This window comes from Grus americana, chromosome 5 (genome assembly GCF_028858705.1).
Source record: "Grus americana isolate bGruAme1 chromosome 5, bGruAme1.mat, whole genome shotgun sequence".
NCBI lineage: Eukaryota > Metazoa > Chordata > Aves > Gruiformes > Gruidae > Grus > Grus americana.
In genome coordinates, this window is record NC_072856.1 from 49,277,701 (window position 1) to 49,349,789 (window position 72,089).

Below are 72,089 nucleotides of genomic sequence, written 5' to 3' on the forward strand. Positions count from 1 at the left end.
TGTATACTTAAACCTCATTTTAATAAACTACTTTCTTGTAGAACATTTTTTTTTCTTGTTGGCAGCAATATGGAGAAGATAGTATGAGGCATAAATGTCTGGATTGGTTTTTACCACTTTTTATCACACGCTAGAGAACTCCACAATGTCCCACTTTGTTCTGCTGAGAGAAATTTGGGTAGCCAAGAATCATGTGCCAGGGACAAAGAACGGCAAACTCACAATATCAATCCTGTGATTATAAGGACATCACTCTGCACTCCACCTTTCTGGAAACAAAAGTCAAATAAAAACCCAGAAGTTATTTTTAAAATTCATTATAGAGAGACTTGTAAATATATGTGAGCAATGCTGCAGACTTTTCAAAGGCCAGAAGCACGTTCTATAAGGAAACAAGTTAGTGTAGACGTAAGATTAATTTCCTTTGAGCCTCCTCTTTTCCCTTGAGAAAATAAAACAATGTGATTGATATTGATTCAAAAGCATGTTCTCTTTCAAATAACATTTTAAAGTTAGAGCTACAAAGGCATGTGTAATTAATTAGCAGAATAAAGTGAAATTTTGAATGGAAGACCTTCACGCAGCTGGGAAGAAAGAGAAAAAGCATTTTTCATATAGAACAATGTGTTTTATAAAAGGCTCAGTTTAATGAACAGATCCGAGCAAGTGATTCACAGCATATAATTTATTTGACAAGTTCATTTTCTTTCCTTTCTCATGGTGAACCAAAATAGAAGCATATTTTTTGTTTTGAAAAAGTAATTATTTATTTTTTATTATTTTATTTTTTACTGTACAAGGTGATTACAAATTTTCAGGGACTACAAAAACTGTATTTGGCATTCTGATACTCCTGTATTGCTAAGTTATGATTGCATCTTATAAATTACATAATATTTGTTCTGTTTCCTGACTTTTCTAACAGAGCTCTGAGACGTCTGTAGTCCTGTGTTTTGAGCAATGTCCCATGCCGACTTAATGTAGTCAATCTGGGTGCAACTACTCCCATGTGCAAGTATTTAATGCTTTATGTGTGAGAGTACAGTGTAAAACTTAAAGCGTGTGTTTTGGGCCTTGTCCAACGGAAATCAGTGAAAACCTTTATCCATTTACTTCAGTGGCACTGGATCACTGTTCCTGTGAGCATCTTGATGAGTGAAAACTCAAAAGCATGAATGGGCATGGGCCATGAAGACAGACTGGGTGTGAAGAGAGTTGAACAAATACTTAACAGAATTTTTCTTAGCAGGCAGATTGATTAATTGCCTGGAATGACCTGAAGTTTCAGTTGATGAAGATTTTTTGCTTAAGCTCTTCTTAAACTTGATGCATGTTATTCTACGCCATCACTCTGTTTTATTTTGCTTCAGAAGTGGCTGGAACTGTGAAATAAGAATAGTCGTCTTCAGCACGTGCCCAGGACAGTCCTGATGTCAGGGAGTTTGTCAGTTTCTCTTATCCCCCCATACAATGAATTGTCTGGGTATTAGGGCACTTGCAAAAGAAGAAGTATTTTTGTTTTCACACAGGATGGTATCTACGCAAATTTTACAATATTCCTGGAAATAGCCAATCCAATCATAAGCTTTCTGGAAGTGCCAGCAAGGCCTTGCTCTTCCCATACCCCTGGGAGGTGCTCGTACTGTTCATGTAACGTTTCTTTTTCTGGGCTTGGATAACAATCTGGGGTAATGTCTCAGCCCAGAGTACTGTGCACTGGCTGGCTGGATATCAGTGGGTTTGCTTCCAGGCAGATTTGGCAAGTCCTAGCAGGAGAACTCTGTTATGCGCAATTTTAATATACATTTGAATCTTTAGAAAAACATGAAAATCTGAGTTATATTTTTGCATACAGTTTAAAAAGAAAAAAAAGAAGAGGCACAAAATTAGATACTACTTATTATCATGCAGTATCTTCTTAAGCATGATTTTATTCTGTCCATTTTGTTTGCAGAGAGTTAAGTGCAACTGTCAGATCACAGCTTGTTTCGTGACATTTTATTAGGCCTTTAGTGATACGTACCTGAAACAACAAAGGTCAGAACTAAAGTGCACTGGCGTCACACCATGAAGTAACCTACATTGCACCTACCTACATTATACCAAACAAACCAGTGTTTTTCTGTCGCTGTCATAGCCATTCTGGTTGCTTGCAAAGTTTGAAAGAAAGAGAATCAAAAGTGTAGATCAACCATTTAAAATTAATGAGCTAGTGTAAACCCCAGAGTTCCTATGCTGCTTGAATTTGAGCAGAAAGTCTAACAGAGAACAGAATTAATTTTATAAAATCATGGTTCTCAGTGACTTTTTCAGAAAGTGTGACTTGAACTCAGTCACTGAAATAGACTGTGTGTGGCTGACTCACATAATCTCCAAGGAAACTTAGTTTGCTGGTATTTAAAGAACATACTCTTCAGATGATAAAACAAAAATATTGCAGAGTAATGTCACAAAAGAGACTAACATCAGCTATGGCAAACCTCCATTTAGTCTCCATTTTTCAGGAAAGGCGTGTGGCTGTCGTATGATACAGGTCAGCTGAACTGTCCTCCATTGCACTGCATTCATGTCTTAGGGATGTAGTTCTAAAGAGTCTTGGTGGAAAACATGCAGTGCTCCAGTAGATACCAGTCCCAGAGTCCAGGAGAGGACCATTTCCTTTTGTTTCCACTCCACTTAATCTGTGTCTCAGTCTAGTACCAAGACATATAGTTTCAAGTACACTTTTTGTCAGTTAGGTGAAGTCAAAACTTGAATCATAGACTGCCTTGATTCACCTGAATAAATGATCAGGGAAGAGCATTTTACATAAATATTGTCATGATAGCAAGATAAGTTGACACCTCTAACCCATAGGAGAACAGAATAAAAAGAAGACAGAATTTTGTCCAATTCATTCGAAGAGAAAAAAAAGAATTAAAAATTCTTTAATCATCTTTGGAAAATGGTTACTTGAGTTTTTATCAAAAACTACTGATGGATAATGACTCTTTTTCTCTTTTTCTAGGTAGCCCTTTGCAGGGCTTCTCTCTCCCCAAAGTTAGAAGTGCATTTCTAATAGCTTTTCAAAAGTTTTGCTGCAAATCAGATGAGTCTCTTCATTGTCAACAAAGATTTCAGACTGAGAAATGAGTCCCAACTATCTGACAAATATTATGGATGCTTTCACCTTGATCCTTGAGTGCTAGCAGATCCAGCTAAAACATTACAAGGTATTACCCTGTCTCTCCAGTAGCAGAAGCACCTTGGTCCCAGCCTTACCTCAGACCCTCATCTTTGTTCTGCATGTATCCAAAACTCACTTTTTCCTGCACTGCTAAAGCACCCATCTTGTACATCTGGCTGGATGTGTAGTCAACTGTGAACATTTTTCTCTAGAGCTGCAGTTCAAATTGCTGCTGCAATTCTCATTCCTGCTTCAGTAACGAACACTGAGTCTGGGTTTGAAATACAAATACCCCTAATCTAATCGCAAGGCAGAAACCTCATCTCTCTTGATCATACATACTAACAATTGGCATTTTCAGTTTACTGGACCAATGTTATAATCTCTTTCTGGTCTATTTTCAGGCAGATAGTTTTTAATAGTAAGACTGAAATTTCCAGTAATGGTACCTTTGTTGTTATCTCCTGCCACCAAAAAAGACTACGAACTTACAGGAGAGAAAAAAAAATACTGCAAATGTTTTTCTTCAGCCAAAATAATATCAAGATCCCACATTCAGCATAGTTTTCTGAGCAGCACTTCACTCCCTACTTTGCAGAAGTTGTACTTCCAACTACTTCCATAAATTATTAGTATGACTTTTAAGTATAAGGGATATTTATTATTAATTGAGCTATGGTGTGCACAATCATAATACTTCACATTCTTTAAAAGAAATAAAGACTCTTTAAACTGACCTATGCTAGATGTGTACTGCAGTTAAGGCTTAATGGAATTTAACAAGGCAGCATTTTAGTAGCTTTCGTTGGTATAGAATTGTCCTGAAAACTTTTAAATCAAGTTACTTCAGTGTTAAGTAGTTTTAAGAAAGAAAATTGCCTGCTAGCTACAACAGGGAATTGTAAGTCAACAATATTCCTAGATTTCGTTCTCAGTGGCAAGTGCTCTGTTTGCAGCCTAATTTCACCTTCATGACTCAGGTGTTGCCTGTGTGTGAAATCAGTATAATAAAAACTTGCTCAACTCTCAAGTGTATCATAAGAATTAATGTTTGCAAAAGAGATTTTCTCCATTGGCTGATCAGCATATGTTTATCCACTCAGTAGCAAACACATGGCTAATGAAAGTGGAGCACTGCTGAGCTCCTGAGGGGATCCTGTCCTGGGGCCAGATAGAGCAGGAGCCTTGCCACTGGTGTCCACATGCGCAGCAGATCAGACCCTGGGGGCAGGAGAGTCCCAGTGACAGCTCGAAGGAAAATGTTCTGCATCCTTACTAAATACCATGATGAAAAGCGGTATAAACTGAAAGGCTTTTTTATGGTATTTCTTTTGCTTCAGATATGGAAAATGCCAAGTACAATCTATTTTGATCAAGTTGTCAAGAATTTATGCCATAGTAGTTGACCACAAGAACTATATGCAGAAATCCCAAGGAGATGTATCTCTTCTTAAAATGCTGCTGGCAACTTTCTCATTTCAAATAGCTGACAGGGTGCTTCACAATAATTTGTTTTTATCTGCTTATAAATTTTATCTCTTTATATGTGTTACCTCTTTTAGTCTTAGGTGCCAAAAGAACCAACTTGATTGATAAGATGGAAGATTTAAAATACACAGATTGAATGCTTCTCAGCAAAATTGTTTGCTTTCCTTTTGTGTAACTTTCTTCATAAAGAAAGCTTTAACTAAAAACAGGTCAAGCATCTCTATGTTCTAATTTGAAAGGCTGATCACACTCTTTCTTTGTAAAGCTTTATTTTAGCACTTTCTTTCCTTCTTCTTTTCCAGAGTTATTGTGCCATACTGTTGAAGCACCTGCCATGTTGATTTCATTTCAGTGCTGGGTGAAAATAGTTCTAGTTCTGTGAAATGATTCATACGTGCATACAGTTTGTCAAGCACAAAAAGTTTCTTAGAAATGAAAGGTTTTATATAACTGTAATCTCTCATTGCAATGAAATGTAACTCTATGAAGAAGAAAACAAATCTATCTTTCTCTTTCTTCTTGATATTTTTCTCAGAGTTCACATTCCTGGCACAACTGTACTTAAAGATAAGCAACCCATAGACTGAGTCCAAATGCTTATCTGAAATCAAGTAATGAGATCCTTTCATAACATATGCAGCAAATAAGTGTATGTCAAAACAAATGCCTGGGATGACTTCAGTGCTAATAATTTAGTTTGTATTTGTATGAATTCCTTCATATAAAACAAACAAACAAAAATTTACAACATCTGTTCCAAGGAAAGTATTTATTTTCTTTTTTTGTTTGTTTCTTTTTTGTCCTTCAGAATTATTCTGTCTGGAGAAAACTTATGCTTTCTATTAAAGTGAACCTGAGTGTTCATTGCAGATGTTTTAAGAAAAAAATAAAACTACTGAGTCGAGCGACCTTGAACAAAACTGTTTTATACCTACCTCCCACCTAATTATTTAAGCAGGGCCCAGATTTGGAGCACAATTCCTCTTCAAATCTAATCCTACATGTCCGAGCTGCTATCTTGAAATCAGGCTAAGCTAAGACATGTATTTCCTCCCAATGAGCTTCTTATCTTCAAGTCAGTAATTTCATGTATGTCTGTGCATTCTGCTTGGAATAACATTCACGTCTTAGAGAAATTTATTTTAACAAAGCTTCCAACACACAGTGGGAGACTGATTTGCTGGGTTGTAGGGTACGACAGTTTGCAACAGCAAGCCAAAACGAGATTGTTTTTTTGTCTAGGCATTTGTTCCTAAGAAGAGATCTGTAGTTTCACTGATGAGCTTGTGTTGGGGTTCTGAGGCAGGCTGTGAAATGACAGACCTGGCAGAAAACAGCCAGAGGCGCCAGGAACACCTTGAATAACAAGGGCCACTTCGAAGCTAACATCATCTTACAAATAAACTTAATGAGATGATGTGCGTAAGGAGCCAGGGAGCTTTAAATACTTGATTGACACTTCCTTGAAAATAATTTGTTTTATAGATCTCAGCCAACTGCAAGTTTTTACTTTTTAGTTTCCCTTGCTCTGATTTTGCTCAAATTTAAGATTACTGACAAGCTTTCTGAACAGTTAGAACACACATATCCAAATGCAGTTTGCCGATTAAAAAGAATTTTAATAAATCAATGCTTATACAGTACAGCCGTTTGACATACAACTGGTTTAAAAATGCTGTAGTAAAACTAGCAGCTCCTCCTGACTTTCAGATAATAACATACATTGAACCCTTGAGAAAATCCAGTTTGCATGAGGAAGGACATTGGAGTAGGCTGCAGAAAAAAGTGTTTTGAATCCAGTTTCAATTTAATACCTTTGTAAATATTTGTCTTAATAAAAGATACATTTTTTTTAGAAGGCATAACTAAGTGTGCATTCACCATAGAGTTATTCAGTTCCCACACTTCCATTTTGCCTAGGATTTGCTCTATATGCACAAATTAATAATACGGATAATGTGTGAAATAATTTTCACAGCTCTTGTAAGGAGGTGGGCAGGAGAAGAACATCTGCTACTTCCAGGAGGTGTCAGAAAGCACTCAGAGAATACACACAGCATGGTACTTCTGTTTATTCCTGAATAATATTGAATTTACTGTGTGTAGACTTGCAGTACTGTGTACATAGACTGTGGCTTTTACCAGACAACCGTAAGAGCAAGATTTCTGAATGTCCAGTATCTGGGTAGAAGGTTCCTAACCTGCTAGGGCAAATGGACATAGAGAAAGCATAATCCATCTGAAAAAAAAAAAAAAAAAAAACAGGATAGGTCTGGGGAAACATGGACGTTTGGTTTATGGCTGTGAGAGCCAAAGTCACATGCAAAGCATGACTGAAAACAAAATGGTCAGTACAAATACAAACCATGAATACTACATTTCCAAATAAAAACCTGGCAGTGAGAAGCAAAAACTGATCCTGTGTGAAAAGACATCCATTAAAAAAATAAAGGAAAATGAAAAGAAATTCTTTAAACAGCTCATTGGGCAGGGAAAAGAATGAGTAGCTGAATGAGATACTGTAACCAAGAATATTGCCTCAAACATTGGAACAGCAGATAAAGGTGCCTGAGAATTATGACCTACAAATGAATGAAACTGGAATATGATAACATGTTTTTACATCCAAAACCAAGACTAACATTACACAGTTGAGAACTCTGGCATCCACATGCAGCACTAGAATCATAAAAGACTTGCTAACTAGAGCCAGACTCATTTGTGGGACATATGATTAAAGCCTTCACAAGAGATTGTTGAGAGACAGATCTAGTTCCACAGAAATGTCTTTAAACAGCGAATATAGCTGATATGTGCAGAGAAATGCTCAAAGCAGTGTTCAGAGAAAGTACACATGATTAAATTAAGAAAGTCCAGACCACAAGACATAACAGATTTAGAAAAAAAAAGAACACTTACCAGTTTCCATACATAGTATACACGATCGGGAAACTACAGGAAAGGAAAGGAAAAATGAAGTGCACCTAGTTCAAAGGCAGTTTTATAAATTAGATGGAGAATATAGTCAAATCCTACTTTGAAGGTGGCAAATGAAAACAAGCATCAATACAGAGGGACTTAGGACCCAGACACTCCTAAGAAACGGGATCTCAGGATTAATGCTGAAAACTCTTATGAAGAGGAAAACTTTTTTAGTAAGGCTGAATCTCTTCAAAGTGCTATGCTATAGAAGTGAGCTTTTAGTCATGCAGTGCCATATTTGCAACAATTACATCAATGGCTAATTTAACTCCAGCTGGACGGTGAAGCTAGTTGCAATGCAATCCAGACACACAAAGAGCAAAGCTGTCCTGGAGTAATCTGACCAGGTGCTAGGGATGTACGACAAAACTATTCTTAGGCCAGTGAGTGAAAACCTATTATTGATAAGAAACATTGAAAAAAGAAAATACTATGATTAAGAGATCTTATTAGGCAAAGCAGAGGTGAACCACAGCAGCAGATGTTCAGCAAAAATATGCACTTCATTTCAGCACTGTGCCAAGACAGAACAAGAAGAGTAGTCACAGTTAGTTCAGTTCAACCTTCTAACACAGTATGAAGGATGCATTTCAAGGAACTGAACACACCAAGGATGAACCATAACTAAAAAAATTCTATGAATTTATTAGAAAGAGGAGGTCAAACAGTTTTTATCATCCCTTTCACTGTTAGGCTCAGGTCTTACTTTTCTCTGATGGCATGTGTTTATAGCGAGGAATTTCACATCTTCTTTCCTCATGAGAGACAAGGAGCTAGAGACTGTATTGTTCTCTTGAGCTGTAAGTTCGTGGGATGAACAAAGGCGGCCCCTTGGCAAGACCCATCTGGAAAGAGAAGGATTCAGGCTTGCTTCTTCTTTTGTCCTTTTCAGTTCCCTCTGCTTCCAACAAAATTCCTCTGTGTGTGTTTGTGTATATGTATAGGTAACATATCTATATGGTATTAAGACATACATGACAGAATTACAATACAGAAGACTTTTAAATGGCAGTTTTAATTCTTCCTCCATCTGCCCAGAGTTACACCTGTTATAACAGATTCCATAAATTTATTCTTAAGACACAGTCTAAATACTTCCATCTCTTATTCTGGGTAAAAGTAAAGAGAAGGATTGCGAAACTCTTTCATGTATCTCAGCAACTGTTATTAATTCATTTCTTTTAATACCTCTTTTCTAGTGGGTATCTATTTTCACAGCCATTTAGATGTTTGTCTACATATCTTTTTGTAAACTTGTAGCTTTCAGAACTATACAATAAGGTAGAATTAATATTTGAGGAAGAAAGGTCAGGGGCTTGAAGTTCCTATTTTGACACATAGATTTTACTTAAACTTATTAACTTTCCAACTTTTTCATTTTACTTCTTTCTGTACATTCCTATTGTCATATATGTTTTTATCAAAGTGTGAGAATTCACTTGCTTCATATATCTAGGTTTTGGTTGTTTTGTTTTGTTTTTTCTAATCTGAATTCAGAACTGTGACATTTTGTTAGATTTCTCCTTTATTGTTACCCTTCTATCCTTTTAAGCACACTGTTGGGTAGATTTTTTTTTTTTTGGTCTTTGTTTTCCCGAGCTCTTATTTTGAGCTCTGTTGTCAGAAAAATCTATCTAAATACATTAGTTTATTGTTGATAAACCATATGGTGCCTATATTGTAGCTCTCTAACCAAATCAACAAGAAAGAAACAGAAGGAGTAAAAAGCTATTTCATTCCAATGTGTCTATGGATAGGGGTGCTACAAGGTCAGTTCTGGGTCCAGTTGTATTCACTATTTTCTGTGAAGAATCAGATGATGAAATAGAGGCTAGGTTTATTGCCTTTGCAGATAAACTGTGAGGGAATGTAAGAGCAACATAGTGGGATTAGAATTCAATCTATATATACCGAAATGGTTTGAAAATGGTTGGAAAAAATTAGTAACATTCAGAGACAATGGTTTGGGAGGAATAGCCAACTATAAAATGAAGGAAGAAGTTCTTCCATTTGTTAGATTATGAACTAGTTTATGAACTGAAGAAGAAGATGTGAAGCTGGTAAACTTCACACTGGACTATACAAAAAGGGGAATACAGGCAAAACCCTGCATAACAAGAAAAGTAGGGGTAACCCCCCCATTGTTCAACATTGTTATCACATCCACTTCTGGGCACTGCATTGCAAGAAAGATATGCACCAACCTGGGTTAATATAGAGGAAAACAACAGAAATTGAGAAGCTTAGTAAACATGGCAGTTGTTGAAAGACTGAAAAACTTTTTTCACTTGTTTCAAGAACAGTTAATAATAAAAATCTTCAAGGACATAAAAGTGTAAACAAAATAGTACATTCTCTACCTCTGACACAAATTAGTAAGTGAAATGAAGCATGGAACTGATTACCTATGGATGTTGTTAATAGCACATCAACAAAGGTCTTGAAGAAAAAATAGTATAGTATCTGTCAACAACATTGATGATACAGTTTGATCCCATCCTGGGCAATAAGGAAAGAGAAGAATACTATTTTTTCACAGCACTTACACAGAGCTCCTCCATATTTGAGCAAAGGATGGAACTGAGCACAAAACTGGGTTAGTTTTTTTCCCCAATTTTCTCATGTGTGGACAAGAGAGACAGAGACTGTTGGAAATATCAAAGAGTGTCATTTACTCTGTAGATGAAAAGTCAGAAACAAGAGGAGTTTAGACTGCAAATACAGCTTTGAAAGTGAATACAAGAAACTTGGACTTAATATAAAAAGGAAGCAGCAGCTTAGAAAATCAAATACACACGTCTGACATGGTAAACAGTCTTTGTGGTCTTTCTCTGTTTTTTACTATACATCCTTTAGCTAATGTAAATTTACCACTTAGAACCTTGTTGAGTTGATAAAGTGTTTTACTATCACTTCTCACAGCAGCTGTTTCTGTCTCTTTGGTGCTATTACTCACATATACCCTCTTGTCACTTGTCATGCAACTTCTTAGATAAATTTTTTGTCCCTTGTTTTGAACAGATTTATTGCTCCTTTTTTTCTGGGGATGTTGTTGGGGAACTGATGTTTACTTTGGCTTTCTTAATGCAGCTCTACATATTTTAATTTATCCAAATTTCACATTTGTATGCCTAGAAAATGGCAAGATATTCTTGGCTGGAGATCATAGAATGGTTTGGGTTGGAAGGGACCTTAAAGATCTTCTAGTTCCAACCACCCTGCCATGGGCAGGGACACCCTCCACTAGACCACGTTGCCCAAAGCCCCATCCAACCTGGCCTTGAACACTTCCAGGGATGCGGTCTCCACAACCTCTCTGGGCAACCTGGTCCAGTGCCTCACCACCCTCACAGTAAAGAATTTCTTTCTAACATCTCATCTAAATCGACCCTCCTTCAGCTTAAACCCATTACCCCTTGTCCTGTCACTACACTCCCTGATAAACAGTCCCTCACCGTCTTTCTTTCCTGTAGGCTCCTTCAGAAACTGGTAAGATGCAATTAGATCTCCCCAGAGCTGCCTTTTCTCCAGGCTGAACAACCCCAACTCTCTCAGCCTGTCCTCATAGCAGAGGTGCTCCAGCCCTCTGATCAGCTTTGTGGCCCTCCTCTGGACTCTCTCCAACAGCTTCATGTCTCTCCTGTACTGGGGCCCCCAGAGCTGGACGCAGTACTCCAGGTGGGGTCTCACCAGAGCGGAGTAGAGGGGCGGGATCACCTCCCTCGACCTGCTGGTCACACCTCTCTTGATGCAGCCCAGGACAGGGTTGGCTTTCTGGGCTGCAAGCGCACACTGCCGGCTCATGTTGAGCTTCTCATCAATCAATACCCTCAAGTCCTTCTCCTTGGGGCTGCTTTCAATCCATTCCTCACCCAGCCTATAGTCGTGCTTGGGATTGCGCTGACCCACATGCAGGACCTTGCACTTGGCCTTGTTGAACTTCATGCAGTTTGCACAGGCCCACCTCTCAAGCTGGTCAAGGTCCCTCTGGATGGCATCCCTTCCTTCCATCGTGTTGACCACACCACACAGCTTGGTGTCGTCAGCAAACTTGCTGAGGGTGCACTCGATCCCACTGTCCATGTCGCTGACAAAGATGTTAAACAGTGCTGACCCCTGAGGAATGCCACTCAGCACTGTTCTCCACTTGGACACTGAGCTGTTGACCACAACTCTTTGAGTGCAACCATCCAGCCAATTCCTTATCCACCGCGTGGTCCATCCATCGAATCCATGTCTCTCCAATTTAGAGACAAGGATGTCATGCGGGACAGTGTCCAATGCCTTGCACAAGTCCAGGTAGATGACGTCAGCTGCCCTTCCCTTATCCACCGATATTGTAACCCCATCATAGAAGGCCACCAAGTTTGTCAGGCACAATTTGCCCCTAGTGAAGCCATGTTGGCTGTCACCAATCACCTCCTTATCTTCCATGTGCCTGAGCATAGTCTCCAGGAGGGTCTGCTCTATAATCTTACCAGGCACGGAGGTGAGACTGACCAGCCTGTAGTTCCCTAGGTCTTCCTTTTTTCCCTTCTTAAAAATGGGGGTTATGTTCCCCCTTTTCCAGTCGGCGGGAACGTCGCTGGACTGCCAGGACTTCTCAAATATGATGGCGAGTGGCCTGGCCACTTCATCCGCCAGTTCCCTCAAGACCCACGGATGCATCTCATCAGGTCCCATGGACTTGTGCACCTTCAGGTTCATTAGATGTTCTCGAACCTGATCTTCTCCTACAGTGGGTGGTTCTGCATTCTCCCAGTCCCTGCCTTCTGTGCCCTGGGCAGTGTGGCTCAAGGATTTGCCAGTGAAGACTGAGGCAAAGAAGTCGTTGAGTACCTCAGCCTTCTCCATATCCTGGGTAACCAGTTCACCCATTTCATTCCGGAGGGGACCCACATTTTCCCTCGTCCGCCTTTTATCACTAACATATCTATAGAAGCTTTTCTTGTTGCCTTGACCTCCCTGGCCAGACTAATTTCTATCAGGGCTTTGGCTTTCCTAACCTGATTCCTGGCTGCTTGGACAGTTTCTCTGTATTCCTCCCAGGCTACCTGTCCTTTCTTCCACCCTCTGTAGGCTTCCTTTTTTTGTTTGACTTTGCCGAGGAGCTCCTTGTTCATCCATGGGGGCCTCTTGGTGGTTTTGCTTGACTTCCTCTTTGTTGGGATGCATCGCTCCTGAGCTTGGAGGAGGTAACCCTTGAATATTAGCCAGCATTTAGCATTGATAGTGGCTTTCAGATGGTGCAGCTCCTGGAAAGTGTTCCCCTATCTTACTCTTGAATGCTGCTATGGCCTATTTGGAGGGTTTTTTTGTTTATATACTGAAGAAGGGGTTGAGTATCTGTTTTCATATATTTTGTTTTCTATTTTGCTTTACATACATTTCTTAATTTGATACCAACTTTTCCTTATGTGCCAAATTCTATATAATAGACCATAATATTGATCATCAAGTAGAAAATATCAAGATGTTTTAGGCCTGTCTTTATATGGAAATAAGTGCCATTAATTACGGAAGCATAGTTCTACTACTCTAACTATTTCTTTTTGGCAATGAAAGACTTGGTAGAGGGTTGATAGCAACATCTTCTGGTGCTATGCAAACATGCTTCAGGATATTGCCAGCGTGTCTAGATGACTGTAGGGTTGTTCTCTTATTTCCACTTGTAGGTTAGTTGCAGACACTTTTTTTTTCTTATATATTCTCTATTTGAAACCTCTGAATAATCAGTTAAGTGGATTTTAATGTATTAAGTGTTTTTCTGCTTTTTAAAACTCAATGCTATTTTTTTCCAAAGGACAGCTGCCTGACCTCAGTGAATTAGCACAGTCTTTTATTATTAATTTCGAACTTTTTCTAAAGAACTATTGGCCAGAAGCATTTAAGAGTTCTAAGAGCACTGACATACACACACACACACACTTATTGACAAATATTGTTTAATGAACTAGAGACCTAAGTCCACAGTTTTTCCTCTAGAAATTAAGATCTCAGAATCTTGGTGTCATGCAGATTTGTAATAGAATGTTGTTATTTTCCAGAGACAATTTATTAGAGTGTCTATCTTTCTGTGTTTCTTTAAATTTACTATAAGAAATGAAGAAAAGATTTCGGTTTCTGTTTTTTGCCTGGTTCTTCTCTTTTGTTCCCCAGTCTTTGGTCCAGCTTGATTAGCAGAAACAGTGGTTAAACTTCCTCCATAGAAAGTGATGAAAAAAAAAAAAAAAGAAATATATTAAATGAAACAGAAAACAGGAAGCTTTAAAATCACTGTTCTCATTACTATTAAAGCTAAATGTTAAGTACTTCATAAATGAGCTTGTAATTGAGGTCTGTTTTTATCTCAGAACTAGGGATTGTTAAATGAGCTTAAGTTATAAGTTATGAATGAAGCAAAATATCAAACTTGAAATTAATATATATTAGTTGAAAATTGTCTTTAAGTCTCCCCACCACCCCATCAGTGTCCTTCATGCTGCTGCCGCTAATGCAATCCTTGGTTGCAACTACAAATGGGCAGACATCAAAATTCCTGAGGGAAGCTGCATGTTAATATGTAATAGAAGAATAGGACTGAGTCTTGTCCATACTGCCTCAAGATGTGTAAGCTTAGAGTCAAGGTCAATATTAGCACGGACAAAGCAGACAGTGCCATAGGTGGCAAAGTTATGGGGCAGCCAAATCTCTACCTCTGAGATAAAAAGGCTTTTTCTGGAATCCCCTCCAGGTACTGATGGAATTTTTGTCTGACACAGCAGCAGTGACAGGCAGATTTGTTCCTCCAGGAACAAATTACTTCAGCTAGTCTGACGGACTGAGACCTACTTACCTCCTCTGCATCTGCACTTACCTCTTGCTTCTGTCCACTGCTTTTACTGTGGCTTGACAGAGACACACTCCAGTTTGCCGGCTGCTGCAGTACGGGGTAGCATCACAGTGGGGTGTTTAGTGGTTCTTCACTTTAGTCCTGCCATGATGGGAGGGTTTTCCATGAGATCAAGCAAAGGGGCAAGGTAAGACAGAAGGCCAAAGGTGTAGTCAGTCTTCAAGCAAAAATATTGATTATGACACAGATTTATCTTTTCTGTCATGAATTCCTTGGAAAAACATACTAAGTTCTTCTCACTACCAGAGCCTCTGTGATGTGATATGTCATCTTCTGTTTAAATTCCAAAATCTTAACAAAGAACTATACATATAAACTGCTTATGGCTGACAGATGCATTACCGGTGTTTTAAGGCGGGGGGGGATATATAAATAAGATTAGCAAAATGAGCAGAATCCTGACTCAGTTTACAGGCTTTTACAAGCAAAATTAACTCAGTGCAGTTCTGTCAATTATTAGTGCAAGCATCCAGAGGAAAAATGGAAAAAATTTCTCCCTCGCCTAGCTCAGAGAGGCTGTAGATGCCCCCTCCCCGGAAGTGTTCGAGGCCATGATTCTATGACATGTTTACAGACATTATTTTTTGCTCCTCGTGTGATTTCACACATTTTTGAAAACACAGTGAAATCACAAAAACAGTGCAACTCATATTGTATAAGACAATAATTAGAGCTTCTAAAGGTGAAGAAGAAAGTGGAGGGAGGAAGGGACTTGGAAACATGCTGGACAGAATAGTTATTTTCAATATGTTACTTATTTTTGAGGTATGACAATTAAATGATAGAATATTTTTTCTTTACATACAAATTAAAGAAAATATCAGTAAGAACACAGAAGAGAGAACAGAATCATCCCTTCTGTTTTCTCTCATCTTTTGAATATTCAAAAATTTTGAAGTCTCAAAAATTTTTCTTTTCCTTTCTTTCCACTTAGCTTTGTAGTATTCATAGTGAAGCTTCTGTGGTCAAGGTTTCAGACTGTGATTATACTTGGGTTTCATCTTATTCCATGGTGATTTATACTGTATAATAGATGTTATATCAACAAATTCTTACTTTGGGGAATTTGGTTGACTAGCCCACCATTAAAATATAAAACCTTTCGTCTATTCAGCTTCTTTCCCTGGTTCATTATGCTCTCTTTGGAGCGGTTTCTCTTGACATATGATATTTCAGAACTTCCTTGTTGGTTCTTATTTCCATCAAGTATGTCTTTTCTTTAAACCTAGAAGACGACACTGTCTTCAAAGTATGAAGGCACTATCTGGATCTCTTAACTTCTTCAAAATAAACCATGCTTTTTTACCTTGTTATTGTATAAAAATAGATTAAGGTGGTGGGTTTAGAACTTAAAGAAGTAAGTGTATATAAAACCAGTGTGGATAAAAAAAATGGAATAGGGAAAATGGATCTCTTATGCAGTCTTAAAAGTTTGGTGTTAACTAATAGATTTTCTTACCTTTTCTTAAAAATACAACAGAGGCATACATGTATTTGTTAATGTGGGAAATAATGATAGGTCTGGTGAATCAGTTAAGTCATGTAACCTCAGTACATACAAATCTGTGTTTTGCCAGCAAAAAATAATTATGCAAAATGTTTAGTGCAGAAGGGATGATCTTCTTTGGTAAGAAAGATTTATTCCAACTCTGTTTAAGGAACATGGATAGATATTCAGCCATCTTTTATCCAAGTACACTTTTGAGCATGTTGTTTCTGATTATAAATAACTAAAAATTATTGGAATACATTTATCTTACTTATACAAAGCAGATCTGTGCTGTATGGGCCAGATATTTCAGTTGTAGAAGCCTTTTCTGAGCACACACATGTCTCTATCCTAATCACTATTCAAGTGCTGGTTTTACATTTCAAAAACAAGCAACGTGAAAAAATAGTTGCATGCCAGATGTGAAATACATCTGTGAGGCGTCAGCCAGAATAATAGCAACTTCTTTCCATTAGGTAACTCTTCAGATTTCTTATGTTGTATTTTTGTTTTCAGACAACTTTTCTCTTATTTTATCACAGCAGCTAGTTTTGCCTATCCCTACTCAAATCTACTAATTTTTAACAACTCTGATGACAAAGTTTCCAGGAAACAAATAGTTAAAATGCACTCAAGTTTTAATGTCTTGCCAGCCCATTAAATCTTTTTTTTTTTTTTTTCCCCCAAACAACAAGTATTGAGAACATATCCCATAGAATCATAGAAGCATTTAGGTTGGAAAACACCTTTAAGATCATCGAGTCCAACCGTTAACCTAACACTGCCAAGTCCACCACTAAACCGCGTCCCTGAGCACCGCATCTACACATCTTTTAAATACCTCCAGGGATGGTGACTCAACCCTTCCCTGGGCAGCCTGTTCCAATGCTTGACAACCCTTTTGGTGAAGAATTTTTTCCTAATATCCAATCTAAACCTCCCCTGGTGCAACCTGAGGCCGTTTCCTCTTGTCCTGTCACCTGTTACTTGGGAGAAGAGACCAACACCCACCTGGCTACAACCTCCTTTCAGGTACTTGTAGAGAGCGATAAGGTCTCCCCTCAGCCTCCTTTTCTCCAGGCTAAACAACCCCAGTTCCCTCAGCTGCTGCTATGTAGCTATGTTTCCTATGATTTGTTATTACTATGATGTTACAAACATTAAACTAGAAACACAGTTAAGACACGTTTGTCATATTTACAACCGTATAGTTTTGCAGGATTTTTTTCAGAGAGATAATTAATATGTAACATACTGAATAAATCCAGGGGGAAAATATGCAATGCCAAGACATCATTGAATGAAATGAATTTAAATCAGAAGAAACTAAGTAATACAAGTTACCAAGTCTTTCACTAATATTACCTTGACTATATTGAGTGTAGAGATTCATGGGAACATTTATACGTGTGATAAATATATTCGTACTTAAGTAACAGCACAAACCATTCTCTTCCATTGAACAAACATACTAGTAATTTTGCACATTTTATCTCTATCCTGACCTGTTATACAACTAATTCTCTCAAAATCTTTTCTGTGTATCACCATCTAGGCCACAGTCAGAATAGACTGCCTGAATACATGAAAAGGGAAAAGTGTTATTTCTATGTTGTTAGTAAGTTTGAACCCTCCATTGCCCACTGAGATAATAGCACCTCTCCTCTCTGTAATATTTTTCAAAAAGGTAAAAGTTCACAGTAAACATGAACTAGTAACAGGCCAATATGTCAAGGACACTACATAATTTAGGTCCATTGTCCTATTCTACTTATAACGTCAGTTACAAAATACAACATAGCAGTACAGAAAATGACAAAATGTCACTACTGACAGAAGTGGCTTTTTTTCAAATAAAAATATTTTTCACTGAAAGTTCTTGAGTAGATGGAAAACATAATTGTGAATTTGTATTGCATTATTTTTGTTTTGCATATCTTTTTGTTTTCAAATAAACACTTAAACTACAAAAAAACCCCTTTAAATTTGTCTTATTTCAAAATTTTCTAAATAAAATGTTTAGATTTTTTTTCTAAAAAGTGGGTTCATTTCAAAACAGATATGACTTTTACTTCTAAATATTTTAAGTTCCCCTCAGACTTTTAAATTTTGTTTATATATTTCAGAAATAGGGGGAACGGGTGATTATTTCACCTTGAGCCTCCCAATAATTTACATTAGCTGTTAACATAGAGTAATTAGGGGTGAACTTAAATATAATTACATAAACCATTGTGTATGTAATTGTAAATTTGTAAACTTTTATTGCAAATAAAAAGTTAATATGATGAACAACATCATTAAAATATGCCCTACAGCAGTACAGCAATTCAAATTCCTATTTAAAAAAAAATAAAATTCTTCCTTTACCTTATGTAGATAAAGTAAAAGAAAAGTTCCAACAGACATGATAAAACAACTCTGTCTAGTAAGCCTGATCAGAGTGCTTTAATAGCAGTATGAAGATAGGGCGTTTTGTCAAACGTAAAGTTTTCCCAGGACAATTAACTGGTAGATAGTTATTCTTAAAAACATATCAAGTAGATAGTAGACATAACATATTTAAGTTAGGCCTAGCTAAAGATAACAATTAGGAAAAATAATTTTAAAAACCAACAAACAAACCAACTGAAAACCAAAATCGGGGCTCCTTAACCCTTTTTGCTTCTTAAGAATTCTCAGCAAAGCTCAGCAGAAATGTTTTTAACAAACATTTCAGTGTCTCTGCAAAACTTGTGATGTTAAGTGGGTAAGGGGAAAAAACAGTAGTCGGGTGCCATTCTGTATTTCACAAAAAGAATTCTTTAATAAGATAAACATAAACACCTTGTTTATATTAATCCATAAATATTGCTTTATACTTTGATTTCACATGAGGCTTGCATTTTTGGCTTTTAAATAATATTTTTATTGATTTTAATAATACATACAACATCGCTTATTCCAGCTGAAGAACCATAACTGTCGTCCTGTCCCCCACAGCCACTTGTTTGAAGTTAGTACATATAAGCCAGTGAAGTAATTTATATTCCATTTGGTTGAATTAATCTGCAGTAGAACTGCATTGTTTAGTATCAGGAAAATATGATGCGGGTATCCTAGACTTGTACAATTTTAATGATGCCTTTAATGGCATTTTTCCTGAGTACAGCTGCTAATCCTTTAACCATTCATGATTAATTTTAAACTATGAACTTCTAGTGGGTTTCCTAGAACTGAACAATTACTAAACCAAATGAATCCATACCATAATTCAGATGGCTTCTGTGAAGAGACATCGACAGAAATTTGATACATATTTAAGTAAAGAAATAGCACATGAATTTGTTTTTGCAATCTTGCTCAACATCCATGAACACATGTATTTCCTGAAGCTCCCTTCTGCAGAGAAAAACCACGCCGCACTGTAGCAGAATGACTTGCTGCTGTGAGGTCTCAGGAAAGCTCCTGCAGGAATGCAGAAGGCAGCAGCTGCTCTCAGGGTCGGTTGGCCTCCCAGGCTGACATTACCGGCAACCAGTTACTATCAACTCTACTCTCAAAGGACACTTGGGTCTCCTAAGAGTGTCATGTAATGTAAATGACTCGCTGTTTATATGCTTGAATGAATCGAGCTTGCATTAAAAGTTCTTAATGCTTACCAAAATATCCAGATAAGACATCCCTTAATTTTCCATTTGAGGGGGTCTAGGTCATCATCCCTTGGATTTGCCAAATCACCAGCAACGTGCCTGCCAGTTCCCTTTATAGTTGGGACTTGGCTACCAGCGGTGGTTTTCGCAGATCATTTACAACACGTCTCTTTTATCCAAACAAACTCTATGCCCTGAAACTGTCATGCTGAAACAATGGCTTCCACTTAGCTAAAAAACCTGCAGAAATCTTGCCTTTGTTACTAAGTGAGCTTACTTAGTGTTTATTCAGAAGTGGAAATTTACTTTTACATTGCACTTCATGAATTAATAATTATATTAAGCTAAATATCTTAAAGACAGGAAACTGTTTGGGTCAGGTGATTGGAAAGGAGATACTGAGCCAGTTGTCACTGAGTAATTCAGTCTTTAAATAACAATTACATCAAACTCTGCAAATTTCATTGAAAGTGAGAAGGGACAGAAAGCTCAGATCCAGTTTTCCTTACATATATACTTTGTAATTACAACTTCAAGTGTTAAAAAATCTTCTAATCCCAAAAGGCTGGCTTAAAATTAGTGTCTTTAGGGTTTCCTTCACTCATCTGTCTAATTTTTTAGCCTTTATTTCTTTTACATAGATGGAGTAAATTAAAAATTTAAACTATAAAACCAATATTATTTTAAAAACTGTGTATTTAAATTTAAATTTAAACAATAAATTAAAGCTGATCTTTCCCAAATAATCCCCTATTCTAGGAGTCTGCACTTCAAGAAAGAAGAAAAAGCAGTAAATACATTGGGTCTTCTGTTAAGTAAGTTGGTAGAATAGCAGTCATCTTTTCCATCTTTTGCCTGACCTCAATGTGCATTGTAAATGATAGGTAAATTAACCACAGCTTTCTTTACCAGCTGGTGGAAACAAGAATATTCAGAATACATGAACCAAGGAGAGTAATTTGTTGCAGTTGCCACTCATCTATGTATCTCTTACAGTTCAGATTTCTAATTGTATTAAGAAGCACAAACCAGATCAGTAGAAATGTCAAAACAAAGTAGCAGAAGACAAACATTTCACATCAACTGTACCTTTCCATCGAACACTGGCACCTGTGTCAACAAACACCAGAGATGAGGCCCAAGATGCTCATTGGACTAATTCAGAAGCTGCAGAAAAAGTAAACAGATTCTTGCAGAAATTGGTGAGATCAGTTCAACCATCGTTCACAGGTTCAAATGTATCGGCAAGTTCTTCTCATCCGTGCTGCACCTTGCAGTAAAGTTTCTGTGGTAACTTCTTCCTATATAAAGGCTTCTAATAAATCCTATGTGTCCTATGTCACGTCAGATTAAGTTAATTTCATGTAATAAATACTATATTTAATTTATTAACATTTGTTACATTGTGGATTTTAGTCTAATCAAAAAAAGATATTTTATCTTGGATGGAGCAATCCAAATTGAAAGCTGAATTTAGATTTAAATAACAATTATGATAATAAATCTGGTATATACTTTCTCTTTGAAACTTATTTATCAGTAGATTGAGGAGAAGCATTGACAACTTCTAATCATAAATTATCATCCATGCTCACATAAGAATTCTTTTCACATTTAGCTATTAGTCATACTCTTGAAATTCATGAATTTATGAAACAAGAACAACTCAAAAGATGTGACACTTCCCATAGTTGTTTATCATATTGCTATCAAACTGGATTGTAAATGGAATTCACTTGAAAATTCAGGTAAAACATCAGATGAAAACCCACCTATTCAGTACTTTCTTCTTGAGAAACATGCTGCCTTAACCCTGGATAACTTTCCAAGTTTGTTGAAAAGATACTTATTTTGAAGAGGCAGATGGACAGGAGGGAAGTTTGCTGCTAAACCTTGAGTTCAGTCTCTCCTGCTTAATAGTGATGACTTTTCACAGCTAAAAAAATTATTTTTTTTTAGGTTATTATTTGAATGTTCTAATAAAATACATGTTTAGAGACTAAAAGATGTTGGTGACTCAAGGCTCCTCCCTTCATGCACAGTTATTTATTTGAGGATTAACTGAAATGAAAAAATATAATCAAATTCCATCTGTAGAAGACATGGAGTGGTTTTCTGAATACTGATGTGCTTAGAATAGACCTACATGTTTAGAAAAATTCAGTTCATAAAAAAGTTCCTAGTGCCCTAGTTTAACACATTTTTAAAAAAAACCCCTCTACAAGTTATAGTGTGTTATAATTTCCATAGGTCATCCATCTTTCCTGCTGGAAAAGTCTTCTTTGGACTGCAGGAGAAAGCAGTGTGATTGCTGTCGTGTACATTTTTGCAGTTGGCTGAAATGATTGTGATAATATAACTGGACAATAGGACTGGAAGAGATCAGAAGAAACACAGAATTTATACATACAAAATATTCACTTAGAAAAAGTGTTCACATTTTGAGTTTACAAAACAAAACATACACACACACACTTCTAGAACATTTGGTACTGGATAAGAAGAGATTCTTCCACACGACAGGATATTAACTGGTGCAAATAGGCTCTATTGATTGCATTTCAAACATTTTTAAGGATATTTTTTCTTATACAGCCTGTATGGGATTAGGTACCGAGTGTCCTCTCCCAGCTGCTAGAAAACTGGCATAAAATCAGAAATCTGGCATAAACTCTGTTCAACGCGCTCTTAGTACTTTGCTGGAAATGCCATGGTGATATGGACCAGATTTGTATCACATAGGCAATGTCTACGGTAGCAGATAAAATGCTCCAGGACTCGTTCTCTGTTAGTTCTAGTGTGTGTGTATATATAGTATAGAAAGTGTATACCACAGATGGTATCCTCCAGGACTCACTTGTCTCATCTGTATTTTCTATGGGAACAGTTCCTGGTGTCTAGCATTTCCTGGTATTGTGCTAGTTGGCACGAACTAACGCCATGCAAAAGAGCACGCTAACAAACAGCAAGACGCGTGTGCCAATGTCTGAACCTGTGACTAGACCCCTTGCACTAGTAGAGTAGACAGAGCCTAGGGTTATCCAGTAACACTGAGATCTGCATATCATGACTGCAAAAACATAGTCTCAGGTACAGAAGGAAAATTGTGGACCGAGACCAAGTGCAGACCATACTGGCACACATTTGGGACATCTAAGGCTCATGTCCCTCCTTCAGCCAATCTGTGGTACTTCTTGAGTGACTTCCCCACCAGCAGTGGTTGGCTGGAGATTAACACTTCTTTTCCTCACCAGAATTCTCTACCTGTTGCTGTTTTAATTCCCGTTGTTAGAGAGGAAATCTGAAATCGTGTTAAATATGAATAGCCTAAGAATCATATCTACACATTCATGTGTAACAGAACACTAACAATTGTCAATTTTTCATATGTTATACTTTATATTTTGAGATATCAGGAATTTGCAATGAAATCTGAAACTGTGAGAAGTGACACTGATTTTTAATTTCATTCCAAAATTCAAATTAAACTCATTATCTAAAGTTTTAATAATTTTGACAATTAATTTATAGAACATTGTCAGAGTTTTTGCTGTATCTAAGGGGTTTTTTGGCGGTTTGTTGTGGTGGTTTGTGGTTTTGCTTTTTTTTTTTTTTTTTCTGGTAATTTGAGGCCAGAGCATGTAAAGCTAGTCAGACTATGCTTTGAAAATAGAACATGAAAGTAAACAGAAAGCTGCATGTACATTTTAACAAATAGTAGTGCAAAACTCAAGTAAATAGATTCATGTTAATTGTACGTAGCTCTAATCATTAAAACAATTATTATTACAGATGTTGAAAGTTTAAGGTTATAATAATATATTAGCAAAGATGTTAATTTTTTTACAGATGTCATTCATTATTCTTCTGCTTAGAAACAACATAATATGGAAAAGCAACAACAACTGAAAATCAATCATACAACAAATAAAATGAAAGTGTTTCACCTTGGTGCATTTCACCAAATCAGAACTGGCTACTGAGGCATTTAAAAAAATAAATAGAGCAACAACCAAGTTGTATCTCTATGATACAATTATTATTCTTAGAGTGATGTTTCCAAAGCTACAGATGTTTACCACAAATTACACTCCTTAATGAATCAGTATTTAATGTACATTGATGAGCTCTACATATGACCAAGACTGATAAAACTAACAGAAGAAACAGATTCTATAAAATTAATTTTAATCCTTTAAGACTATGCAAAATTGAGGCTGGATGCCTACACATTCCTGTTTAAAACTTTCAATTTTAATGTATTTAAATCAGATGCTATTATTATTTATTTTATTTAATAATTGGCCTTATTTCACATTGTGGAGATAAATTCCGTGCAAACACAAAGACAAGCTCTGTGCTCTCAGAATTTTCAAAGAGAATGACATACAAAGGATGAAAAGGAAAGACGTGATTGGACATCAAGTTACAATTACACATTTTATGAAGAAATACACAGGTTTCAGGGAGCTTATTGTTCTTACAAATAAAGTATATCCTTCTATCCATATCTGCTCCTCAAAACATCTTTCCTTACCTAATTTTTATTGGCCCACAATTTGCACATTGGACCCTGTAGCACCTATAAATGCCCTAATTTCTTCCTCACTGTATTTCTTTTGAGCATGTATTGGCTGTAAATTCCCTTGTCTAGCAGGGGACTGGGAGGGAAAGGAGGTACAGATCACAGGCAATATTTCTTAGAACACCTTTTATTCATTAAACTATTATTAATAATAGAATCAAGCTGTTATTCTTAACAGCCAATAACACAGCACAGTTATGTACTCACATAGCTCACTTGCACCCTCACATGCTCGTTCATAGCCACCAGTCTGAAGAAGCAGCAGGGAGGGCAGCCCCAACGGGGTGATCCTCGGTGGAGTGCTCCCCCAAAGTCGTGAGGCTGGCTGTGATGTGCCAGTGGCTTCTGGGGAGGAGTTAGGAGACACCCTTGGTGTTGGTTCACTGGGTGCATAATCAGTCCTGTAGTCTTCATTTGCCCATAGCAGCCACTGCTCACAGAGCAGAGAGCCACAGCAGGTGCCCATCTGTGCTTGTGGCCGTGTACAGATGCACCAGGCTCTTCACGTCCTGACTTTACCAGTTCTTGTGGATTCAGCACGAGAAATCATCTCTAGTTGCATCACTTGCTGGGAAGCTCTCACACTACCTTCCCAGTACACTCTTTTCCTTTCTTTGCCCAGTTGTTTTCTAGTAGCTATTTCTCCACCCAAACCTATGGAACCCACACATGTCCACTGGCATAGACAGGGCTTTTATCATATATCCACTTTGTAAAAAAACATTATTTGATTACTATTAGAGATATTTTTTTTTCCCTTGAGTAACTCTTTTTAAATTATTGTCTTCTTTTTTCTCTCTCCCTGCAAGCTATGCATTGCAAAATATGAAATATTTACCAAATATTACTTAGATGTCTTTTCTATCAAATTCTTTGACTTTACAAAATAGATTGTTTACAACCATGCTGCCCTTCTGCCTAATGGGCACCCTGGGGGAATGTTGTTGGCTTTGAGTCTCAGCTACATATTTTCAATAAACAACTCCTGAAGCCAGTGAATGCTGAGAGCCGTGAACATTATTCAGTGATCTATCTGAATGGCATACTTGCTTCTTCTCCCTTTGGGGGATGGAAAAAAAAGGACACACATCATGATGCACTAACCACAGTCACTCGTAATCGAATAAGCCCAACAAAATATTTTAACATTCCCTTTCATTACAAGTTTCTTAGTTTGAAATTGTGATAGCAAAGCTGTCTGCCTTATCAACAGATTTTGCCAACTAGAAAGAGAAAAAACTGCCCCAGGACAAGTAGCAGCTTCCAACTATTAAAAGGTTTTAGACTGCTGGTAGATTACATTTGGAGTTATCTCATTTGCCTTGTCCTTTTGTCCTTGAGTCACATTGCTGAGAGGATGACTATCTGCCTTGGAGGGAAAGCTGCCTGCTGAAGTATCCCCTGAATGGCATTGCATCTGGCAGGCTGATTTACGTGTAGCTGTTGACATCTGCCTTAGAGGAAATCCCTACTCTTGTTTTTGAAACACAGGTCAAAGGTCCAGTTAGGCAACTGAGGGGCTCCTGGTACCGGTGGAGAGAGGAGAGAAAAGGAAAAGATCAACTTGAGGCAATCTACAGTTGCTTCTAAAGCCAAATCAGCCATTCCTTGTTGGAAACGCCACTAGAACTCACACACTGATTTAGAAAAAAATAATTAAAATACAATGATACTGAGTCTGCAGTGGAGTCACATGCCAGTTTTATACCAGAAAGCTCTGAATTCTAAACGACCATAGTCCAGCTGGATATATCTAAAGCACAAACCTCTATAATAAAGTAAGAACATTGATGGATCTTGGCAGTTTAAGTCATTAGGAATTTACGAGCCTAACTAATTTCAACTTTGAATGAATTAGACTTTAACTGAAACTGTGCTGTATGTAATTCAAGTTTCTCCTCTTATTTTTACCACTGTGAATGCTAGGCAGAGTTGTTGTTACACTCATTGTGGCCTTGCCTCTCGTTCATTTGAAAATCTCTGCATGCTAACTGCATGGCATAAAGAACTTTCTCTAGTCTCAACTATTTTAGGGGTCACAATTTCTGCTGAAATGGTCTGAAGAGGGTGACCTAGTATTACGTTATGTGCTCCAATACTTAGAGTTTCAAATCTAGAGAAATCTCCACAGTGGCTGATAAGGAAAAAAATTTAGTCCCTTTCTTCAAATTCGGCCAGTTCTAGTGTAGAGGGCTGAATGGAAGCATGCTGCTGCACTGGCTTTCCATGCCACCAAGATAAGCCAGAATAAAACTAAGAGAAAACAATTAAATGTTATGAACTCACTAGGGTTTTAAAGGACTGAACAGCAATTCCCGGGAGCAAGAATAATGAAGAGCATGGTATGAGAAGTTTATGAAAGTAAACTTTTGTAGTACTTGCAGTTACTTCCATGTATTGTCCAAAGATCTAATGAGCTAGCACTTCTCTGGTGAACAAGTGAGGCCCACTGTTAAAAACAGCATGCCACACGGAGCCTTTCACCTTTAGAAGGCAGTCTGAGTCAGTTCTAGGTCAGCAGCTGTGAAACACTTAGAAATGGGGATTCTAAGATCAGGCTTCAAGTTAATTTTAAAGCAATAAAAGAGCAAAGGAGATGAAGTAGAACCATAGATCTTAATAACGAAGGGACTAGAATGATTATTTTGGCTGACCTCTTGCATAAAATAAGTCACAAAGATATCTAACTCATCCATAGGGTTGTAGTTGCTAGATAATTTCTCTAAACAGGCTGTGCTTCATTTCAGCCTGATTGTCTTCCAGCTGCAAGGCAAATCCAGGTCACTGGTTTTTTTAAGCCAACTTTAAAAAAAAAAAAAAATCAGAGAAAATACAGGAAACAAGTTAAATATTTTGGGGTGCCTGGTCCATCGGGAAATGCTGAAAGTCTTACAAGAGAGCTGGCTATCATGAGGTCTCTAGTTCATTTTGGTTTTGTATGGATTGACAGTTTCTGATAAGGGCAAAAATATGCTGAACGAATAACAAAAACTCCCAGGATATACCCTTCGCTACTTATTGTATTTAATATTTGAAGAAAGTCTTCAGAAGATCTGCAGATATCTTTCACTCATCGTTTGCTCCTCCTTTTAACTGCAGAAAAATCACAAAAGGTTGCTCCTTTTAATTTTCTCTTTCGGACATCTTTTGCTGACTGTTGTTTGCTGTACACACTGCAGTGTCTACAAAGTATAAACTCTGATGCTTTACAGTGGCATGTGGGTACAGGTGCTTGAATCCTTGACAGTTCTGTGCGTGTTATAAAATCTGATACTGTACACTTTGATAATCTAATGTTCACTGTTTGAGAAGAAACATTCTGTCTCCAGCACCCCTTTTCCTCACTTTCTCCTTCCTTTGGTTATTTCCATATACCCTTCAGAGATCTAATATCCAGCAGTTCAGTGGTATGAGTTCTTCTGAAAGATTTTGAACTAATTATAAACATAGCAGCCTAAGCCTATTAAAGGACTTGTCCCCTTTTGATCTTTTGTTGTAGCTTTTGCTATTAATAGTTTTGTCTCCTTCCTGACCGTCTGCCAAATGGACAGGAATAAGACAAACTTCATAATGACAGAATTCTCAAAATTGTTAAATAAAGGAAAGAACATCTTTGGATTATATTCTTTCTGGCCAAGAAATATTTTCATACAGTGTGACAAGCTTTTTGCAATTCTGTCACTAAGGCATTATAAACTGATACTTATGTACAGAGTATTTTAATATTTTCTGTTCCTTAAAGGTTCAGAGAAACACTCTCATTAGTTGTAACTGATAACTATAAATTTGGTTTTTGGAGGAGAGGGGGTTTTGTATATTTACATAAATAAATTCAAATAGTGATTTTTGTCCTAGTGGATGCCCGAGAAAATCACGTTAGTTAAGAGATATGCAGTGTACATTACAGGTAAAATCTGTAGATGGCATTGCATCAGTTTTTGAAGGGTGCTTCTAGATATCTTGTTTCAAAAGAGCTTTTTCAACTTACATCATTGTGTACATCGAGGGATAAGTAATTGATCTTTAAAACTTGCTTTTAAGCCAACATTAAGCAGAGTAGCTGGACTAGATGATCTCCAGAGGTCCCTTCCAACCTCAACTATTCTGTGATGCTGTGAAAACAAGGGACCATATGTCCAAATTTTGGTTTTGCTCAAAAAATTACATGGATGCAAGATCCCAGTAACCTCTTTAGTCACTTCATTCAAATAAAGCCACAATTTAATTAACACAAGTTCTTATAAGATCAGTGGGAATGTTTACGTTAATTCAACAGAAGGAGGATCAAGTCGTGAGTAGGATCTAAGATGCTTTTCCAGGCAAATGCCTACAAACTTTAATCCTTAAACTTTAATAAAATTCCTATATAGCCATACTGAGACAAAAAGGAGCTGAGATGTTATAAAACTCTCCAGCGGCACTGGATTTTCAGAGACAACGCTTAGTTTTCTTTGAATGCTTCCTGTCCAAGACACTAAATCACCCTTCTTAGTTTTTGTGTTTCTATTATGACACCCCTTTAGATGATACAAATTCAAACTGTCTTTGATTTTGTTTGTCCTATTAAATTACATTACAATATGTTATATTATATTACATAATATAATATGTGTGATACAAAATTTTCTCTGGAAACTTGAAGGTTAAGGCTATAAGGTGGAAGTCAAAGATCAGCACAAATTCCTGGCCACGGTAAAGTCCATGGGACAGACCCATGGCCCTGGCATGAAGAATTCTAATTTTACATCATTAATATTTATTGTCGTAATGTCCAAAACAATGAGCTGGGTGAGGCTTTTCCTGACTTCAGTGGCACAGCAGCTGCTTTGGGATTCATGAAACAATGCAAAACAGGAAACGTGCGTGGCAGGTTTCTGACGTGCGCCATCGTTGGGCCAGAGTTCAGCAGCCTGTTCAGCTGCCTGAGTAGTATAACAGATTCCCTTTCGCCTTCCTGTTCATTCTGTTTTCCTGAGGTGCTGGATCTTCCTCATTACTGCTCCCTTTTCTTTTTCTTTTTTTTTTTTTCTTTGTGTTTTAACAGCGGTCTTCACTTTCAATTTCAATAAACCAAACAGCAGAGGTTAGTGTTGTGGTGAATCGCTTCTACAGACCTCACAGACTTTCAGGGTAGGCTCTGATGGCCCTCTGAAATGTAGCTGTAGTGAAGAACTTGAAAAAAATTTTAACTCAGTAACACCTTCTTGCCTCTGCCTCATAGATTTTCTCTATTTCTCTTTTCTTTTATTACTGACATCTGCTTGGAAACAAGATCTTTTGCAGACATCATTTGCTTCCATCCCCAAAACTACAGTTTTTCTGTTGGCAACAATCTGAAATTATGCCTTGCAAAAGCAGTGCTTAAGGCTGGTTTCATCCTGGGGGTAGCAGAAAGGAGGATTAACAGTCAGGAAAGAAATTATGTTTCCTTATAAGCAGTTTTATTGCCTTAGTCATTTTTTACCCTGCTTTAAGCCAGAAGGACTTGGGTAGAAATATACCCCAAAGATCTTTTTCCTGGTTGTAAGTTTACAGGGAAAATTTGTTACTACCAAACCATCATACACAGAATATTCAATATCAGCTCTGTTTTTCAGGCACAGAGATATTCAGAAAACAGCAGCATTATTTCTGCAGAGTGTATATTTCAGCATTTCTTTCTCAAAGTGATGAGAATAAAAATTCAGAGATTGTGCTTGGTGTTTTATTCTAATAGATAATTCTTTAACAATGTCAGTTCTTTTCATAAATCAGAGTTCACTCTTTAATTTATGAGTGCAGCTACTGTTGTGGCTAATTACAAGTAATATTTGTTCATTAGAGCTGCACACAAATATTAACCTCCCAGTAGTACAGAGGCAGTGGAATGGGGGGAAGGCCACGTCTCAGAATTGGTTGGCCTAGTTATCCTCCCAAATTTTCTCAGCCAGTATTTTCATCCCATTACATTGCTTTTTTTCTTTCTTTTTTTTTGTTCTTCTTTTTTTCCCCCTTTCAGATCATCTATTTGTATTGTTATAAATTAGGACAATTGGGTGACCAACCAGCTGAGTGGTGTTAGCATGAAAAATACCTGCTGTACAGTTGAGTCACAATCACTGTGTGCACCTAGAAAAAGCGCATCCTGGAGAAGCACCTTGCTATGAGGGCAATATTTCAGATACCTTTCTGTTATTATAAACACAATGAATGGTATTAAAGAGGTGCCTACTATGCCTTTTTACAAAGTAAAGAGCAAAAAATAAACAGTCTTTAATATGTTCAAACAATTTTCCCCATTTGATACATTTAGAAATTAACTCCTACCTGCACTAATATGGAAAAAGCTTAGGGGAAGCTAAGCCAAATATACACTTAAATTGCAAGATAAATAGCCACTGCTGCTGCAAGCCTAAACAAGGTGTAAAACTTAAAGAAAAATACCAAATTCTCCTCCTTCCACCTTCCTCAGGCATAATATATATCTAATGTAAGTCTAACATTTAACATATCCATACACCACTGACGTATGCTGCATTGGCCAGAATGATTTCCAAAGCAGATGACTCAGTAGCCATTACCTTGACTCACTCTGCTACATCAACCAAGATGGGTATGGTCTACAAATACATAAATATGGTCATTTAGAGCAATTACAAATGCAATTCTTACAAAGTTTCCACATAATGTATATATGAATTCACTCAGTAACAATTATATTAAATATTCTGTGAATTCAAATAAATATATAAGAGCGATAGCACTTAGTGGTTTATTTGATGGCTTTTCAAGTTTAACTGGCAGTCTTTTGCTTAGATTATAAACCTTCCTCACTAATTTAAAACAGTCTTACCATCTTTTCTTGACCCACAGATAAGCAGTTCCTTGACCCTTCTTTCTATCTTTTTAGCTTTAAAATAACTCACATTTATGAATCATACTCTTGACAATTACAGTTGCAAACCACTGACACTTAAGAAATATTGTACTGCAGAAGTAATAAATGAAATAGTCATGAAATTTCTTTTGAAAATCAATTATATACACAAAGTCTTGAAAAGTACAGATGCCCTTTTATTATACAGATGCTTCCATTGATATGAGCCAAATATTTCCTTGATTTAAAGAAAAAAATATGCTTGTTAGTGACATTTGTAAAATAAACAGCTCCTTGATCCCTGCCCTCATACATGATTCATCTTCTTCAGCTTTAATTTTGTTACACTTACTGAACAAGTGGCACTTAATGAAACAATTTGCTATGCCGATACAGAATGTCAAAGGGAAAGCACATACTGTTTCTGCATGACACAGAAAATTGTGGCACATAGCTGCAAAGGCACGCATGCTCAAAAAATGTAATGCACAGTATTTATGCAGTGTAAATGCTTCAAAGAGCTACGTATTTGTAAACCAATAAATCTTCGCACGCACGCAAACAAGTGGTACTAAGAAACAAAATGAAGTAATTTAGTGCTGACTGCACACAAAGTCACTATAAAAAAATGGAAGCAATAATGAAATTTCTCTTTTAGATGCCTCCATCTTCCTTTTTTTTCCAATCCACTTTCCTATAGGACCTGCTGCTTGATCACAGGACACACATGACTGAAAACCTTAAGTTAATCTGAACTCTGAAGATTCAAATGAGATTTCACATGTTTCCGATCCAAACTTGATGAATTCAGCATTTACCTTCACCATTATTAGGAAAAAAAACCCAAAACAACCCCCCCCCCCAAAAAAAAAAAAGTCCCATACACCAAAAAACACCAAAACAAAACAAAAACGGGCTGCATATGTGCAAAAAACCTCCAGATAGAATCTGCAGCCATTTTATGTTTAGGATTTAAAACAAACAAACAAACAAACCCACCCCAAACCACACACATACAAAAACCTCCAAACCAAAACAAAATAACCCAATCCCCAAAATAACCTTGTGTAAGTAAAAAAGTTAGCCAAACTTTTGTGAAATTCACTGAAACATTATTGTTGAATTCAGGTGGAGTTGACTAAAGCCTTAAGCGTGTGATCATAATCCAGCACTACTATAGCAATGATTCCATCCTTGTATTTATTGCACTTTCTCTCTTGAAACACTTGAATTTTGAATCTGATTAAACATGCCATCTGTGAGGGTACCACAATCACATTGGAATCACCACAAGGGAAGGAATAGAAATGAGGCTGAGGAGGGCAAAAGAAGGGATAAGAAGCCCTCTTCAGCCTAGACTGACAGCCCATGAGGTCTGTAGAAGTGATTCCAGACAACTAATCCATTCAACCATGATTAACCCTGGCATGTACTAAGAAATTATGACAGATTATTTTCTCAGTGGAAAGGCCTATACACTGAGAAAGTCCTCCTGGCACAGTGCTGTGTTATGTAGCATACACCCTTCTGTGCAGAACTCTGTCCTAGCCAGAGCCAGGACAATCAGGAAGGCAGAAGAGTGGGCAAATGAAAAGGGGGGAGAAGGGGGCAATCACATGTAGACAGGCTGTCGATGAGTACCCTTGTCTGGCCAAACTCTGTGCATGATCACCACAATCTGTTCTGTCTTCTCATGAATCTTTATTCCTAAGTACTTTCCTGGGTGGGGGTTCTGTGTGTGTGTGTGTTGGTCTTAGGGTTGGCCACATGTACACTCTGTGTGGTTGTCCGTGTTTGTGTCCGTGACTGTGTGTACGTTTTAGAAACGTGCTGAGTCTTGCTACTGGGTAGACCTACAAGTGGGAACAGGAAACAGACCGTGAAGAAGAGATCCCCTGAGTCTCAATATCCAATGGATTCAGTTTCCTTAACAGTAAAGAAAACTCTGTTTCACCATCAGGACTGTCAGGCTCTGGAGCAGGTTGCCCAGGGAGGTTTTCTGATCTCCCTCCTCAGAAGTTCCCAAGATCCAACTGGATAAAACCCTGGCAACTTGCTCTTGGCCTTATAGTTGATCCTGCTCTGAGCAGGAGGCTGGACTAGAGACGTCCTGAAGGCTCTTCTGAATTATCCGATGATTTAGGTGTAATGATCCTATGATCATTCTGAGGGGAAGGCCTGGAAGAATTAAAATTGTATCAGGTTAGCTTGACATATAGGGTTAAAACCCCATTTTCCTGAAGTATTATTTGAACAAAAAGATGTATATAGGCTGAAGGATATGCTGATTATTTCTGGCAATGCCTTTTGATTAATTACTAGTCCTTTTATATACTTTTGTATAGCATTAAAATATTTTTTACAAACTTATTTCCTTCTGCTAGTCTCAGCAATCCTCAATTCAAAAAAGTGGAAGTGAGAAAAGAAAGGGTCTACACTTTTACACTTAAGCTTAAAATGCCCATTGATTTTTATTCATACTTTAATTAAATGGATTTGTTTCACAGTTGTTATATTGTCTGAGCCGATGGAAGTATGCACAAGTTTACAAGACGTATCTCAGCCTGACTGCTGCCAGCCATTAGGCATATTAACCAGTGAACCAAGACAGACATTAGTGTGAACTGGAGGTGAACATACATTTTATTTTACATGTAAAGAAATTGAGAGGACTAAAAGGCTAGAAGTCAAGGCATCTGCAATGAAGCGGTGAGGTAAGAAGGAAATTTAGACTGTTAGAGATTGCAGACTGAAAAGTGAGAGGAGCTACTGACTTGTACATCCTGCCTAAAGAAGTTAGGGAGCTGGGATTTTCTTAGTGTCGTATTTTCTTCCTAGAGACTAACATTTATACTCTAACTCTGCAGTAAACGTGACAAAGCCTAACTCCCAATTAAAGTATGGAAAGCATCTTCACACTTTCTAAGGAATAAAACTGGGTCTGAGATGAATTTCACAGAAATAGCTCACTCTAACTCCGTTTACAGAAACTTCTTTGCAAATACACCTGACTCATTCTCCTGCCTAAATACAGAAGGCCAAGTCTGCTAAGAATATTCAGACATATCCTGCATATAATCATGAGATCAGGCTTCCTACAAATAAGTTTGTGACTTTTACTTACTTATTATATTTTGATAATAATATTTATTTTTTATATAAGATTCTGCTAGTTAGAACACTAGTCCTTGAGGTATAGATTGAAAAATTCAGTGTTCCTTTTCATGCTGTGCTTCAAAGTGTCCATGACAAGTAAACATGAATTTGACTTGAGCTAGATAATTTGGACTAAATGACTACCATTCCAATTGTCAAATATACAGCTTTGTTCTCCAGTGATAAATTTGTATTCCTACTGTAACAATAGAAAATTCCATTTGTCTTGAATGAATTCAGAAAAGAATTGCAGTGATTCAAGTATGTTGAACATGGACAGTTTTTGGCACCTATCCTGTAAATGTACTGAGTTAAACTAATAGAACATTCTTATTTCTTAATAATAAAGTATGCAACACTAATCATTCTAGAATGATTGTGAAAGGTTAAATCATCAGACAGACTTATTAGAGAATATCTTTCCCAGGTGACAATGTCTTTGTAACGATATCTGTAGTTCTTAATCTAGAAACAAAATGAATATGAAATTTTCCTCAGTTTTGAGATTACAGATTTGCAATGACAATGGCATCCTTTCACTATAAGGGTCCAGGCACCCAGCTGGAGTAATTTGGCATGGCTCTGGTAAAGTCAGTGGAGCAATACGAAATTACTTTAGCTGGGGATATGGTTCCTGACAACAAAAGGGAAAACCCAGCTGTATCACAGACAGACTTTGGAATACAGTTAAGAATAAAATCCTTCACACATGCACAAAAAATAGCCACCCACTGGAAATACACATTTTCAAGACAGAATTGATTTGTGAATACCATGTGTTACCAATCATAATAATTACATATGTTAGGTAAACTTAATGAGAAAATTCAGCCAATTTTTTTTTTTTATTCATTTGACAAAATATACACTATCTCCTTCCAAAAAGCACTTTAGTCTCTCTTATGATTATTCGTAATTATATTCTTTACAGGTTTTTTTTTAATTTCCAAGGTTTCCTGTTGTTTTGTCCAGGTGGAAAAAGGGGACATTTGTTTACTATAAAACAGCAGAGAAAGTAAAATCAAATAAACCATGAAAAGAAAAAATCATAAACCTATTTTTTTTAATGCTTCTCACAATTTATTTTAGGGGATTAATCAAAATATTGACTGTAGGTTCTACTCCTGATCCTGAAAGAGACTTAAAGAACTTTCCTAAATTATTTAATCTATGATAGTAATGTGCTTTGAGATAACCAGATTGGAAAAGTTGTTTAAGTGCAAAGTATTATTATTGTTCCTGTATCATGAAAAGGTTTGTTCATATCTGTTACATTGTAGTGATAGCAGTATAAAAGATTGATTTCCTTTCTACTAAAACTTTATATTACAGCCATGACCCAAGGGGCTTAACACAATATTTTTAGTAATCATCATCATAATAATAAATTCTACTTTATAGGTGTCCAGACCTCAGAGTCTCTTGGCATCTTAGCAGCAATAACAAAACATGAAGTTTCAATAAAAAACTCAAGCATTTGTAAACAAAACCCCTAATCCCACCCAGTCACAAACCATATCTATAAAATATTAATGTATCCAAGAAATTAGATTTAAATGCAGAGAAAAGAGCATTGGAAAGTGTATTTGGGACCGAAACAGTATGTAAAATTGGCCCAAGATGCAGTCAGTTTCCATTGAAACATCTCCTTTTATTATGTTTTAATTAAATTTTTTTTCTTGTTCACTTTTTTTTTTTTTTTTAATGGTAATGTGAGTCTCAGCAAGGAACTTAATAGATAACATTTAAAGAGATTTGTGTCTTGAGCTCTGGCTGGAACCAAAAGTCTCTATAATTTTCTAATATCATTTCAAATAACCAACAACTGAAAGATGACTGAAGTAAAGTATGAACTGTCATACCCAGCGAAGTCCTCCACGTTCCTCAGTACCACAGTTATAATTAATAGACTTCCATTGTTCTGCCTGTGTCACATCTGATGGACAGGGAGAATGGGCACACCATAAAGCAACACTGCCACTGCATACAATTTTAATTCAGGTTAGGCATCCCTCTCTTTAAAAGGCACAACTGTCCATAAAAATAAGTCATCAATGCTAGGGCACACTTACTAATTCCCTGTTCAAGCTAAAGCCATGACTCTGTGCCAGAAGACTTTGTGTGAATATCTGTGAAGAGCAAAATTTGAAGTCATTTCAAGTTCAGCAATAAAAAAAACAAATATAAGACTTTCAGATGTCTCTTTGTTACTGTACAAATATTTTGTAGCCAGTTTGGGTCACTGTCCTGAAGTTTGCATTAGGTGACATAAAATGAGGATGTGAGTTTAAGCTGTTTGAGTCCCAAGGCTGGAGATCATATGGTGTAGGTTAGCCCAGAGAAGAAAACGCTGCCATAATACAGTCATGTAATGGTAAATATCAAAGTGCAGAAATGATGATTTTAGACATAAATGAAAAGGTAGTAATCTGTAGTAGAAGTAGATTAAATCCATTTCCATATGTTTAATCTCACCGTAGTTTTAGGTCAGTGTTCGCCTCTACCCATGTACAATAATTGAGCATGAGTTTTGATTCAATTAACATTGTAGTTGAAGTTTAGACAAATGTGTTGATGAAATGAGAAAGTATTAAGTATTTATAAGCAACATACATATTTTGATAGCAGCCGTCTGCCCTACAATTTGCTAAATACAATATTTTCCTTTTTCTGAGGGAAAAAAGAAATAATGCAAATTACTGAAGCTGATGGAATGAATCATTCTTCCTTTCCTTTTATATATGTCTTCTCTTCTCCTGTCTGAACTTTTCATAGCCAAAGTAGCTTCCCGCTGAGTATCTCTAAAGGGTGAAGCGCAACTGCAGCTGAAACTGTGAGGCTTTTATAGATTCACAGATTCACAGAGCGGTAGGGGTTGGAAGAGACCTCTGGAGATCATCCAGTCCAACCCCTCTGCTAAAGCGGGTTCACCTAGAGCAGGTTGCACAGGATCGCGTCCAGGCAGCTTTTGAATATCTCCAGAGAAGGAGACTCCACAGCCTCTCTGGGCAGCCTGTTCCAGTGCTCTGTCACCCTCAGAGCAAAGTTTTTTTCTCATGAAAACTTTTGACTGTTACTGTAATGATGTTAATATGCAAAAACTGATTTGCTTGGTTACACATGGAACAGTCACTCAGCAAAACCAGTAATAGCAAATTTTTTTTATTGTTTTGATTTATTATTCTTTATTTGTTTATTTATTTCCAGGTAGGTAGGAAGAAGATTTTGAAGCAAGATCATTAATACAGAAGTATACCACGGAAAGTCATTTGAGGGAGACACTGTCAAAAGCCACAAGACATTTGTCACTGACCCCACAGTGGTGTTGCAGTGTCTCAGTGGCTGCACCATTGCTTCGGGAAAGTCTGTGCTTGGAGTTTGGCCACATAGATATAAAGCCACTTGCACCTTTTATCTTTGCTGACATTATGTTTCTTTGTTGCTAAAAACAAAACTCAAATCTAGTCTCTCCTGTCTATGCCTTTTGAAATCAGAAAGGACTCAAAATACAAGTAAAAGCTAAAAAATGCTCAAGGCTTCAAATGAAATGAAGAAAATTTATGAAATAATGATTTGTTTCCTCAAGATAATGTCATAAACTGGATTAGGACGTGAATAATGGATCATTTAAATGTGCATTTTGTTGCTGTTGTTTTCCTTATTTTTTCTTTTCTCTTTTCAAGAAGACGTTTGAGTTCTCACCTACTGATTTTGTGTTTCTGTAGTCAGATATTCTGACTAGTTACATCATTTCCTGCTAAGCTCATTCATATCAAATCACTGAAGATGCTTTACATTTATGATTACCCAGATTTTTCCTATTATAGACAGAGGGTACATTGCACGCTTCACATACTACTGACAGAATCATAACTAGGAAAGCACAACAGGTACACTCAGAAATCATGAGAACTACAGCAGAGATAGCAGGGGTGATTTGCTGTTTCCTTGCTTCTTTTCTTGCCTAGAAATATATGTTTAGTATTCATGGGAGAAGATTAAGATGTGGGGCAAAAATGTGTGGGATGCAAAAGAATCTGTTCAGTTCTGACTCTGTCCTGCTCATCAAAGCACAAAGGGCTGCCAGGCAAAAAAAAAAAAAGAAGAAAGTTTATGCACAGATTAGGTATCCATTGGCAAATAGAGAGCAATAAGCAAAACAAGATGGTGACTCTTGCAGTATCAATTAATTCCCTTCTGGCATTCCTAGGGTGGTGCATTTACCCGGGCAGAGCGGGAGGGGATAGCTTTGCTCAAGACAGGATAAAATCAGTTGACAATCCCACTGCTGGAAGGGATAGGTTCGACCCTCTCTTCTTTTATGTCCACCTTAAGAAAAAAAATCATTTCTCTACACCATGGAAATCTCCCCTATGAAACAATTCTGTGACAGACAAATGAAACGTTGCATCAAAATGAAAGAATGTGTGTACCAAAACAAAACTGCATCTACAGCACTAAATGTTTACCAGGCACCCGCCTAGTTGTATGAGCTGTTAAAGGTGAAGTAAACAGACGCATCTGGTGTCTTTCCCTGAATTGACAACACTCACTGTCCCACTTTAAGGTATTCAGTCATTAAATTGTATGGTGACAATACAGAGAAAGTTTTCCTAGAAAAAGGACTGACGGCTGTCTCTGTGGTAATATTAATTGAATCCCTTCTCCCATAAAGATTCCCATTGAAAGTGGGGAGGGAGGATGTGAAATGGGAGGAAATACTTCAGATTTCTCTGGAGGCATTTTCTTCAATAAGTTTTTAGTAGGTAATGCTTTACTGCATTATTGGAATTATTGAATTCTGAAATGTGTTCTATTTTCCATCTCTTAACAATCATAGCTTCCAAATAACGAGTGTGCAGACTTACTCTTTTAGTCTTTATTCCCTCACTAGGTCAGCAATCCCTGAAGCTACTGACAGTTTAATGTCTTTCAAACTGCGGATCACACTTTTGAGAGCAACGGTATTTTTGAGAATTCATGAAGAAAAAACGTCAGATTAATAGGATGATTAAATAACAGCTAATAATAACAAGACATCTTCAAGTTCATTACAGTCTTGCAACAACACTCTTTGACCTCCTTCAGCCTGCTGACTATCAGTCTTTCTTATGTCTGGGGAAGTCTCCTGTGCTCACTCATTTCTCAATGAAAAGGCTTTCTGAAAATGCCATCAAGCAATTAGTGAAAACAAATGCATCTGACTGGCCAGAGCCTGCCAGGATTGTGAGGGTGGTGGTAGGAAATTAAGCAACGGGTGCTCCTGCCAGACAGGACATGCTGTGAACATGTGGCTACTTTGGATTGCTAACAATGGGGAGAAACAAATGCGAAAGTGTGAGCTTTTATAGCAATTCATACATTATATATTTATTTTACTGGAAAATGAAACCTTATAAAAGAGTGGGAAAAAAGAAAATAGTAGAAGTAGCTGGCATGGAACTACAACAGCATTAGAGGAGAAGGAAAATAAATAAGAGGCTGAAGTCTTTCAGTTACAAATGAAAGGGGGAAAAATACTGAAATTTGCCAGCTGAACCTGCTGGTAATAATTAGATTGAGGTTGCTGAGAAAATGAAACACTATTTTTTTACTTCAAATTTTAATTCATAAAACAGGTACTAATCTTTTTCATTAGACCTGCCGGCTGCAGCCACGTGCCTGACTGTTGGTTAGGAGTGTTGTGCTGTCTGCATTATGTCTGGGGACTTTTAAAAGTGTCTTCTGGTTTGTGTTCTTAACAGAGGTGGAACGTGATCTCAAATCATGGGCCAAGGCCTCTAACTTCGAAAAACTATGGGTATGGTTCCTCCTCTAAGTATTGTAATTAGGTCCACTCCTTAGGATAGGTTTTGTTTGTTTATTTGTTTGGGGTTTAGTTGGTTTTTAATGGTGTGAGAGCTTTAAAAAACAAATATTACAAGAGCAGCACAGAGTCCAACAGAGTAGAACTCTGCCAGAGCAGTGGTGCAACTCACCCGCGGCTTTTATTTATGGTTTTTGTATGTATCTCCTGATGCAAATCAGGAGAGTTCAGGAGTTCAGACTACTCATCTGTCAGATTGAAAACCACTGAGATACATTCTAGTCCCTCTTTCAGATGGAGTCCTGTTTCTAGTTGCCAAATTTGCCACCACATATTGCTGGCAAGGCAGTGGAGGGTAGGAATTATTGGTCAGATTCCCTTTGCAGTGAATCATCAGTGCTGTGGTAGTTTATGGCTACAGAAATAGAATCAAGGTTCATGCTTGGAGAGGCCAGTAATTTACATTTCAACAATATAAAGAATGAGATGATCAGTTAATCTCAAAGTAATAGAGTTTTGGATTGGGACATTTCTTTTGGTATAGGAATATATTGCCAACAAAAGTCTTAAAATTCCAATCACTTATCCTGTCTGAAAGACTGATTTGTCACTTAAGTCAAGATTATGTACTTTACCTTAATTTTTCTCAACATATTTTCTGGAGTCATTAAAAAAAAAAAGACATTTGGAAATATTAAAATGCTTTAAATTAAGAAACTCCAGAAAGCAACTGCTTGCACTAAAATAAGTTTGTTTAATTTAAAAGGCAGTGGCATTCACATAGTGCAAATGGAGTGCAAACTATCCTATTATACCTTAAGCATGAGCTGAAGGGATACCTCGTGGTGCAAATTCCTTAATCTTTCATATATTTTCCAAGTTAGAAGAAGATATACATATATATATGAAAAGATATATATACACATGAAAATTCAGCTTCTACTGTAGACTTTTGTCTCCTGATCTAAGGTACAAAATCTTTACCTGTGATCTGATTGATATTTACTGAAGAGTCATTAATAGTCATTAGGAGTGGGATTAACCTTTCCTAAATTTAGCCATCTAAAGGTATAAGCTATTTACCAAGACTCTATTTATAGTCACTGAATAAAGGTAGACACCTCCAGACTCTGACTCTTCTTTCTTAATATCCTGACTAACTTAAGAGAGATTAATCATCATCTTCAGAAGCCTGTCTCTCTTTTTCAGTATAGAGAGACCCAGAGGAGGTGGCTTATATCAGATGCATAACGCATAGGTGGTTACAGGTAAGTATGAAGATTTGCATCTTAGAGTCCGAAAGATCTTCCCTGGATATCTATATTGGGTGTCTTACACATTAGAGGTTTGTAATGCGCAAAGGCTGTATTAAATCCAAATCAATACCATGATGGCAAAATAAAGATGTAGCTAGTTAACATTATGCAGTCAGTGTGGAAAATGGCTGCAGTTTAGTACCATCATAGGCTGGTTTCAAACTAATGATTAAAAATCAAGTGGGTGAATTGCAGTTTAGATGTTCCAACTCAATCTGGCCATGCCAAGAGTTTGACATTTATTATTGCAAAACTCCTGCAGGGGCTAAGACTTGAGATATTTTCTAATATTACTTATTGAGGGGTAAGAAATCCAATGCATTCAGTGACCTGGCTTCACACATCATAAATTAGCAAATACTTAGATGCTCAGTGTTCTGGGAATTTTGCCTCCATAGAACAAAGAACGGTTGTTTGAGGACTTGTTTGCTAATAAAATCAATAAAATACATCTTCATTAATCACCTTATACATTTCGCTTTCTGCTTTCCAGAAACGACCTTTGGCTGTTTTACACTGGTGACAGTTTCAGATATTGATTGAATATACAATATGTATGCATATGCATATGCATGTGTGTCTGTATCTCTCTATATATGAATCTCACCGTTTATTTGCTGTATCATGACTCAGTAAGATTCTTAAAGGTATACACCATAATATCAGCTGGTAAACAATTTATTTTACTTTGTGTTTAGAGTATGTATAAATTTTATGATATTGCAATCAAAGCCCTAAGGCCAAGGAGACTGGAGTTGTTTAACATAAATTCATAGAATCATAGAATGGTTTGGGTTGGAAGGGACCTCAAAGATCATCTAGTTCCAACCGCCCTGCCATGGGCAGGGACACCCTCCACTAGACCACGTTGCCCAAAGCCCCATCCAACCTGGTCTTAAACACTTCCAGGGATGGGGTCTCCACAACCTCTCTGGGGAACCTGTTCCAGTGCCTCACCACCCTCACAGTAAAGAATTTCTTCCTTATAACTAACCTAAATTCACCCTTTTTCAGTTTAAAGCCATTACCCCTTCTCCTATCACTCCATGCCCTTATAAACAGTCCCTCTCCAGCTTTCTTGTAGGCCCCCTTCAGGTACTGGAAGGTTGCAATAAGGTGTCCCCAGAGCCTTCTTTTCTCCAGGCTGAACAACCCCAACTCTCTCAGCCTGTCCTCACAGGAGAGGTCATCCAGCCCTCTGATTTTCTTTATGGCCCTCCTCTGGACTCACTCCAACAGCTCCATGTCTCTCCTGTACTGGGAACCCCAGAGCTGGATGCAGTACTCCAGGTGGGGTCTCACAAGAGCAGAGTAGAGGGGCAGGATCACCTCCCTCGACCTGCTGGTCACACCTCTTTTGATGCAGCCCAGGACACGGTTGGCTTTCTGGGCTGCAAGCGCACACTGCCGGCTCATGTTGAGCTTCTCATCAACAAAACCCAAATTCACTTTGGTGTTGTTTCACACCACTCAGTAACAAAAGATATCCTTTAAGATACTTCTTCTGTCATTGGACAGAAAAAGGTAACTCCAGGGGTTGAGTAATCCTTACTGTTTCTATAATGCAGGGAAAAGAGGGACCACCTTCTGCAGGCACCTGTGCCTCTCCACTGACTGTAGCAGGAAGCTAGACAATTACCTGAAGTTAGATTATCTGAGGTTGTACTAGATTCTTAACTACCACTGAAACTATTCCAACTCTAAGTCTCTTTGCCACGATTTTCTTTTAGAGCTGTCTTCTGACTCCTCAGTCTATTTACTCAGAATGGAAGCATGAGCAGTCTCTTTGCATACATCTGTGTATTTCTAACAGAATGGGATCTAACATTTGCGAGCACCCCTGACACTTCAGGAAAACAAACAAGGTTGGTAGGCGTGGATCAAAAACCCTTGACCCTGCAGTCACCGGTTGGTCACAGGGTAATTCTGCTGCTGGCTGTTTTTGAAATTCTGGGGCAATGGTTCACTGTTGACTCAAAGCTAGCAGTGAGACCTACAGAATGACTAACACCTGGTGTTTTGCTTGGGAACCTGCCATGTAAGCATTCAAGCACAGGCCAAACCTCATCCCGATTAGCTCCTCCGAGGTGGCACTTTAGTGACGCCATAGGCAAAAACAATACCTTTGCCAGCTACAGCTTGAACATGTGGACTGCTAGGTAAGACTTCCAATGCTGAAAACAAAGAGGCCTATTGCTTGACCCAAAGTAGACTTTTTGTGATAGTGGGTCTGTCAGACTGCAGCCAGTCATTAGAAAACAATCTAGTCATATGCAGACAGAGTAATCGTTCTGGATAGGGTTTCAAACAGGTCTAAGGAAGTGAGTCACTCAGCCCCCTTGAAAAGTGAATGGAAGCTGGAGACCTGTTTCCTGAGACACCTTTGAAATCCTAGCTTATGTTACAGTATGGCTATTATCCAACCTTAACTTGAGACATTGAAAAGGTTTTCTTTCTCTTTTTTCTTTCCTTTTTTTATGCCAAATTAAAAGTATGAGGGCCTAAAGTGCATTTACACCAAAGCAACTTTCCACTGACTTAGCCGTATAAAGAGGCCTTGTAGTAGGTATAAATATGATTTATACTCACTTTAAGACTCCTTTCCACCACCTGAGTGGTGTGAAGCAACCTTTGTGGAAATCAGATTCAGGTCTACAATTTCGAGAAAGCAGCCAGGTTGTGTTGCTCAGACCTGCTGCTGCAGAAGCAGAAACTGTTCTGCTCCAGGCACCAGGGTTGCCTCATGACACAACTGAACTGTTCAGTCCCTCTGCATCTTCCCATCCTCCATTCCACCCGAGAACATTGCGTCACTATCCAGGAAGACCTTTTCAATCTTTGAGAGCGCTCTTTTGATTCTGATGAATAGAAAGACAAAGATAGAAAAGAGAGAGGGTACTAGAAGAGGAACTTGGGTACTCTTTCTCAAGAAGTCATACAAATTATAGGAAAGTATAACTCAGCTAACAGTTTCTTAATTTTCTTAATACAGAATTTAAAAGTGGCAGTAGACCACTTTAGGGAAATATGCTTAATTCCCATATAATTTTTTTTAGGAATGCAGAGTGTTTTAGGAAGCATAATAGATCCAAGTTGGATATGTTACCTCTTCTGAAAGAATACCATCTGGGTTAAGGGAGCGAAGTGAGGTTTTAGTTTTGTTTTTAAAGGGAAATTACTTTATGTTATGACTCATCAGAACAAGTTAATTTTCCTATTATCATGTTTTACCTTTAAGCAATAATTTTATTTTAAAATCCATAACAATACATCTGGGTTGCATTCTGGAAATGAAGCTGATCTGAAAATATGACCTGAGGCATTCAAACAACAAAAAAACCCTTTTCCCTTGTATTTGAAAGTAATGACCATCAATGCACTGCTTTGGCCTGCAGTAGTATTATAGAGCACCTATAAGCAATTTCAATAACATTAAGTAATTAATTTTCTTGAATTTCCAAGACGTAGGTAGAGAGCTATTTATTTAACTTCTTTTACAACTGAATGACAATTAGAAACAGATTGAATGACTTTCCCAAAATGTTGCAAAGCAACAGACAGACTTGAAAAAAAATCTTTTCTCAAGTTCTAACATAATCACAAGTTCCTCTTGTCGCTCTTACAATTATGAAGGAATGTGTCCTTCCAATTGACCTTCTTCCATGCATAAAAATAAGCTCTGCAACCTCCTCGTGTCTCTGCATTGTGTAGCTCTTGAAAGTTCTGTGAAGATTGCTGTATCTCCCCAAAGTTTAGAAAAGATCTCAGGCTGTCATGAGGGTGCTTGACCTTTGCCATTAAACCAGGTACTCAATGCATCACCTCACTGCCTTCCAGACATGCATATAAAACAGTGTGACTTTATATTTCCTTTTCCAATTACTCACAAACTAATTTAAGCTGTGTTTTGCAAGCACTTTTTTATTTTCCCAAATGACAAGTGTATTAGCTAAGACTGTCAGCCTAGCTGCCAGCTCCCCAAAGCAAACCCAGCACGCTGTGACCTCATGCACGCAGCATGCAGGACTGACTATGAGCAGGGGACTCCTAGGAAATAGATGTGAAGCCTGGGCCCTGTCTCAGCTGCCTTGGTAAGCATGTTTTATGATAAACTTTATCTCATTAGGAGAGGGAAGGGGGAAATCTTGGTCAAAGTCCAACTCTAGAGCTTATGTTGAGACTGAACTTTTCTGCTCTCCAAGTCTGCCATATCAAATTAGGGAGAATAAAGCCGGCTGCTTGCCCAATTATTTATAACATCACAGGAAACTTGGAATGACTTATTAAGGATGGAAATAGTTCTCTTTCCTCAGAAATGGATCTTTCTTTGCCAAGATACACAGTGACTGACTGCGTGTAAGAGTGGTGCACAAATACCTTCCACATTGAAGGTTATTAAAATATACCTGGCCTCGTTTATCAGCACTTACATGATATGCATGCACCCACGCTGCAATACCTAAAAAAAGAGCTCCAGGGAGCCCTGCTCAATGTTTTGAGGGGCAGGAACAGATCTGAGAATGCAAAACTAAAAATAAAATTAAAACACAGATCAGCAGACTTGTATCTTTGACAGTGTCAATGAGCCTTTAGCATGGACCTTGGCAAACCTTTTATTACAAGTTAATACCCACTGACCACATAGGACTTTCATTAAAAATAAAGCAGTTAAGTCTGTCCCCTTGAGCATCACAAGAACAGATCTTGGAAAAACAGGCAAGCTTTGAGAGGGAGAAAGTGTGGTCTGATGGCCATAGCTGGAAAGTTGATGTTGGATTTAATTTCTAACTGACTCAGTGACCACAAGGCTATTTATCCCACCTCTCTGTTCCAGCACCCTTAACACGAGGCTAACAAAACTGATTGATAGGTGTTGTGAACCAATCTTTATCAAGGGTTTGGATTCAGAAAACTTGAATATCTCATTTCTGAAGAGAATATCTCATTTCCAAAGAAAAGGACTTAAAATGCAAAAATAGCACATAGAATTTGAAAGGGAGCTGTGTAGGATGAGTGGAGTGGACTAGAACCTACGTCTTTATAGCCCAGTAATTCTGGCTGTTGGTATTATCTGATAGATAATTCACAGGGAATATCTGAGAGAGAAAGATGAAGGAACCTAAATTTCATGGATGAAATTAATTTAATTCACCCTTTTCCAAAAGTTTCCCAGTACTGCAGGTGCCTGCATTTAAAAAACGGTATTCCAAAGAGCACAGATTTGGACCTCCACATGACTTCGATTGTCCACATTAGACTGTAATATCAGTTGCAACATGATTGCAAGCCTGCAGGGTTGTAAGGAAGTAAGAGAAAGCAGACGCTGACTTGAATAGCAGGAAAATTATATTAACTATGGATTTCATTTTTTCTTATTACATGTAACTGCTCTTTTCTGAACTGTCTGTACAAATAAAATTACTATTGTTGGTTTGTCTTGTCACTGCATCCTTTGCTTCATTTGCAGGTAGCTTTATGAAACAGAAATCTTGCTCAGAGATGTCAAGTTCATTGTCATCTTTCTGAATAAAATGAAGAAAAAAAAAGGTATCATCTCTGCTGCTTTGACTTTCCTGTTCCTGCTGAAGCTGGTAGAGGCAGGGAGGGCTCACAGAGTTTAGAGCAGAAGAGGAGCGATCCTCTATTTTTATGTTTCATCTGCTAAATAGAACTTTCTCCTTCATTTAGTTATTCAGAAGAAAAAGGCACCGGACACTCACAGGCAACGTTCAACAGACTTTGGCTTGAACTTTCAAAAATCTGATTAAGGGCCCAAATCAGAAACAAAAGTACCGGAGGACTGCTCATTGACTCGGCGCCTCAAAATTAGATGCAAGCCTGAGGAGTGGAATTCGTGGTGCAGCGTGGGACATCTCAACTTTCCAGTATAGCCCTCAAACATGATTCATATCAGCCAATATGTTTGGATGGTGGATGTCTAAGCAACACATTTGAAAATGTCAAAGAGAGGGAAGCATCTAAAATTTTGTCTTTCTCCTGAATTTAGGCACTTATCCATAGTCCAAATTAGGTTCTGTGGAACTAACATTTGCAACCAAAATGCTTCGCCTGCACTTCTCTATGTAAGTCATATGAAGTGTCAGCAAAGACAACTGTCTCCTGTTTCTCTTTGAGAAGATAGCCAGCAAGAAGGGGGAGGAGGAGGAGGTGATATTACTAAACACATTTTGCGTAACAGTCTTGCCATGAAAGCACTTGCCGCCTTCTCCTGACCTATTTTCAAATGAAAGTGTCTGTGGGAGCTATGCAGTGTGCTGAAGTTGATGCTGTCATGCATGAAGTGAGCTCAGACCACACCTACTCAACTGGGCCGCTGGGTGGACTTAGCACAAGGACACACTGGTTTGCATCCCAGATGGACTGGGTGAGGAGGATGTGCATTTAGATATTTCATTCAGCTGAGAGGGTGACATATTTGAATGTATGCAGTGACACACTAAGTTAGAAAACTTAGATGTCTATGGACTCTCAGACATGTAAGTGAGTACATGGAGTTTTTTGGATCACCCTTCTGGATATAAGTGTTTAAATTACACTACGATTGTATGGTAAGTGCCTAAGTGCTGTTTTAGATCTCACCTTGGATTGTTTTGGACATTGCCTCCCCATAAGAGTTTTGGTAATTTTACTTTTTGAGCCTCTAACATTCAGGTGTAACAGAGAAGCAATAAAACGCCTAGTCTGAGAAAATTAATTTTATTCTGTGTTCTGGAAGCTGATAAAAATTTTAAATAAGCCTAGATTTTACCCAAAATAACAAGATATACAGAAAAGATAGGGAGGAAACCCCATACTTTTTCTAGACCTTGAGTTCTAAGAGCTGTGCCTCTTTAATTTTGAGGTTTTCTGTACATCTTACTCGTGGAGGTTTTTTTGTTTGTTTGTGGTTTGTCATTTTGTTATTTGTTTTTCTTTCAGGTGCTGTACATCATTCTCTTAGTGGGTGTCACTGTCTAAGCAGGTAAACAGTAGAATTGTATTGTTCTGAGATATTTCATGAAAACATATCGACAAGAAGGAAGCCTTGAAGAAAGAAAATAGTGTATGGAAAAATATAGAAACATTTCTGGTTTTCCCCAAGGCTTAAGAATGGTCTTATATAAGCCAGAGACTCTTACGAATATCTTTACAACTTTTTAAAAAGCTCTAAGCACGAAGGGTAAATCCTTAAAGGTTAACAAGATGGATACCTGGGTAGTAAAAAAGAGTCAGACATACCTGTAAACCTCTTTCCCAGGAAAAGAAATGACTAATTCTCTCCACTGCAAAGTTTCCTCAGTGTAATTTCTTCTGAATAAAGCTGAACATCTTCATTCAAAATAAACTCTCAGTCCATTTTTAAATTTCTTTTTTTTTTTCCCCTAGTTTTCCTTTGTCTACTTTTGAAGACTAAGCTGAAGACGTGCAATGTCATTAAGTGCAATTAGAGTACCTTGAGTTGTTCACCATGTGGAACTCTCATGTGTTCAGATCTCAAAGACCTCAGTCCTCTCAGCTGATCCCTTGGCTCACAGGGATGGTGTCCAGCAGACAGAGTACAGCAGAGGCTGAGACAAATAAGGGTGAGAATATGTGATTACAAGCAATTGAGTTATCCCAGTTTAATGAGTTCCCACAAGTCATAATCACTTGTGATTTTCTGCCTCCATCACAAGGGAGCTGAATACTAAGTATGCAGAAGCATGAAGATTATAAAAGGCTGCTGACTAGCAGCAGTATCCTCCTTGTTCAATGTTTTTAATAAGACATGACACATCATAAGCACAAGGATCAACCCTGACATTTTTTAAGGTGTGGTTCTTCTTTTTACTTCTATTGATGTCTGGTGAAATTTGTGGATTATGGGCAATAATCAGTTAATCTATAGAGATGGGTGGGGTAGATGGACTTCTGATAAAACAAGAACTTATTTAAACTTCATCAAACTTGAAATGAAGCCACTTGCAAATTTTCCTGGAGTTTTTAAGACAGTGTTTAACCGTTAAGAAATTATATATAGAGAGAGATTTATATGCGTATGTATAAATACATATTCATCCTCACTTTTAGTTTTGCATTTTTGGATTCCAACTGGCCTTTCTCTTGGTATATCTTATCCAAACGGAAAAAGGAAGTTTCAAAAAGTTTTCAGAAAAGTCTGCTGTCACTGCATTTCCCAAGCAACTCCATTGTGATCCTCTGAGTCTTTGGAGTACTTTTTAGATCACAGGGGGACACTCCTTACAGCACACTGCTCTTTCTGCACTGATTATCAGTAGTCTTTATATTGACTCTGGTCAATATCTTTTTAGATATCCAGCAGATTAGAAGATGGGACTGAACTAATTTCTGTTTTTCTTTTGCACTATGTATTATCCATTTCTGGCATTCAGTAGCTAAGCTGAGGAAAGCTGAAGGAAGCAGTATAAAGTTTGATGTTAATGAATACAGTGACTCTTCTAAGAGGATTTTATCTACGCTCGTGTTCTCACATGTCTTAAAAAATAGTAGACATGATTTTCTATCCACAAAATATTCATTGCCAATAACAATATACCTTTAAAATAATCTATTAAATCACTCCCACCCCATTGCTTCCCATTTTTTTCCACCTTCTGTTGCAGTCATCACTCTTAGGCTACTTCTAGAGAGAGCCAGTGAAGATAAACAAGAGATGCTGTATGATGACACATTCACACTTATATAAGTGTCACAGAACGTCTTTCTTACAGTGACATTTTTCTTAATAAAGGCAGTGGTTTTGTTGGGAACTCTGTGCATGCTTATACCAGGGCTAAATTTGTTTCTAATTATCTGGCACAATTGCCATAGCAGAGCATGCTGTGTATGCCAGCACTACACAGATAGGGAGTTTGTGAGAAGAGACACATTCTGGATTTAGAATGTGAAAAGCAGCTGAGGAGTTCACCACGAGGCAGGGGTGTGAAAACTTTACTTACAAGTTGTTTTTTCCCACTGTGTCCTCCCTGCAGTTGATGGAGCAATAGAGTTGTAATGGTTTGCTTACAGGCAGTCAATTAGGCACCTACAGTTACTCCACAGGGTGCAGATTTTCCATAAGTGGCTTATTCATAAATAAAAAGAATTACTGCAAATTTTGCTCTAATGTTCTCCATTCCTAAACATCATTATATTATTGATTCCAAATCTCGTCATACTCACATGCAAGGTCTTTGTTTCCTTTTCTGCCTTCTTTACTACCAGGGTAGATTGTCAAACTGATTTGCAATATCCCATTCTCTAGCACAAACCATATTTTTTTCCAGCCTTAGAGGTACTAGAACTCACATGTTAAGGGTCAGTTTTGAATGGAAGAGCTTAAAGGAAGACCCCGAATCTGAAAGACTTAGTAATGCTGAATTGGTATTATTAATGCTGAATTGGTATTATGAATCCTGAAGCTGGTATTGCACTGTATGGTTTTGAAGGGTTGGTGCCACTAGAGATGCTTTTAAAGAGAGATCAGTCTAAGCTTCTGACAGTTCATGAAAATTGAAAGTCAAATACTATGTCACACCTTTCGCATATGTACAAGGAATGAAACGTACAATTCATATGTACAAATTATTCCAAACCAAGGAATGACAGTCAGTATCCATACTTTCCCTGAGCAGTTGAACTGAATTTAGTTAGTTAGATGAAGTGAGAAAGAAGATACATTACTTATGCTGGAAACACAATTTTAACTGTTTTCTGGTCTATGTACATGTAGATATATATGTGTGTGTGTATATGCAAAGAGATAGCAGTGTAGAGATAAAGAACAGATAAAATATTTACAATATTTTATTTATTAAAATGTGAAATAACTAAGAATCATAGGTAAAATCAGGACTGCTCCATAAACTATGTCTTAACTCCTCTTAAGCACTTCCTCCTGTCTTTGCTATTTTCTCCTGCTCCTCTAAGAAGCAGCCTCTTCACAGAGCAAACATTAACACATCGCACCTCCCCCAATTTATACATTCCAGTCATTGTGCTCTCTTATCAACACTTTTCCCTCTTCTCCCCACCCCCATGTCCTTCCCCTCCTTTCTCTCATCCTTCTCCTACTGTGGACTTTAAGTGGAATATGGGTGGGATTGAGTTTAAGCGGCAGGCAGACAGACAGCAGGAAAAGGCTGTATATACAAATATGTCCCAGGTGTCCTGACATGTCCTTGCCCTGCAAATGGTCACACTTGCTGTTGACAGGATGACAAACTTCAGCCCAGAATCAGTGCCCATAATAAGACAATGATGTCACTGGCTCGGTCCCACTACAGACTATAGTGGAAGAGGGAACGCAGCTATGATGTGAATACAAAAAACTGCAAGAAGTATTTCGTAGCAAGATCTTTTCATGTAAGACAGATTTTCTCTGTCTTTTCTCTCTCTTTTTCAATATTTAATATAGCTTCTTTGCACAGTTGCTTTATTTACAATGGCATTCACTTCTATAGCACTAGGTAAATAAATATGAATACATACAACGCACCTGTTAATAGTCACTGAGGCATCTTTTTAAAGAGTAATAAGTATCTCCAGATCATAAAAGATTAAATGTCTGGCCAGAAAACTGTGGATGTTGACATTTGGATGTTGACATGTCTAACCTTATTACACCTATGTTTGCCAGGTTTCATAAAACACTGCCAGTCTCTGCACACTCGCCCCGCAGTCAGCTCACCCTCCAAGGAGAAATGGGATTTTACAGCATCCAGTACACAGCAAGGAGTGCATGTCAGCACTCTGATAGACAGATATATAAAAATATATATGTTTATACACACACACACACAATATATCTATTTCGCTCATTTGTTCATGCAAAAAGAAAAATGACTACACAAAAGGAACAATATAGAAAATATACTACCTAGACCAGTTTTCACTTTGCTGTACATTATTTAATGGATCTGTTTCTTTCAGAATGGAGCGTATCTACAGAGGTATAGCTGTTATTTAGCTTGAATGTTATTTCAAATAGTAAAGGTTTTTTAGAGTGATAGCCACTCATTAACTGATTTCCTATGGATGCTGCAACAGGGGAGTTCAGAAAGAGACACGAAGGGGAAAAGGCTAATATTGCCATACTCCAGTCCAGAAAGAATGTGTTGGATGTAGGAGTTAACATGTGCTACACATTATTAATGGCCTCCAGGGTGCTTTTGTCTGAGCAAGCTCAAAGCAGGAGCTGCATTTCATAGCTACTGTACAGGGTACATAGCACATACCTCTAATGCACACCTATGATATAGCGGCTTAGACTGACTCCCCACACCATGGCTGTCTGCAATAGCTGGAATTGCATTTCCACAGACTTAGCTGCCAAGCATATTCTCATTTTGTTACACACGTATTTTAAGGCTTTGATTCCTAAGACAGGTCAGCGCTGCTCTGGTCCCTGTAGAGCACTGCCAGTCACGTGGCCACCTGATTCAAGCCTGCTGAGATAAAGATGGAATTGCTGCGGCACTTTAAGCCTTTTCCAGGGAAGGGCTTGCTGTGCGTGCTCGTACCTTAGGAGTGGCATTTAAATAAGTCCAGATGTAGCTGGAGCCTGGTAAAGAGTACTAGCAGAAAGAGGGAGCTGTATGGAAAAATAAAGTGATTCACTAATCTACAGAACAGCAGCATGCAGGGAGATTGTCTGAGCACAGCTCTAAATGCAGTCACCTAAAGCTCAGAGTCTCTCAGCTGTGATGTGTTGAGAGCTGCTATATGAAGAACTTAAATCTTGAAGCTCACCTCCACCTTAAAGGTGAAAAAGATGGTGATTGGGGCATGCTAAAAGTATCTATGACGCAGAAGAAATACCCCCCCACACACCTTTTTTGCTTCCTGACAGTGTATACTCTTTAAATTCATAACCCATGTAGTTTTAACATGTAACCATTTTCTTCTACAACAGCTTCATGGCTCTGTACTTGAAGATAACTCCCCATCTCAAAAACATTCTGGGCAACCCGGTCCAGCTTGCACAATCCACAAGAACATGTCCAGCTGCATTAAAGGGCTAAAGTCCTTCTGGTGCGTTTGAAATGATCTTCCAGAACTATCTCAGTGTATAAAACTCAGGTTATGATCAACTTTGTTAATTGTTTTGAAAAAAGTTTCCATTTTCTACAGAATATATTTTAGCTGCTTTTCATAAGAATCTTTAGAATCGAATTATGGTATTCAAAATCTCAAATATTTTTAGCTGAAAACAACAATGCCAGCTAAAATTTCTTGATTTGGATGAGAGGAGGGAACAAGGTTTACCAAAATATTTAGATTTTAAGTTTTTAACTGAACTGGAATACATATGTGGAAAGCACCACCTAGACCACCTCTGTCTCCCAGAGACATTCTGTATTGCCATCCACTAAAGCTCACATACCCCTGATCTCAATGGACAACTCTGAATCCAAACTTTTTCCATGCTCTTCAGATTTTCTGCTCAGTGCATAGGAGAAGTAGCTGGACAGCTGTGAATTTTAGATCCAGACACTCGCTTATTTCATCTTCCCGTAAACTATTTTCCAGTCTATTGTGTTCTGATACAGGGAATCAAAACAGATATCCTTTCTGGACAAAAGCCCAATGAGAACCAGGTTGGCTGACATAATTCACATGTTTCCAATGTACACTAAGTCTGTTACATACCAGTTTCACTAGCAACTTGGCATGCATTCAGTGGTGGCATCATTTCAAGGGATGGAGAGTCATAGGAAAGTTTTTGTGCTAGATTCTGTCTCATGAAACTGCTTTGCTTAAGGGATCAGTGCACAGGCTTCCTGGAGTTTCCTTTAATTGTTTGTGCAGAGCTGTGTTGCAGCTATTGAACAGACCAGGCCTCACCGTGACACAGATAACTTTAGCGGGCTTTGATTTATTTTGACATTTGATTTTATAATTTATACGTATAGCCCACCCATTGTATTTAACTCTGCTGTGACTAGGCTGTGGGTAGTGGCTGTTCCGAGACCAAACAGGATGGTCTGTCACCATGGACTACTACCAATCATCAAAGCTCTTTGGCAGTTCAGTTAGTAGCAGTGGGTACTTCCGAAACTGTGCGATTGCAGACACAATAGCTGCACTGCAGTCATGGGTGAACTCAGTTTTGTGTGTAGTTTGGAGATGAATTTATCGAGTTCTCTACGTGGTAATCTAAATGTACAATGTTAATCTCAGCTAGATTATGTGGGACCGATGTTTAGAAAGAGGTATCATCTTTGGAGAAGCCTCATTTACATAGTCGATACGCCATCAGAAAGTCTAGAAGACAGCATAAGAGGAGATGCTACTGCTGTATCCTTCTTCAAGGATTTTTGAAAACTGCTTGCAAAAGTTAAGTCATATTAAACAATACAGTGAAGAGAGCCAGGAAATCCTTCCTCCTTTCTTTTTGCTTAATCCCACTCCTAGAGCAAGGGTCCTTCAGGCCTTGTGCACAGGGGCCAAAATCAATGCTAAATAGCAGTGTAGAAGCAAAAAAATGGAGGAGGATTCTGATTTAGTCACATAGGGAGAGATACAATACAAAGATTTATATAACTATTACCCACGCATCTCCTCAGATGATCATTTCATTACTCTTCTGCCAAGGCTCTAAGCTGTTGACATTCAGCTGGCTACTTTATTTATTTATTTAAGTGCTTAAATGTTTGAGATTATGTTTCAAACTGCAGCTTTGCAATCTTTCTGCAACGTTTTGTCAGCTGGCTTCTCTCAGTGCAGTATCGTTGGGGCAATAATTATGTCATCCAGCTTTAAAACTGCTTAAAAAGAAAAGATAAAAAAGGCAACACAAAAAGGGAGGTAAGCCTTTCACCTCTTCAAAGAGCAGGTATTCAAAGGATCATTTCCGGCTCATAACATCATATCCCACTAATAGTACCTCAATTGTCTGGAGAGGGTTTGGCCAACATTCTAAACAATGATAAACCACATTTACCAGCATCCAGTAGGTCAGATGTGAAATGAAGTACCCACTAGAGACGTAAGGCCCTAATCTTTCTTCTTCCCTCTTGGATGATCCACCATTAAAGCACTTCAGAACAGTTCTTGTCATCGTAACTCACTGGCTTACTCTCAAAAGCCTGTCATCGGCCCTGTGTTTCCAACAAGCTTTCCTCTTGAAAGAGAAAAATGGAAGGAAATACCTGCTTGAAGTTTAAATTCAGTCTGAGAGAAATGACAGCCATAATTTTTGTTTTAAGCATTGTCGTTTTAAAGGAAAACACAGTGTCTTACTTCATAACATTTGCTAAATTACACTGACAATAGATCTTTTTAAAATTGTCAAAAAGGCAGAAGGTGAAACGGTGCTATTTTGGCACTGCTAAATTTTCAGTTGTTCATGTGATTATTCATTGTTCAGCCTAATAAGCGGAGCAGAGCTAAAGTGGTGTAATGGTGTGTGGCTGCTAAAGTGCATTAACAAACCGGTCATCACCTAACTGTACAGGGCGATTCAGAGTGCAGAGCAGGAAACTGGAGGAACTTTCCACCTTAGTCCACAGGACTGAGCTGTTTTTAAAGGATGGCACAAGAGCAAGCCTTAGAAAAGAAGAATGTCTAAGCTGCTATGGTTGCTATGACATATCAGTAACACGAAGGCATTGTAAGCGCTAATTCCTATTTTATTATAGCACAGGTGACAACAGTATTTATTCTAAATCGTAGGGAGACTATTGTGATGCAGTTAATGCTCCTGTGTTGTTTACATCTTGGTACTCCCTTAGTCTCATTTGCTATTAGTGGTCTGTTTTGGTTTGTGTTTTTGGGGTTTTTTTCCATAGTTTGCATGAATTTTCCAATCAAAGAAAGAACTATTAAGTCTCCTAAAGCAGCAAATCCTTTTCAGTGGTGTGTCCATTTATTTTTTTAAATAAGGAAAGCCTCAAGAGTTCCACACCTATGCAGGAAATTTAATACACAGACATCGGTGTTAAGAATCTTTCTTCAAAAGCATGTTAGGAATAATTCTTCCATACTCTGCTTACATATTTATTCCCTTTTCAAGTAATCTTCATATGTCATTCTGTTGTCTTCAAACTCTGTAGCCTGACTCGCTGTTTGGCAAAGCATTTCATTTGTCAAGACTCCTCATCACTAGGATGATATTGTGATGGTTGGGGTCAGCAGGAGGAGCTCTTACATTGAGCTGACAACTGGAGCAATCAGGAGTTGGCCAGTCATTCCTGTAATAGATGAAGAGGGGGAAGCTCTCAACCTAACGTGTCACCCTTCACAGTACTGCTTTGTTAGTTTTAGTGACCCATACTAAAGACTGAGTAGCAAGGTGGCTTTATTTCTGCTATGGCCTTTGCTAGGAGTTGCTCTTTGAGACAGATTCACTCTGGGGATCAGGCATGGACATTAACCAGAACATGACAGGAAAGATGACAGCTTGCAGCCTCATTCTGTTCTGGGAATATGTGCACATGTGTATAAATGAAACAATGCAGAATATATCAGGCTTATGGATCACTGTCAATATTTTGTTTCACAGGTAAGATCAAAATGTTTAGCCCTGTAAAAAAAGATGAAACATTTATCTTGAAATAGCTTCCACTTTTTGACAACATTCTTGTCAAGTTTCTTCTCTCTTTTGTTTTCTAGATTTGATTAACGCTGGATGCAGTAGCTGTATGAAAGAAAATATTGAGCATCTGAACTAAGCTTTGACACAAAAGTGGAACAAGAGACAAATCTGTGCAAATTGTCATTATGTTGTATGTAAATTTGGCTATAAATTATTCAAAGAGGGCTATGTATAAATATACGCACAGACCACACACCTTTACAACTCGGACTTACTGCCTTAATTTGAGAGCAAACACCACCAATTACAAAGTCAGAGTTTGTGATGCAGGCCCATAGCCATAAAATACTGGCATGTAAATTGTCAACTCATTTCACTTTAATCTAGATATCATTTGGTGTAGGAGTTCATTAGCAGCCTGGTTTACATTCCAACTCAGATAAGCATTGAAAAGATTCTCTGTTCTGCTTTCAGTGTTGAAGTCTGATCTATGTTTGACATGTTCCCTTGCCTTCATGTTTCCAGTGGAGATTACAATTTTGTATCATCACTCACCTGGTTCATGACAGATCACAAAATAGCCATTATTATTTCAAGTCCTGAATCTCATTATTTGTTAAGCAGTTTCCTTTTTATCCTTCTTAAATTTCTTGTTATGCACCTGTTAATAAAATGTCTAGTGTTTTGAACTTGGGTCTGCATCCTCAACAGAAAAAAAGTATCTCATGGCAAGTTTTCTTACATAATGAAATGAATAACAGCATATACATATATAACTACATATATATGCATCAGAAGTAAACCAGAAATATTCAGGAAGATTTTATTGGGATAATATTTTCTAAACTATTTTGTCTTTTCTATTTGCTTTTACTTTCTTTTACATACTTCAGCAAGCTACTTGTTTCAAGTCTGTCTTACATGATAAACATAAAACATTTTCATGAGAAAAGGCATGGAATGAAAAGATACCTTGATTGATCAATTAGATATAGGACATCTGCGTTTATGTTTGCTTCTAATCAGCAAAGGTGTACTATGATTTCAACTTGTCAGTTGATCTCTCTGTGCCTCACTTTTCCACACTCTAGAAATAGTAGATGATACTATTTACATGCTATATAGTACATTGATATGAAAAAATACTAATACTTGTAAAGGTATTTTCAGGTATTACAGAAATATATTAAGAGTGTTATTTGCCACATTTTCATTTGTGTGACATAGTTCTGTTTAAAAACCTACTAGACAAAAAACAACCTTGAGCCTGATCAGCAATGTGAGTTCCATGTGTGTACAGCATCTCACAACACTCTTCACTGTTTGCTTCCCTGCCCCTAAGCCCACACAATGCCCATCTCTTTCTTAACGCACCCTCTGTTTGATACACTACTGTCACATTTGTTTCTACCAACATGTGCCCCTCCCTTTGATCTGTTCTGTTTCTATTTTGCGTGCCTTATCAGTAGCCGCGGGTTATCTACGGACTTATTTCCAAGGAACAGTTCTTTTAAAAGAAGAGTGCAGGTTATCTGAAGGTGGATTATTCACATGAAAATATGGTAACTATTTCTCCCCTTGCCCCTCGTCTTTCAATGCCCCTGCTAAAAGTATGTGCATTATTGTCACCCAACACCCCCAAAGAACACTACAACTGCCTTCCACTTTCCAACATCACTCTGAAACGAGGCAGTAAAAATGCTGCTTGTCAGTACTGGCCTGTCTTTCATTATTTACATGACCTACTCCAAGATTTGAGAATATTTACTAGTGTTATTTATATTCAGGATCAGTTCCCTAGCACAATGCTCTCAGGAGAGGAACTGGTGATGATTCCTTTTTAGCAGTTTTAATTATTTTCTCTCATCTCCTAGAAAAGAGTTCAAATACAATGTTGATTTCTCCCTTTCTTTTCTCATCTGTTGTGATGGTTCTCCTGGTTTATGCCTGTGAACAACCTTGTCATTGTATATTAAACTGACTTGATGAAGATCAGCCTCTGCTGGCCAAATATCGATGCCTATGATGTTAAGGAATAATGTTTGTTTTGTTGCAGTCTCCTGAGAATATTCACACTTTGTGTTTCACAAACTCTCTGATGACAGAACTTTATTTTTTTATTATTAGTCATTCCTTTATTTATTTATTTAAAATGTATGTATCTTTTTATATATTTATTTATTTATTTATTTTTCTGTGTATAGTGCTCCTGCATTGTCATAATTACATTTTTGGGGAATCACAGTCTTGGAAATTCATTTCAAATTATTTTCAGTTCAAATTGGTAATTTTATGTTTGGAAGAAGATCCGTCTTTTCTTTTTCTCTACACCCTCAGCTGCAGCTAAAGATATAAGTTCCCTTCAGTTCTCTCACGTCTTCACAACTGTTACATTTGCTGTTGAGATGGATTTGCAATTTCTTTCACATCTACAGTAAGAAGCCATTGCAAAGAATTAGGGCAGTCTCAATACAAGTAAAGAAAGGAATAGAGAGATGACCTCCTTTAGAGCTTTTCCCTCTTTCCAAACAAGTTCCTTGTTCAGAGGTAGGTGAAAGTGAATCTCTGATACTCCTCCCTCACCTCAGGTCAGTCATCTCAAAACATGAAAACAGACTGCAGACATAAGGTGCAAAAGATTGTCTCAGACAAATATAAATCAGTGTTGTCAGGTACAGGGCTCTGCTTCTTTGCTAAACAGGCAGAGAAAAATTGGGAGAGCTTTTACAAATATCTTGAAGATTTTACTCCATGTACTAAATTTGTGTCTTCTAAATTAGTTAGCTTTGTGCCATGCTAGGGTACAAACCTAAATAATAATTATTATTATTATGGAGAAGGTTCAGAAGAAGGAAAAAAAAAATAAGGCATGCAATTGTTGAAAGGATATGTGGGAAGGGAGATTTGTATAGAAAACGATGAGTTCATGAACAGAAAAAAAATAATCTGATTTCTAAACTGAAGGCTGTACTGAAAGGACAAGTCAGAAGGTCAAGATTCACACATACTCCACAATGAGTCAACCATAGTAATGCACTCTAAACATGACAGCAGTCAGCCCCCATGGATTCTTGGACAAGCTTGCATGACTGAGAGTTATTTCTATCTACATCATCCTCAGCACTATGGCTACTGTGCTCTTAACAAAGGAAAAATATATTTAGTGCACAGTGTGAAGCTGACTACATCTGCTGAAACAAGCCACAGTGCTGGTTTGATAGAGAGGGAAATATGTAAGGGACATTCATGCTAGTGTATCATAATGAAGCACATGAGAGCGCAGTTGAATCCCTACAATGTACACACCAGATTATCCTCTTCTGTAATGTCTGCAGTGAGAAGTATTAATAAAGTCAGCCTGAGAGAAGCCCAGATTTATAATTTTTTCATGAATGATCAACTGGAGAATTATGTCCAAATTTTTAAAACTCTGAATGTTAAAATACTCTAGCTATGCTCAGGCAACCTCTGCAAAAGCTAAATCCTTAGGATCCCCCAGCTATATTTTGTTCATTCCTCATTTTTGTAAACACTAGTAGACATAAGTAGAAATAAAAGGGGTCAGAAAACTATCTCGACCACTCTAAAAGGGCAGTGAGTAAAACCTCTGAATGGGGAGATGAAAAGGTGTTATTGCCCACTCAGGATCTCAGAGTGTCAGGCATCTTGCTTCCAGAATTCTTTCCGTCCCTACTCCTATCCTAACTTCTTCTCTTATCTTGGAAAATATCCATCTTTTTTTCATTTCCAATTCCTTTCTATGCAATACTCTTAGGAAATCTCTTCTCACATAATTACCCACTATTCAATTAATGATCCAAATTCCCTACTAAGCTCATTTTTTTGCCAGAGAGGGCAGACATAAAATTGGTACTACACAGACCAGAGCGTGCTGGGAGACTGTGTCTAATACTTGTAAACTGCGGTGAATGTGAAAAAATGTTGTTGAAAGCAAAATATGATGAACATGGTCCTGCGCACATTAAATATAAAGGCAAAATTACCAATTACTTTAATGACACAGGAGAAAGTTCTATTTCTTATGGACCACCACTGATTTAAAGACAAATTCTGCCAACTTTACTAACATGGAAAGCTGGGGCGGGGGGCTGGACTTCAGTTACTACTGGCTAAGCAAAGCAAAATCCACACTCTTATGTTTAAAATAACTTCACTTTTACTGTGAATATGTCCCTTTTTCATTCATTTCCAACAAATATTCTAGTGAACAGGTTTCACTAGAAACAGCATAAATTCAGCACACATTGCAAATTATTTGCAGAAAACAGATCTCTTATTCACACTTTCAATTGTTCACACCACGATTTACATGCTTGTGACAAATGTGACTATTTTGTTTTAGTCTGCCGGTGGCATGATGACTCAGCCTGCATTATGATGAACAGGTATTTCCCCACACAGTTTTATAACTAAGAAGAAAGCATGTGTCTAAAAAGAAAAATGTTTATCTAACAAAAGGTTAGATAAAGAAAAATGACATAAGCCACTCACAGATGAATTAGTAGGTTGGTATAAAGAAGCTTCCAGTAGGCTCATCTCAACTTGCTAACATGTGTCCAAAGTACAATCAACTCTTCTCCAGGACTGTGCTTGATGTTAACTACCTAGCTAACGTGGGGTGAGTTCTCAACTGTTTTTGCTGGTAAAGAAAAAGGATTAGGGGATCATCTGTAATGTTCTAGCATGGGAGAGATATTTGTACAGTTTTCATTGAAAAGTTGCCGAAAGAATTTTTTATATTGTTTAGTTTTCAGCATCTAACTTTTGGTATCAATCAGGGGGCTGATTCATATACAGTTAATTGAGACAAAATGAGGTTCCTCTTCATAACACATTCCAGAACTTGAGAATTAGGATCTTTGTCTGAAAGAGAGGGAGGAATAATCTCTCTCTCTGATTTTCTATATCTAGACATATTAGATAGGTGCCCTAATTAAGAACCTATGTACAGGTGGTATAAATATTTCTGCATAGAACAAGTCCAAGGACTCCTCTCCAAAGCTGTTATTTAGCCTCTTGGTCATCTAAATCACACAACTGGATTGACCAGGGCTCAGTAACCCCTAAGAAAAGTCAAGCAAGTTTTACATAACCTGGTGAGAAAGAGCAGGGAGGTAGCTATCAACTCAGTATTGCTCTTCATTAGAGAATCCAAAGAAGCTGTTCACATTCCTATCATGGGACAGTACTTAGCTTAGACAATTATGCCTATGCTGCATTATAGACTATGCCACAAAGATCTCTGAAGTGATGCCAACCGCATCATATGTACATGATTGCAGACACACTTTTGGTAATAATTTATTTCCATCTCTAAACAAGTATACCATTACCGAGCATACACTTTCTCTGATTCTTTCATATCTAAAGAGAGAAATCCAAAGTTATTAAATCTGCAAGTTTGAGTTAGTTCTGCAGCATAATAAATGGCTGACATATACAAAACACCTGTGTCTGATTAAAGAATGGGAGAAATGCTGAATATCATCCTGGCAAAAGCAACACATAGAGGACTAAAGATAGCAAATATATATATACTTAGGAAGATGAGAAATGGATAAATGTCTAGAAAGCAGACATAAAAATGAAAATACTTAAACAAAATGGCATATATTCAAAAATGGTTCCATAAACTGCTTGCAGACAAGCTACAGACAAGCTCTTATTCTCATAAACCAATCTTTAAAATAGTTTAAATAGTAAATATATTTGAAAAATCATTGTATGTTATTAGCTAATTCAAAAACAGAAAAGGGGGAGAAATTTAAAAATATTTAGTAAAAATGGCTTACTAAGCTGTCATGATTATTAACTAATGCTGTAGCAAGCAAATTTCCAATCCTATTTCATGACATGGGGAAATCTTGTTCTGACTTACTCAAATATGAAATGACCTGGACTGTCCTTCATTAATATCAATGGGAATGGGTATTTTAAATGAAATTTTACTTATTAAGGAGGACTTACAGCCATATGTTCATATTTTTGGCTTCATGGTGTTATTACAGTTGTGGTGGTTTAAGGGGAAGAGAGTTGAGTTTTGCAGAAAGAGGCAATTATATTTTCGGTGGACGAACTGATACGGTTAGAAAAAGTGGACAAGCTGTAATTGTCAGCATCTTGCTGAAAGGACACTTTATCAGAAAGACTGCACTTTTTATAGCTGTATCAGCATTTTTAAAGATATTTTCTCTCCTTGTAAGTCTTTCTTCCAGAAGACTTGTCTTTTCAGTAGAACTGGATGTATCTTCTTAGTGCTCAACATCAAAAACATGCAAAAAAGTCCAAATTTATTTTGCTAGAAAACAGTGTGAAACTGAATTTAAGTAGGAGCCGTCACCTTGAAATTCCCTTTTGACTGTCATTAAATAAATAAATAAATGAATGAATAAATGAAATATGACGATTGTATACAGTAGTGAGTTGAGAACAAAACAAAACAAGATCAAAAAGCTCATTTTTAACTTGTGACATGCAGTTAAACAATCTACATTTCATTTTGTTCCACAATATTTGCAGTTGGCTTCCTTGGACATAAGGCATCTGGGTTGCTGTCTAGCCACATTGCTTGCTAAAGAAATCCCTATCTTTATGTCTAATTTCTCGGTTATATCATCTGAGGCTTAGACGTTACTCTTACCACTCATCAAGGGTAATAAAAATAGTTAAAGTATTTGCAAAGAAGTCTTGAGAAACAAATACCAAACTTGGGGGCAAGAGGGAGTTGTTTGCAAATTGCAGGGATGCAGCATCAAGCTAATGAGCAAAGGATTAACTATTTTGATGTGCAGTATCCCAGAGACGGTGAGAAGTACAAGAGAAAGCAAAAGTCATTGCATGTTAAGCACTGAACTAATGGAAGTTGTCATATCATAATTTTTGACAGCGATGGGTTTGGCTGCTACTTTGCATCTGGTGTGTAGTTAAATCTGCATGTTATTTCACCTTACTCACACAAATCTGAGTGAAAAAACCCCACAAACAAACAAATAAAAATAAGCCAATTCCAAATTCTTTGGAAGACTTGTTTCAGAGTTCTGTTTCTTCTTTATCTAAAGAAGTCGTGTTCTCTATTTATCTCCTGTCATTACTGATTACTCCAGCCCTTTGGATAACATTTAAAACCAGGCAGCTTATCAAATAGAAGCAGCATTACCTTTTACACTGGGATGGAAAAAAAATAATAAAAATAATAAAAAAATAGAGACAAACAATGCGGAGGCAATTATTTTACCCCAAGAAAATGAAACCAAGTTGAGAGAAGTAATTGCTTTGAAAGTACTCATATTGAAGTTGTTGTATGCTGGGTATTCCCTGCAATCCTGAATCACACTTTCCATTCATTTCTGTGTTGGTGCAGCCCTCAAAGAAAAATACTATTTCAATTTTCCATGCTATATTCAAGGTTCATATTGGAAACAAATGTGAACCCTCTTTAGAATAACAACCTTCTGCTACTTTTTCCATAAGCATTTTTTTTTCCTTTTCCCTTTTAAGTCCGTAATTCTTTCTGTCTGGTTTTATTAAGTGTGTGAAAAGGTAGGCAGGCTGCCCAGGTCTTGGAAATTAAAGTTCCCTAAGTAGCTCAGGTGGTTGCATGAAATCCAGAAGCTCAACAGCTAAGAAAGAAAGAACATATGACAGGATGATCCCACTTCGTATAGCAAGAAATTGAGGACATCCCCATCTACTGATCTCTCTGCAAACTCAATTCTGAGGTCTATTTACCACAACGGTAAAATGAGGAGGGAAACTCATATTAAAAGTCAGACATTCTGTTTGGCACACTGCAGAGAAAAAAACACCACGATCCCATTTTTTCATTGATATGGAAAGCAGAACAGAGCTGTGTTTTTAAAAAATGTGATGTGTTTGTGTGACACTGGGAGTATGAATGACGTAGACATTTACAGCTATGTCTACATAATTAACATCATGGTCATTTTCGCTGCTGTTCCCAGACACTCTTAAAAACAAAATGGCAGATTACATGAACACCGCACTAAAATCTAAAATGTTGGTGAGAAAAATCAAGAGACCAGACAGAAGAAACACCATCAAACTTCCTATACCAGGCAAAAGGCACACAGCATTTTGTGGTAATCAGCCAAACACAGACTTGCAGCTTTTTTGGTCTGCTGCAAACTGTTTGGAAGGCAGGTAATTTAATTTTATTTTACTTTCTTATCATTCTTTGCCTTGTTATCTGTCTTAACTAATTCATACATTCTAATAATGTTTACATAAGTGAAAATTACAAAATTATATTTTTTGAACAACAAACCACAAAAAAATATGCAACTCAGTTTAAATAAAACCAAAAGCTTGCTCAAAAAAGAAACAAGCTTCAAAAGAGATGTTTCTTATATGTTTTTTTCTGTCTTTCTGTTTTTCAAAAGCATCATTGCATATTTCTCCTCTGTGTGTTTGACCACTTCCAGTCTGTCTACATTTTCATCTTCAGATTGAGTTGTTCTGGCCTGAGACTGCCTAATTTGGATTGCAACATGCTGTAGAGACATGCTTACTTTTTTTCCCATTAGAGTTGATAAATGAAAGCGATTGAAATTATTCAGTTTCAAGTTCTGTAAAACTTTGTCTGATGTTTTACTTGACCTCACAGTGTCCCCTAAAGTACTCTATGCCATGTGTTTCCTATTATTGCACTTGAACATACAAATATCTAAGACTGATCCAAAATCACCAAATGCAGTAAAGAGATCTGGGTGCATTTTAGATGGCCTATGCTCAGGGCCACAGGCCTGTTTTTGCTGGGATTCCACATAGGCTTATACTTTTATCTGGATAAATCTCCTTTTCATTTAATGGAAAAGCCACACTGATATCATGATTTATGATACTAAGTTCACAGTATGATCTGGACTGTAGACAACAAATCTCTGAAGCATGAGTTCTGACTAAGCATTTGTGTGCGTGTGTATATATGTTTCCTTTTGTAAGGCAACTGTGTATATATACAGAACTAAAAACATCTACTGATATTGATAGAGGCATAATAATGAAAAATTACCACTTTCTCAGTACATATTGCTGGGTTACTCTGGTTATTTCTATCTGAATTCTCTACTTAAGTGGCTGGGCAATTTACATGTCCATCCCTAGTTTATAGTTTTCAGTCTGAAAGCTCTCATACTGACATTCTATTGTCATTCTTTCTTAACTTTTGAATACTAAACTGTAACATTTTATGGGCTCCATCACTGAATTGCAGAGCTGTCCTGCATTTTATTACCATTTCTTTCACATACTCAGTTAATGAAACTGATGAATGGTATTGAGAATTAAGATGATGGCAACATAAAATAGTAATGCAACTATTTCATATGCCATTGTTCATCATTCATCCCACTAAAGCTTCCACATTTCAGTTATTTGTTTTTCAAAGATACTAAATTCAGTTGGGAGAATTTTAACTACCCTTCTCTCCCCACCATCTTCTGTTTTGATTAAAATAAAGGTTAGCATCATCAGCTAACTTGCTTTCTCTTCTCATCTGAGGGATATAGCACCTTATCTTCATGTAATCTTAATCCACGATATATGACAATGAGGATGTGGTAGATTCTTAGACAGTATGTAACAAGTGATTAATCCTTTGGTATCCATTACAGCCTCTTACAGAAACAGAATTGTTTTACACATCATCAGAGGAACAGCTGCAGAATTACTTCAAAGCTTCTCTGAGGTGCCATTCTGAAAAATCCCCTACACAGTTGTGTCTGATTCCAACGCAAAAGAAACATCACCAAAACTTTAACAATATGATGCAAAGACAAGTTTTCTACAGTAAGGGCTGAATGGGACTCGATGTGTTTGTTCTTATGCATCATGTATAGTTCCATCTGCATAACACATACAGACATACCTATTCATATAGATACATACTAGTGTAATTCAAATGAAAGACAATAAAACTGGAAACACAAATGTTTTTTAAAAAATCTTATCCAGATGCACTTACAAAATTATTTTAGAAAAAAAAAGTAAACAGTATAAACTCTTTAGTGATGAATATATCTCCACAAGACTTATACACTCCACAGATTGTGAATTCTTGAGGCATTATTTATGTCTAGATGTCTAGAACTAAAATGAAAACTTCTTTAACTAATGATGAGACTAACAATAACAATAAAAGTTTCCATATAACTAGGGGCTTCATCCAGGTTTTTAAAATAAATTTTATAAAAGCTGTTAAAAACCTGACAGTCACAAGTGGAACTGAACAACCTACCTCTGGCAAATCAGCAGTTTCAGTAAGGCTAGTAGACTTAAATTTGGATTGACTTTGCAATTACTTTTTGCTGAATCAAAATATTTATGTTACAGAAATGTCAAAACAGTTAATTTTGACATTTACTTAACAAAGTGTATTGGCATTTTTGAGACATTATGTTTTTAAAGTCTTGTAAAGACAGACAGGGACAAGCAAAAACAAGATTCATGTACTAACGGGAGGAATGAGCCCTTTTTCTGTCTAAAAGTCCATTCAAGACATGAGAGAGACAGGCTTAAATCTCCCCTTTGTTTCAGAGGGTCAGTTCCCCATATTATCCTTAATTTGTGATTAAGTATTCCAGAACTGAGAGCTGACAACATCTTCTCATATTAATATTTTATTTTCTAGGAATGCATGATATCTTTTGAAGGAAGAGACAGAGAAAGAGAAAACAGTTTCATAGCATAATATCTGAGATTTTTGCCTTGATTTAAATTTACTTTCTGTTAAATTCCATTTTTTTTTCTGTGAGATACCTTATAATTTTTTTTTTCTTAATGGCAAGTAGAGCTATCAAGAAGCTAAGTGAATTGTGCAGGCAGATACAAAGCTAGTGACAAAACTAGAATCAATCTCATTCCTATGCATTAAGTAATAGTCTATGGCTTGGCTCAGTTGCAGTGCCTAACATTTATATTCCAGTTGGATAGGAAAGGTGAACATATTGCTGTACAAAGCTGATGGCTATGAAATGAAATTTTATTCACAGCAATTGAGGAATCCAGAGTTTTGAGTTTATCAGAATTCTTCTTTATGGGATGGTGGATAGTAACACAGAGGTTTTCAGTATTTTTCAAATATCTCAGTTCATGTAAATGAAATTTACACTAGAATCCACAATGTAATCAGACTGTAAAAATTCTTCATTTTCTTTTGGAAGGTAAACTTGGAGTTACATTTCTTGTCACAGTGCAGAAGCTTCAAATTAAGTAAAAGTCTCATGCACATTCACCCAAGGACACTCATTAAAGATACAAAACAAACGATAACTTTTTCCTTCACGAGATAGTTTTTAAAGATGCTGTTGACATTACACAAACAAAATGTTTGAGTCATGCTTTAAAAACATTTGATGTTTGCCATTATGTCCTGAAATCACAGTAAAAAAAAAAAAAAAAAAAAATCATACTGGCTCAACCCAAAAACTAGTGGCTGTTAGAGCTGAAATTACTGAGATAAACTATTGCCACTTAAGCATCTTAAAGGTTGCAAATTAGTGGTCAGAGACTTAGCAGCTTTATTATTGACTGGATAATCACTGACTAATTGTTTATAAAGTGACTATTATCATTTATATATCTGTATCATGGTAGCCCCTATATGGACTTAAATGTTCTATTGACTTAGCTGTCGTACAAAGTACAACATTAAAAAATATATATATATATTTATTGATCCATAAAGTATGCTTGTCAAAGTGTGCCACTAAGATGATTACCAAGAGATGGCACAAGGGAATAATGCTACTCATCCTGACAGATTATTGTCTTAGCACACCAGGTCCTTGGACAGTTTTCTGGAGGGACTCAATAGACAATGAGGTGTCTCGACACCTTTTTACAAGATCCTCTCATCCATAAAGGAATATCAGGAGTAGAAGTCCAAAAATACAAAAAAATCTTTACTCCATAATGACGCTGGAATCCTAATAGAAACACAGAGAACCAAACAACTTAATACTGAATGAGAGATGATACAAAGGCTGAGAATTGATCACAAAAGTTTTCATAGAATCATAGAATCATAGAATGGTTTGGGTTGGAAGGGACCTTAAAGATCATCTAGTTCCAACCGCCCTGCTATATGGGCAGGGACACCCTCCACTAGACCACGTTGCCCAAAGCCCCATCCAACCTCGTCTTAAACACTTCCAGGGAGGGGGCATCCACAACCTCTCTGGGGAACCTGTTCCAGGGCCTCACCACCCTCACAGTAAAGAATTTCTTTCTAACATCTCATCTAAATCAGCCCTCCTTCAGCTTAAACCCATTACCCCTTGTCCGGTCACTACACTCCCTGATAAACAGTCCCTCACCAGCTTTCCTGTAGGCCCCTTCAGGTACTGGAAGGCCTCAATTAGATCTCCCCGGAGCCTTCTCTTCTCCAGGCTGAACAACCCCAACTCTCTCAGCCTGTCCTCATAGGAGAGGTGCTCCAGCCCTCTGATCAGCTTCATGGCCCTCCTCTGGACTCGCTCCAACAGCTCGATGTCTGTCTTGTACTGGGGCCCCCAGAGCTGGACGCAGTACTCCAGGTGGGGTCTCACCAGAGCAGAGTAGAGGGGCAGGATCACCTCCCTCGACCTGCTGGTCACACCTCTTTTGCTGCAGCCCAGGACAGGGTTGGCTTTCTGGGCTGCAGGCGCACACTGCCGGCTCATGATGAGCTTCTCATCAATCAATACCCCCAAGTCCTTCTCCTCAGGGCTGCTTTCAATGCATTCCTTGCCCAGCCTGTAGCTGTGCTTGGGATTTTGAAAAGAAACAACAAATAGTCTGTTTGGTGTGGTAGCAAAATAGCAAGAAAACATCGTGTCACACAGTTAAAATGAGAAGCAAGGATAATTGTCTTCGCAGCAGCCTTTAGATGGAATAATCGTCAATTATATCCATAGACACACACAATCAAAGAATCAACCGTGAAATAACAGTGATAAGGGGCAACTAGTAGAGGCACATGTTCTCTTATTAAAAAGTAGTTTGATATGCACTGCGGATCTAGATACCATGCATATGCAACATAATTACATAATGCAGGTCATTGTGCTTTCCTCTACTTTCAGTGACAGCACACTTTCTTTTCTGACCCTCCCAGCTTTTTCATTCCTGGAAAATTCATTTACTCTTTTCTTCATATGCAAAATTTCAATTTTACTTCCAGTAAAACTATGTGGACGTGTTTGGAAAAGAAATGCCAATACATGCAATGCATCCTATGTTTCAGTATCTATTTTCACTAGTACCTGATACACAGTCTGGTTTTAAAATAGATTAGAATTACAAAATGCTGGCCTGGGCTGAAACTACATTCCTTCCAAGTTTGAGGTATTTGAATTTAGTCATGTGGTTTGAGGCATTATGTAAAGCAGTAGTGAAATTCAGACACAAGATTTTGTCAAAAGTTCATTTCCCACCCTGTATCTATTTCCCTTGCTTGAGATGGAGTTAGGTAGAAATTTCCATTTCAGCATCAACAATGAAGTTAACATGATCAGTTTATGCCATAATAATATAAATCCTCTCCCTCAAAGAAAAACAGCAAGCTTAATATTTTTATTTTTATAGAGGCAAAACTTGATGATTTGCACAGAATTTCACATGCTACTTTTGAGTTTGTTTAAAGTTGAGAGCTTGAAGCCAAACTCCAAGACAGGAAATACCACATGAATCAAAACAAAAGGGAATTTTCATCCTTCCAGACTGAAAATGTTGGCTTTTTGGTGAGCTATAATTACAAGGCCCCAATCTTTTTTCGTTCATACCATGAAGTGAGAGTAGATAGAAAAATACAGAAGGGTGACAGCATACATGTGGTAAATAATAAATCAGCTCAGGGCATGTGCAGGTAGAAGTATTCTCCTCCAAATAATAATTTTGAGAAGGTAGAATTTGCTGAAAGTATTTTTGATAACATTTCCCCATAGCAGTACCATGTAATGAGGCAATTCTGTAATTGTAACAAATTTATCACTCCTGTAAAGATTTTTGTTTTGACTTAAAGCAAGTAAAAATAGTAAATTAGCACACAAACATGGTCTACTTTAGTTGGAAGTCATGAGTAAAACTCACGCTGATCTCAACAGATGAAAATAATAAAAAATCTTTCTCTTTATAAGCAGAATTCTCCATTATGAGCATATTTTGTTAGGTCAGTGTCACAATAAATAAGATTATGAATGGATAATAAAAATACAGCTAAGCACAGAAAAGTAAGCAAAAGTCACAGAAAAGTAAGCAAAAGTCACTCTTGTATACAGAAAATCAATGAATGTGTAACTATTTAGTAGGTGAAGACTCAGCTCTTCAGTAAAAAACTCTTATAGACCCCATTAATAATACAACGGAGAAAACAGCTGATGGATTCCCTTGAAACCATATTAGAATGGGTCAACTCACTCTCCTGAACAAGGCAAGAAAATAGTCACCAGCTGAGTAAAGCCAAGGGCTGACATAATGATGGATGGCCAGATGGTTTTACCACAAAAAGAATAACCTGTCCCCAAACAGTAGAACACAGTTCTCAAGCATAAATAGATTGACCCAGCCCGCAACAGAAAATGGAGAATAAGCCAGTTTAAATTGAAGGTCCTTACAATTTTAATTTTTTTCATATACTCTCAGTGATTCTCTCCACTGAGGAAAGTGAATAAAAATGACAGCCATGGAAGTGTTTTTACAAGCATTATTTCCTTTTTTTTTCTTCCCATAGATGTATTAATAAATATTCATTTATATTTTATATATTTTTTCTTAAATGCAAAAATTTCATATCAAACAATGTATGAACATCTATCTCCTCTTCAAATAAACAGTTTTGTTCCAAATGTAGTTTTGAAGTACCTGTGTTTTCTTCTCTCAGGAATACAATCGGTTTGGAGAAAACAGTTTTTCATTAGAAATACAGAGTTTCCTATATTTTAGCAATATATTCAATTTGTGGGGAAGAGATTATTTGAAGTTGATTTCTTAAAGAGATTTTTTTGCTCATTCCAGAGTCTGTTTTTCCATCTGTCAGTCCCAGCTTAATAACTTTCGAAACTTTCATTCAGTCCTTAATAAAATGTTCAGGAAGGGTTCCAGTCTCATGGATATTCTGTTCCTTTTCAGTATATATGAAAATTTTTAGATGGGTAGATAAGGTGA